General features: G+C 38.1%; 1 protein-coding gene and 2 long non-coding RNA genes across 3 annotated transcripts; 1 reads left to right on the top strand and 2 right to left on the bottom strand.

Annotated features, from left to right (window-relative positions):
* Nucleotides 1-17,740: 17,740 nt before the first annotated feature.
* On the top strand, nucleotides 17,741-18,649 carry LOC113333642. Its single transcript, XM_026580065.1, has one exon. It carries the CDS (start codon nucleotides 17,741-17,743, stop codon nucleotides 18,647-18,649), a length of 909 nt encoding a protein of 302 aa, XP_026435850.1.
* A 21,983-nt stretch (nucleotides 18,650-40,632) lies between these two features.
* Nucleotides 40,633-41,657, bottom strand: LOC113333521. The gene is made up of 3 exons (XR_003352105.1): nucleotides 41,589-41,657; nucleotides 41,152-41,297; nucleotides 40,633-40,993 (listed from the first exon to the last, which is right to left on the bottom strand). It is a non-coding gene; the product is annotated as an uncharacterized LOC113333521 (long non-coding RNA).
* An 819-nt stretch (nucleotides 41,658-42,476) lies between these two features.
* On the bottom strand, nucleotides 42,477-43,801 carry LOC113333496. Its single transcript, XR_003352067.1, has 3 exons — nucleotides 43,669-43,801; nucleotides 43,232-43,377; nucleotides 42,477-43,073 (listed from the first exon to the last, which is right to left on the bottom strand). It is a non-coding gene; the product is annotated as an uncharacterized LOC113333496 (long non-coding RNA).
* Between the last annotated feature and the right edge of the window lie 28,288 nt (nucleotides 43,802-72,089).

Here is a 72,089-nt window from a genome sequence, read left to right as displayed (position 1 = left end):
CTTTTTGACATGGATAAAATGACTTTCGTAAAATATTCTTATCATGTACAAGTTTCATTTTGTTCTTATACTCCTTAGCACTATCGTATGCATCTCTACGAATCTCGTCCAACTCATTAAGCTGGAGTTTTCTGTGAGCTCCTTCCTTGTCAAGTGAAAAGTTTAGGTTCTTAGTAGCCCGATAGGCTCTATGCTCTAGCTACTTTGTGGGTTATACCATATTGTTTCACTAAAAGTGCAAACGGTCTATTACAAAAGTGTGAACCTCCATCACTAATTATAGCTCGCGGTGTACCAAATCGTGTAAGTATATTCTCTTTCAAAAACTGGACTACGACCCTGTGGTCATTCGTTTTACACGAAACCGCCTCAACCCATTTAGACACACAGTCTACAACGATAAGTATGTAAAGATAACCAAACGAAATAGGAAATGGACCCATAAAATTGATGCCCCACACATCAAAGACCTCAATCACTAAAATAGGGTTCAAAGGCATCATATTTCTACGGAAAATGGTTCCTAACTTCTGGCAACGCTCACAAGAAACACAATTACTATGGGAATCTTTAAACAACGAAGGCCAGTAAAATCCACACTGCAAAATCTTAGCACTAAAATGACCCCCACATGCATGTTCATGACAAAAGGAGATAATACTAGACTGGTCACTCTCAGATACACATCTCCTAATAATCTGGTCCGGACAATACTTAAAAAGATAAGGATCGTCCCAAAAGAAATGCTTAACCTCGGGTAAAAACCTAGAACGATCTTGCTTACCCCAATGTTGAGGCATTCGACAAGTAACAAGATAATTCACTATATTTGCATACCAAGGTGATTGGGAAACAGAGAACAATTGTTCATCAAGAAAACTATCCCTTATAGGAAGGGAATTATTAGGGGAACTAACAACTAGCCTAGACAAGTGGTCTGCTACCACATTCTCTGCACCATTTTTGTCTCTAATGTCTGGAAAAAATTCTTGTAACAAAAGGATCCATCTAATCAATCTAGGTTTGGTATCCTTCTTAGACAAAAGGTATTTCAAAGTAGCATGATCAGTATAGATTACGATCTTAGAACCTAATAAATAGGATCTAAACTTATCCAAGGCAAACACGATGGCTAGAAATTCCTTCTCGGTAGTTGTATAGTTCATTTGGGCATCATTCAGAGTTTTGCTAGCATAGTAAATCACATGGAGTAATTTGTTTTCTCGCTGACCTAGCACAACGCATATAGCATAATCTGAAGCATCACACATGATCTCAAAGGGTAGGTTCCAGTTGGGTGCCTGGAATATCGGGGCAGTAGTGAGTAAGGTTTTAAGCTTATCAAAATCCTTTAAGCAAGCATCATCAAAGACAAACTTAACATATTTTGCAAGCAAATTGCAAAGAGGTCTAGAAATCAAGCTAAAATCCTTAATGAATCGACGGTAAAAACCTGCATGCCCTAAGAATGACCTAATATCTTTTACGTTTTTTGGGACCTGTAGAGTCTTAATAAGGTCAATTTTGGATTTGTCTACCTCTATACCCTTTGAAGAAACGATGTTCCCTAAGACAATTCCTGATTCAACCATGAAATGGCATTTTTCCCAATTAAGCACTAAATTCTTTTCCTTACACCTAGTCAACACAAATGTCAAATGATGCAAGCACTCATCAAAAGATGAACCAAACACTGAAAAATCATCCATAAAGACCTCTAAAAACCATTCTACCATATCAGAAAATATGCTCATCATACAACGCTGAAAAGTCGCAGAGGCATTACATAAACCGAAAGGCATGCGTCTATATGCAAAGGTACCAAAGGGACAGGTATAAGTGGTTTTCTCTTGGTCTTCTGGGGCAATAACGATCTGATTATAACCGGAGTAGCCATCTAAGAAGCAATAGTGACTATGTCCAGCTAATCGCTCTAGCATTTGGTCGATAAAAGGAATGGGAAAGTGATCCATCCTTGTGACCTTGTTCAATTTCCTATAGTCAATACACACACGCCATCCCGTGGTCACTCGGGTTGGGATTAATTCATTATTATCATTCTGGACTACAGTGATACCTGATTTCTTGGGGACAACCTGAACAGGGCTGACCCACTTACTGTATGAAATTGGGTAAATAATACCCGCATCTAACAACTTAAGCACCTCTTTTCGAACTACCTTTTTCATGTTAGGGTTCAGTCGACGTTGCATCTCCCTAGAAGGTTTGGAGTCTTCCTCTAAATGAATCTGATGCATACACACAGTAGGACTTATACCCTTAATGTCTGCTATAGTCCACGCTAAAGCTTCCTTATTGTCTTGAAGTACATTTACTAGCCTACTTTCCTGATCACTATCCAAATCGGAAGCTACAATCACAGATAAAGTCTCAGATGGTCCTAAAAACACATACTTTAGAGTATCAGGTAGTGGTTTAAGGTCCAACTTCGGGGGCTTTTCTAAAGAAGGAATTAGGGTAGTCTCAGAAACTGGTAATGGTTCGAACCTAGCTTTCCATCTATCAGTGTCTAACACGGGGATTCTCAGACTTGCGAAGGATATTAATTAGACTTGAATTCTAATATTAAAATAGAAAACTCACTAAAAATTATAGCAAACTCAATCAAAGTTAATATCAATATTAAAAAAACACTGAGGCTAAGATTCCACTATTTTCCAAGTTCAAAGTGATTTAATCCAATATTTATATTCATGCAATTTTTTCGTTCAATTTGATTCTAAACTATTGCAACAAGTAGATTCTCAAAATAACAAGTGTAAATCCGAAGCATAGAACATCAAAAACCTAGGTCCAAGCATGCTCTATCAAAAGAAATAACAATTGCTTAACAAGAACCGTTCAAAAAATTTTCACTCAAGGCAAAACAATCATAAAAATAATTGAGATAAATAAATAAATAAGAATATACCACTTTTTGTTGGAAAAATAGCTTCCTCTATCGCCTTAGCAATGGGGTTTAGCTCCTCATGTTAACCATGTTCTCAAAATATGTTTTTATAGCTCAAAAGTGTACAAGGAGGTGAAAAATGATAACACAGCCGATTCGCAATAGTGTGAAGGTGTTGCAGAATCTCTGTTACAAAGAGGAAACAGTAGCTAAAGACCTAATGCAATTACTGTTGATAAAAGATAGATGGGTTCTGCTGTTGAATAGTGATAGTGTTCTGCGACAGATACTTGTGCATCAATGTTCTTCATGTTCTTCCTCTTCAGCAGCAGCAGCAAAATATTGTATTTTTCCTGCAACTCGATCTCTGGAGCTCTGTGGTGTTCTAAACTTCTCCTAAGGTTTTGTACCCATTTGTAGAACTCAAAAAATCCTATATATACACAACAAGTCGATAAATCTCCCAAGAAATCTTCAATTATTTTCTTCTTCTTCACGGCCAAGTTACGAATATTTTCTTTCCTTCTAAACTCTCTTTGCGGCTTATGTTACCTTTTTCATCTTAACCTTCCTGTTAGAATGGAATTGTCCAAGTTATACTGTCCACAACCCCTACGTAACTTCCAAGAATAGGCTTAAACAAAGACCCGAGAAAGGATCACCTCTGTTTTCCTTGCACATGATCACACGCCCAATTTGATTGATCCAAACACACGTAAAATTACTATTATCATCTAACAGGTCCAACCCAAGCCGAAGCAGCGATTGAATCTCCATAGAAACTTCTCAAAAATCTAAACAAACCCGACAAAAGCTATTTTCCCCTGTTTCGTTTAAACTCCCCGTAAATCCCTAATTCTTCGAATATAAAACACTTATCATTCCTGTTTTATCTCCACCAGCTAATACCAAGTAAATCCCAAGAAAATCTCCAATTAAAACTCGATGAAAATCCTGCTAGAGAATTACGTAGGAAAGGAAGAAAATTTCCCGCCAAAACCGTGTGTTCAAACTATGAAATGGTGTCCCCCTAACCAGAGTAGGGGCACGACTAGCAGCTGTCTGGAAATGGGATGCTCGTTAGTAATTAGGTTACCCCTTATCCAAAGTGAGGGTCCGAATAGAAAATGTCCTCCCATGAACGCAAAAAACACTTTTCGAGCCAATTTCGCCGCAAAATCTTATTTTTCCAAAAAAAACCTACAAAGACATAAAAAGCCAAAATAAATACAAAATCGAGCACTAACAATATACACAATTGAGAAAAAAATAGACACATAAATGTGTCTATCAGTCTGTCACCATATAATACTTACCCCGCAACAATGCCGCTGTTACGAGCTAAGCAGCAGACTTAATGTTGATGGTGGTTTTTAGCTTAGGGTTAGAATTGTAAAACCTTACATATGATGTAAAGTCACTTTATAAGGAAACGGAGCCATGAGTGTCAACCTCTTCACTGGCACATTTATTGAGCAACTCAATACTTTCTTATGAAATTTACCCAAAATGGTGCATGTAGCAACAATCCCAAGCATTCTGTAAATTTTGGCACCTTGCCTGCACTCAATTAATATAAGTTTCTTTGAATGCTTTTTGTGCCATGTTAGCCAGCTGAAGCCTTAATGTTGATATGGCATGACAATTTGTGTTCACTCGCAAAGTAGCACGAATTTCCAAATATCAAGGATAAGGTCTTTGCATAAGGTATTCAATCAGAAAGTATGCTGCTCTCTGGCGACGAACTTAAAAGAATTCTGTATCAACACATAGAATTCAATCAATTATCCTGACTAATTTGAAAAAGTTATGGTTTTGCTCCTTGCGCAGTGTATCAGACCTTTCTTGTCGAAATTAATCCTAAGCAAACTAGGTGATTAATCCGCCATGGATTAGCAGTTGAAAAATCTTTCCCAGAATCAGAAAACAAGGAGCCGCAGGATAGGAGCAGTAACAAAGAGAGGCGTGGCCATGCCTTAGGCCAACCGGCGCCATTTTCCATTGGCCACGCCCCATCCTAAACCGGCCCTATTTCCCTTGACCAATCAGGTCGCCTTAAACTCTCCACACGCACATAAGTTTTGGATGGGCCCATACTTGTCGACCCTATTTCCCATCGACCAATCAGGTCGCACTAAACCTTCCGCGTGCACAAAAAAGGGTGGCCACACCCATGCTTAGACGGATCCATGCTTTCATTGACCAATCAGGTTGCTCTAAACCTGCCACAACTTTAAAAGGGGTGGAAATTGTGTCAAAAGGTTACCCTACCAAGTTGGCTTCTCAAAACTAGGCTAACATGCTAACGACATGTCAAACGTGCCAAAAACAAACATGGCAGGTGCACATGCCAAGCGGCATGCCAAACATGCCAAATGCGCATGCTAAACATGCCAAAAGCATGCCAATCGCACACGCCAAACAGGCATGCCAAGTGCACATGCCAAACGTGCCACCTACCGCATACTACATGCCATATACGCTAATTAGAGTTTCGACATGCCAAACCCTAATTTAGGAAAAGTTGTCGCGCAAACCGAGCCAAACAATGTTCCACAAAACATGAGGATCAATGTGGCCATTAAAACTGATGTTGCCGCACCACGTTTGAATCTAACACCAACGTGCCAAAAATCCAGCGGCCATGACTATGCCAGGCGCCACTTACACCATCGTGCCGCTGGCATGGACAAACTGTGCCAGGCACGCCGCAACACCACTAGCATGCACTAAAGGCACCGCTGTGCCATTTTCAGGCGCCAACGAAAGGTAGCCTCGATCAACCTCTACCCTTCCCCATGAGATGCAATCTCAGCCATCCAAGTTTGCCACCAAACTAACAGAATTGTGGCAACTTTTAGGAGACCAGCCGCCTAAATCCCGTGGCCATGGCTACGCCAGGCGCCACTTACACCATCATGCCTCCGGCATGCACAAACTATGCCAGCCATGCCGCAATGCCACTGGCATGCACTAAAGGCGCCTTGTGCCATTATCAGGCGCCAACATAAGGTAGCCATAATCAATGGCTACCCTCCCTCATGAGATGCAATCTCAGCCATCCAAGTTCGCCACCGGACTGATAGACTTGTGGCAAGTTTCAGGCGGCCAACCAAGACGAGTCTAATAGCAACATGTTTTCCACAAAGAACACTCGAGACATCAAACATGTCACAAACTAGGGGTACTCATCAGGGTATTGGTCTAGCGTTTTACAACGTGCGGCGTGCAATATTCCCGTAACAAGAAAGTGTCATGAAGGTGTGCGGTTATTAATGGCAAGAAGTAATGGTGTAAACGTTTCCTTCATCATGGAAGCATAAATTCTAAAGTTACACGTTACTTCTCTCTTCCACCACTCAATCGTTTCCACTTCCTACGAGATCAGGGTACGTTTTATTATGACTTGTATAAATAGGTTTCACCTATTCCCACCAAAGAACACGTTTTGGTCGGAGAACAACATAGTATCCAGAAATCACCTGATAGCTTTCCATTCTGCTATCCAGTTCTACTTTCTGATACAAGTCGTAAACAACCACACCTTCAGAATCAGCGATTCTGGTCTCAACACTTTCTTCGCTTCCCTCCCTAAGACCAACCCTTCTCCTTCACTTTGTGACCTAAGCAAGCCTGGAAAGGCCATTTCTTGGTTTAGGCCAGGATTGTACAGATTGATCTCTCGAATCAAAAGTACTCTCGTGAAGTGCATTGTTTAGGGTCTAGATTCGTTTCTCATCCACACACCCAAAATTACCAAAACCGGCAGAAACAGTTTTCACCCACAAACACCAGTTTAAAAGACAAGAAGTGTGGGAACTTGTTCCTAAGCCAACATGAGTAAACATCGTTGGAACAAATTGGATCTACACAAACAAATCAGACGAATTCAGAACAATTGTCAGAAACAAAGCCAGGCTCGTTGCTCAAGGATATTCTCAAATTGAAGGTATTGACTTTGATGAAACTTTTGCTCCTGTTTCTCGTTTAGAATCAATAAGACTTTTACTTGCTTATGCTTGATATCTTAAGGTAAAACTTTTTCAAATGGATATTAAATCAACATTTCTGAATGTAGATTTAAAAGAAGAAGTATTTGTTGCTCAACCCAAAGTATTTGAAGATATATTATTCCCATATCATGTATTTGAACTCAAAAAGGCCTTGTATGGTCTAAAACAAGCTCCAAGAGCTTGGAATGATAAGTTGACATCCTTCTTACTTCAAAAAGGATTCTCTAGAGGTGGTGCTGATAAGACACTTTCACCAAATGGGGTGGAAAAAATGTTTTTGTAGCACAAATATATGTAGATGACATCATCTATAGATCCACCTCAAAATCTCTAACAGATCAATTTCTGAATCTTATGAGTGGAGAATTCGAAATGAGCAATGTTGGAGAATTATCATATTTTCTTGGCTTGCAAATACAGCAACAAAAAGACAATATTCTTCTTTATCAAGAAAAATATGCAAGGAATTTAGTTGAAAAATTTGAACTAAAAGGTGCAACTTCGATGCCAAATACTGGAAAACTTCAATCGAATCCAGGAGAAAAATCAGTTGATCATAAATTATACAGATCTATGATACGAAGCTTGCTGTACTTAACTGCCACAAGACCAGAAATTGCTTTTAGTGTGGGATATTGTGCAAGATTTCAAGCAGATCCTAGAGAATCACATCTCAAAGCTGTAAAACGAATCATAAGATACGTTAATGGTACCCTAAACTATGGTTTATCATACTCTATGGATACAAACAATATCCTTGTTGCCTATTCAGATGCATACTGGACATGATGTGTAGAAGATAGGAAAAGCACCTCTGGTGGATGCTTCTATGTTGATCAAAATCTTGTAGCTTGGCACAGCAAGAAAAAAAATTCACAGTCTTTGTCAACTTGTGAAGCATGAAAATGCGGGGGGTCTAACAACCACATCGAATAATTCGTTTGGAAATCTGAGAGGTATTACTCCAATACACTTTCTAGAGAATAAACTAGACAGTCACACTCAATCTAAAATAAAGTATATAAAAGATTTTAATATCTCTAACTCTTAATTCAATCCGCAATCAGAAAATAGAAATCTGCGAGCCTGATTGAATATAAGAGGAAGTACTTGAACGGTACCAAAGACCAATGTTCAAGTGTCAATCAATGTAAATCAACAACCCAGGGTTGGATATTCTAATTGATTGATCTTAACGCACAACCTGTGATATTTCAATTATATAACCAAATATAATGCGGAAAAGAAATAACACAGGCAACACAATTTTGTTAACAAGAAACCGCAAATGCAGAAAAACCCCGGGACCTAGTCCAGACGGAACACCACACAGTATTAAGCCGCTACAGACACTATCCTACTACCAATTAACTTCGGACTGGACTGTAGTTGAACCCTAATCAATCTCACACTGATTCAAGTTAAAGTTGCGCTCCTTATGTCTCTGATCCCAACAGGATACTACGCACTTAATTCCCTTAGTTGATCTCACCCACAACCAAGAGTTGCTACAACCCAAACTTGAAGACTTAATAGACAAATCTGTATCACACAGAAAAGTCTACGATAATAGATAAATCTGTCTCCCATAGAAATACCTACAAGTTTTGTTCCGTCTTTTGATAAATCAAGGTGAACATGAACCAATTGATAAACCAGACTTATATTCCCGAAGAACAGCTTAATATTATCAATCACCTCACAATAAACTTAATCGACTAGCGAAACAGGTTAATGTGGAATCAAAAACGATGAGACGAAGGTGTTTGTGATTACTTTTCTATCTTTCCTATCAGAGATATAAAATATCGAGCCAACTATTTCAATTATACTCAACACGATAGAAACAACAAGATCATATCACGCAACTACAAATATAATAGTTGGGTCTGGCTCACAATCCCAATAAAGTCTTCCAGTCGTTAACCTACAGGATCTCGAGAAGAAACCTAAGGTTAAAGGAGAATCGACTCTAGTTATGCAACTAGTAACACAAAAGAGGTGTGGGGATTAGGTTTCCCAGTTGCTAGAGTTCTCCTTTATATAGTTTTCAAATCAGGGTTTGCAACAAGTTACCTTGGTAACAAAGCATTCAATAATCACCGTTAGATGAAAAACCTGATTCAACTGAGCTAATATCTTTCATTCATTAGATCGAACTTAGCTTGTTACACACAAATGAAATGTACCCTCATTTAGGTTTATGTAACCGTACCTAAACGTGTACAGCATGTTGGTTCACAAACAATTAACCAAGGTTATCCATATTATTACTCTCATATCAACCTTATTAATCTCAACCATAACTAGTTCAAATGACTCAAATGAAACTAGTTAAAGAGTTGTTCAATTGTTATACAAAACATAATTGAAACCAAATCGGTTTGATTCACTTGAATCAATCATGAACATTATAGCCACGATATGCAAAGATTGCATTCCTTATGATTTAAATGTTTAAGTCCATGAACAGATCAATTTGAAAAAGTAACCAGCTTAAGTATGCGTACGGGTATGCGTACTTAAGCAACCGGATTTGAGTTTGTTAAGTTTCCAAACTCAGCAGAAATTTTCGGTCCGAAAACTTCCGCCAGTATGCATACGGGTACGCATACTTAAGGTGACTAGTTTAGGAGTTTGTGATTCCCAAACTCAGCAGATATTTTCGGTTCGAAAACTTCCGCCAGTATGTGTACGGGTACGCATACTTGTCTTGTCTCCTTCATCAATTTGGTACACACACATATGCATACACTTGGTTCCCGGTTTATGGATTTATACACTAATATGCTAACACGCTATATATGCTTATATCCAAACATGGTTACATTCTCAACTCTTTATTTCAATCATTGAAACATTCTTCTATAATGACAATAGCCGTTTCACACACTATTAGCATCAAAGCAATTTTCAAGATATTGGAACAATCATTATCGAAACATTCCAAGCCTACATCAAATGATTGTATCACATAAACCATGTAAGATGTTACTCAGCAATTTTCTCATGATATAAGATGAACTTGATCGAAGCGAAATCTTACCAACACATATTTCGATAAATTTATAAGGGAGATATACTCAGATCGAAATCTCAAATATGTATAGAGAAAACTATATCTTAACACGACTTATGTCTCAATATAAGAGATAGTAGAAATAGACTTTCCAAGTGATAGATTAGTTCAAGTATCCACATACCTTTTGTCGAAGAAGTTCGAAAATCTCCCCTTAATAGTTCTTCGTCTTCAAATGATGAACTCTGTGAAATATAAGATCAACTACACTATCTATGTCATAGTCTGAGACATCTATAAATAGGATAGAAATCAAGAGTTATAGTTTTGATCACTAACATTTACAAACATGCTTGAGATAGCAACGCATGCGATTTCGACCGAGCAGTGCTCTAACAATCTCCCCTTTTGTTAATTTTAGTGACAAAACTATCAATACATATGGAATACAAAATAGATAGAAATTGTAGCTTCTGATCCAAATGCTTGATCTCCTTGACATCTTCAACGTGACTCGAAATCTTTGTCACTTCCAAGTACTCCATGATCCTAAAGGTTGTAATTTCAGTATCACAGTTGTTGAAGATACGTAGCGATAACAATGAGAAAACAAAATGCTCTCAACCATTTTTATACGGTGTCCTAGTATTATTACACAACATCAAAGTTCAATTGTATCACAACTTTAACAACAATACTATGGTGATATGTATTACTCCCCCTTAGTCAATACTTCATCTCAACATGAAACCGCCCCCCTTACATAATGATCGGTAAACCATATGTATTTTTAGTATCACACTATACATTAATTCTCCCCCTTTTTGTCAATATAAATTGGCAAAGGTACTGTTGATGGTGGTTTTTAGTTCAGGGATAAAATTGTAAAACCTTACATTTATTATGTTGCCACTCTGCAAAGAGACAGAGCCATGTAAAAGTGATGAGTACACAACCTCTTCATTTGCGCATTAATTGAGCAATTCAATATGTTTACATGAAATTTATCCAAAACGGTGCATGTAGCAACAATCCCAGATATTCTGTAAAATTCGATACCCTGCTTGTATTATTCATTAATATAAGGTTCACTGAATACTTTATGTGCTATGTTCCCCGGCTGAACCTTTAATATTGATATGACATGAAAATTAGTGTTCACTCGCAGCTGAGTGGCATGAATTTCCCGAAATATCAAGGTTAAGGTATGCATAAAAGTACTCAGTCAGAAAGCATGCTTCTCTCTGGCAATAAATCTAAAAACTCTGTGTCAGCACGCAGAGTTCAATCAATTTTGTGATAATTCACAAGATTCAAACACCAATCTAATTAATTTGCAAATATTAGGTTTTTTGCGCCTTGCGCAGTATATCAGACCCTGCTGGTCGAAACTAAACCTAGGAAAACCAGGCAATTGATCCGCCATGGATTTGTAGGTGAAAAGTCCTACCAAATATCAGAAAACAAGGAATAAAAGAGGAGCCACGGAAAATAGGAGAAGGTACAAAAGGAGGTGTGGACGTGCCATAGGAAAGCCAGCGCCACCTGCAGATGGCCACGCCCCCATGCTGCTTGTCGTCCCTCCTCTTTTCTATCAACCAATAAGGTCGCTCTAAATCCGCCACATGCACATGAGGTGAGGCCGGGCCCAATACCTTGCCGGCCCTCTTTCCATCGACCAATCAGGTCGCTTTAAATCCTCCACGCGCACTAGAGATGTGGCCACCCCATATGTCTGGACGACCCCATTTCCTATTGACCAATCTGGTCGCTCTAAACCCGCCACATTATTAAAAGAGGAAAATTGCATCGGATGGCTGCAATGCCAATTAGCTTTCCAAACCATGCCATCATGGCATGCCAAACATGCCATTCCGCGCCAAATATGCTAATTGGCATTCCAAACGCGCCATTCCGTGCCAACATGCTAATTGGCATGCCAACGTTCTAATTGGCATGCCAATGTGCCACAACAAGTGCATCTACGTGATAACTCACTTTTTTGATCGTGGCCAACGCCATAACAAACCCCAATTAGGATTTTATGATCAAAACACAACTTTTGCTTCAATGCCATTAGTCGAAACCCTAATTTCTGGACGTGGCCCAAATTACGTCACTCTGGCCCCACAACATGACACGAGCCATGCGGGACCCATAAAATCCTAAAAAAGGCGCCATGCCATGGCCACCCATGGCTATCCTTGCGCCTGTGATCGTCCCACATTATGGCCTTGCCATAATTCCTTTGACGCGGCCATGGTATCATATGCACAAAAAACGTCACCGTGTCGCGACCACATGCCACACGCGCTAATTAGGGTTACGGCATGCCAAACCCTAATTTAGGAAGGGCCGCTACACCACATGCCACACGCGCTAATTAGGGTTGCCGCATGCCAAACCCTAATTTTGGTAGGGCCGCTAGGACACATGCCACAAGCACTAATTAGTGTTGCGACATGCCAAACCCTAATTTAGGCAGGCGCCACTGCACCATTATGCCACTGATAGGCGCCATTATGCCATTATGCCACTGACAGGCGCCATTACGCCATTATGCCACTGACAGGCGCCAACAAGATGTGTCCATAATCAACGGCCACCTTTTATTATAAACTACAATCATGGCCGTCCAACTTCACAACAGAGTTGACCGACCCGTAATAAGTCTCACGTTCACACACAATTTTCCTACGGAAAGTTCCATGGCTTGACTTGTCACAACATGATCATCCGCCACCTAGCCGGCGCACGATTGATCAGAATAATTAAGTCTTGCACACAAGACCCACTCAGCAATCCGCTGCACTTTTTCCACGAAAATACTCGAGACATCAAACATGTCACAAACTGGGGGATGCTCATCAGGGTATTGGTCTGGAGGTTTACAGCGTACGGCGTGCAACCCGCCCATTATAAGAAAGTGTCAGGAAAGCGGGTAGTTAGTGGCGGCAATAAGTAGTGGGTGTAAACCAACCCGTTTTCCTATAATAAGGACGTGGTTTCTGGCACTTACACATTACCCCACTTCTCCATCACTCAACCACTCCCACCTCCTATGAGATCAGGGTGCCTTCAATTATGACTTGTATAAATATGTTTCTACCTATTTCGACCAAAAAATAGAGTTTTGGTTAACAACAACACAATATCCAGAAAAACACCAAAGAACTGATAGCTTACATTCCGCAAGAGAGTTCCATATTCTGATACAAGTCATAAAACGGCCACACCTTCAGTATCAACCATTCTGGTCTCAACATCTTCTTCGCTTCCCTCCCTAATACCAACCCTTCTCATTCACTTTGTGACCGAAGAAAGACTGGAATGACCATTTCTTGGTTTAGGCCAGGATTGTATAGATTGATCTCTCGAATCTAAAGTACTCCCGTGCAATAAATTTTTTTAAGTCTAAATTCGTTTCTCAACAACACACCCAAATTTAGCAAAACCAGCAGAAACAGTTTTTACCCCAAAATAACTGGCGACCACAGTGGGAGATTAATCTCTCGGTTGCAACCCCAATTTTCAAAAGGATGGTCGGTCTTAGAAATCCAAGTTCCGGCCAGAATCTTGCAAATGACAATATCTCTCCTCCCAAGGCTACACCCAATGGCGCGTCCAATGAAGAAATCCCAAGATTGATCGAGTTGGCGCGAGTTCAGGAGGTCCACACAAGGAACATGGACCTGATAAAAGAGACAATAAACGACATACTCAATTTTTTTATCAGATTGATATCAGATTGGAGCGGCTCCCCTGTCCCAGAAATTCCAACACTGGGGACTGACGCCCCAGATATCATACTCAAATCAACAGTTTCACTACCAACCAGAGGCTAGTGGACCAGGAAGCAGCTTCTTTGGTAGAAAGTTTATGCGAGCTTCTACACCTTTCAAAGGATCAGCGAGCGGAGACATTCGCTGCGATCAATCAAATAACCCTAGATACACGCTTGGATCCTTCACATCCAGAGGCTTCAAAAGTGTCAGAGATGTCCGTCAACAATGTTACATTTACTGAAAATGACATGATGACAGAAGAGGGTCATAACAGAGCTCTACATGTCACCGCATGCATCAAGGATTCACAATTCAAAAGGGCTCTCATTGATACGGGAGTATCCTCGTACGTCATTACTCTTAGAACCCTTAGGATAGCCAAGGTGCGTCCAAGTAAAGTCGTACGACAACCTACCATAATGACAGATTTCGAAGGAAACCAAACCAGCACGTATGAATACATCAATATGAATCTGTTAGTGGGACCAGTCTAGTCGAAGGTGAAATTCAAAGTAATAGAGAAGGATCCGGATTACCACATGATACTGGAAAGACCATGTCTTCATGATAACAGGATCATCCCTTCAACATATCACCAGTGCCTAAAAACTGTGCTGAATGAAGAAGTTGTTCCCATTCATGCATCGTTGTCTCCTTATGCACCAATTTGTGGCGTGGAGCTGTTCGAGCCAAGGGAAAATTCACGAGACTCATCAGGCAAGTTTCAGTGCACTCCAATCCCTACATGGACATTGATTGAGGAGGAGGACATGCTCGCATCACTAGACAAAGGGGACAGATCTCATGGCACACCTCCGCTGACAGGACGTGCCAATCTTCCCTCATTCAATGGAAATTCGGCTCATCCTCATACCAAGAGGGAGCAGGATTTGGTTGCAAGTCATGATGAAAAGGGAAAATTGTATATCGACACCGCTGTTAGCAATTAGCAGGGGAGACTATCATCCAGTCTCTCCGCCCAATGGAATGCAATCATAACGACAAGCCAGGCGAAGAAGTACCAGACATTCCATGACAGTTACAAGATGGCACCAACTCTACCACAGATGAACTAAAAAATGTCAACATCGGAAGCGAAGAATATCCCTGGCCTGTCTCTATTAGCTTGGCTCTATGTGCATATGAACGTGCAAAACTTATGAACCTTCTTAAGGAATATCAAGACGTCTTCACGTGGACATTCGAGGAAATGCCTGGCTTGGATGAAAAACTGGTCACTCATCATCTATATATAATACCTGGATCCAAACCAGTCAAGCAATCTCCAAGGCATTTCAAACACGATGTAGAGGAACAAATCAAGACTGAGATTCAGAAGTTACTAGTCGCCGGTTTCATTAAAACCATTCACCATCCTACCTGGTTGGCCAATGTGGTTCCTGTAAAGAAGAAAAGCGGTCAAATTAGGTGCTGTGTTGATTTTAGGGATTTGAACAAATGCTGCCCCAAAGACGATTTTCTTCTTCCTAACATTGATATGCTGGTAGACGCCACCAATGAACATGGCATGTTCTCCTTCATGGATGGATACAACGGCTACAACCATATAAAGATGTATCAGCATGACGCAAGTAAGACAACTTTTCGAACTCCTCTCGGAAACTTTTATTATAATGTGATGCCTTTCGGCTTGAAAAATGTTGGTGCTACCTGCCAACACGCCATGACTGCAATTTTCCGCTATATGATGCACAAGAAAGTCAAAGATTACGTAGACGACATAGTAGTCAAATCAAGGACTCGAGCAGCTCACACGGAGGTTCTACGGCAAGTGTTTGAAAGTTGTCGTGAGTACAAACTAAAAATGAACCCTTTGAAATGTGCTTTTTGTATCTCCTCCGGAAAATTTCTGGGATTCAAGGTGACTGCCGACCTAAGCCATTCTCATGATGCCGTCTTCGCGAACTGTAAAAGAACTCCAGAGCTTCATGGGCAAGGTAAACTACATTCAACGTTTTATACCTGGTTTATCCCAGCTTATTGCTTCATTCACCCCCTTGCTGAAGAAGGGAGCAAGTTTCGTTTGGACCGTGCTATAACAAGAAGCATTTCGGAAAATCCAACAAATATGGTCATCTCCAGCCGTCATGAAATCTCCCATCCAAGGAAGACCATTGTGCCTATACACTGCTTCCAGCGATGCTGTTGTTGGGGCTCTCCTCGCTCAAGAAGATGATGAAGGAATTTAACATCATATATACTATTTCAGTCGAACTTTGAGAGATGCTGAACTCAAACATCTAACGCGGAAAAAGCGTGCCTATCCCCAATTCACTTTATTCAAAAATTTAGGCATTATCTGCTGTCGAAAAAATTGGTACTGATATCTAAAGCCGGTCCTGTCAAATTTTCTCTCTCTCAAAACTTTCCTTGATAAGCAGGATGGCCAAATGGCTCCTCCAAATGTCAAAGATTGATATAACATGCGCTCCCCCAAGAGCTATTAAAGGGCAAGCAGTAACAGACTTATTAGCAGCCTTCCCGAGAGAAGGTATCACCACACTGCATGAAGACCTTCCCGAGGAATTTCCAGAGATCTCTATTGTCAAAGAAGAAGCGTGGCTACTGTATTTCGACGGCTCCGCCACTCCTACACTACACCATATTCTGTAAAAAGTAACTAAAACTCGTAAACAACATGTAGCCGTTACGAATTCCTGACCGGAATTTTCAGTTACGAAAATTTAGTAACGGCCATGACTCAGTTACGAAATTTTACTAGTTTAGTGACGGCCCATCCCGGGTTACGATTAGTAACTGCTACGAAAAAATCGTGTGAAAGAACTGTGTGCAGAGTAACACTCGGTAACACCCTCCTGAGCATCGTGTGAAAAGAGTGTGTACATTTTTCCCCCTTTTCCTACACCGCATAAACCTTATCTTCTTTTCTCTCTTCAGTCTTCTCTCCCAAACTCCATCTCCATTTACTTCTCCGTCTCCATGTCAGTTTCTTAACTCCATCTCAACTACTCTCTGTTGTGCATTATTTGCTGTCATTAACCTCCATCTAGATCCGCTAGTAATTATTTGGTAAGATTGATAATTAGGTTATCTTCTTTTAGGGTTTTGATAATTAGGTTTTGATATCTCTGCACGATTGATAATTAGGTCATCTTTCTTTTAGGGTTTTGATACCTCTGCAAGATAATTAGGTCATCTTTCTTTTAGGGTTTTGATAATAGGTTTTGATTTTAATGATTTTCATTTATTTTACTGCAGGTAGAAGCACTAATCTGGGATTTATTTTACTGCAGGTGTTTGTGAAACAATAACCCAGGTATTATCCATTTTCATGCCTTTGTTTTATTCATTGGGTTTAATTTTTAGGTCAGTTGGTTGTAACTGAGATTTGGGTTTTTAATTATTTCGATTTTGACTTGTTTTCAGTGAGTGTCGAAGTTCAAATGTTTTCTATGCTAGATGTATAATTTCAAGATAAGTGTTTTCAGTGATTGTCAGAGTTCAGTGATCTATAAAATGATTTGTTGCCCTTATCCATTAAGTGTTGTGTGTTGAATATATAAATGGTGCAGAGCAATTCATGTAGTCTTGAACACTCTTTGTGGATGATAACTTTATACGAAGCAAGATTTTCGTTGAATCATATGCTTCCCTTATCCATTAAGTATTGTGTGTTGAATATATAAATGGTGCAGAGCAATTCATGTAGTCTTGAACACTCTTTGTTGATGAAATATTTACACGAATCTAGATTTTTGTTGAATCATATGCTAAGGGAAACTTGCAAATACATATGTGCAAGTCCCCTGTGTAACCACGTCTTGATCATGGGAGCTTTTTTTGACCTGAGCTTGAACTTGAATAACATATCTTTTTTGATTGTCTTTTGGTAATGAGTCGTCCTCTCTTTAAGTTAGTAGTTATTGACATTTTGATGATATTGCTTTAATAGTATGGTTAAAATGGTTAGTACTTTGCATGAATGTTAACATAGATAGTATTTAGTTATTACAGTTGTAGGGTATTAAACATGTCATCAATGTTTGATAAAGGATGGATGAAATGTGCGCGTACTTCTGTTCAATACATAGAAGGTGTAAGATCATTCATAGAGTTTGTGCGCAAAAATGGTGGTGGCAGAACGAAGTTCTCCTGTCCTTGTAACAGTTGTAAGAATGGTAAAGGACCTCTATCTCTAGGTGAAATTGATTATCATTTGGTCAAGAATGGTGTTCAGTTGACCTATACAACGTGGCGTTTCCATGGGGAAAAGTCACATAAAGATAAACCTAGAAGTGATAGTGTAGGAGTTGCAGTTGAAAACGTAGGAATTGGAGTTGACAATCTAGGAAATTCAGCTGAGAATGTGGAAGGTTTTGCTGAGAAGTTTAATCCTGCTTGTAGTGTAGATGAGAATGTTGGCGTACATAGTAGGGTTCACAAAGATGATGGAACTAGTAGTAGCAAGAAAAAAAGATATTTTTATAAGCGTGCTAGAGAACCTTTATATCCTTCATGTCCCAAGGAAAAGACACCACTGTGTGCTGCTATTAAACTAAACAACATAAAGACCCAATATGGATTTTCTGACAATGGTGTCACTGCAATCTTAGAATTGTTTAAGGAGTTACTTCCTGATGGAAGTACACTACCCTGTAAGTTCCATGATGTAAAAAAGTTGATACCGGAACTGGGGATGGACTACATAACCTATGATGCATGCATAAATGATTGTATTTTATACTGGAAGGATCATGCATCATTGGTTAAGTGTCATGTGTGTCAAGAACCTAGGTATGAGAAGGTATTTAATGACGATAGGAAGCTTACGCAAGTTGCTCGCAAGACGTTAAGACATTTTCCATTGATAAAAAGGCTGCAAAGGTTCTATAACATACCATGGATAGCAGAGGCAATGTATTGGCATTCCAGAGCATAGTCAGATGAAAATGTTATGCGTCATCCAGTCGATTCTTCCGCCTGGAAATGTGCAGATAATTTTTCACCTGACTTTGCTAAGGAACCAAGGAATGTAACATTAGGGATATCAACTGATGGCTTCAACCCAAATGGATGTTTCGGTTCTAGTCACAGCTGTTGGCCTGTAATTATCTGTCCGTACAACCTGCCTCCTTCATTGTGCATGAAACAAGAGTTCGCAATGCTATGTTTGCTCATATCGGGTCCAAAATCACCAGGGAAATACATAGATGTATACTTGCAACCACTAACAGAGGAATTGATACAATTATGGAATGAAGGTGTAATCACATACGACTCTTTCACTAAAACCGAGTTTCTGATGAGAGCAAGATTATTGTGGGCTATTCATGATTTCCCGGCATTAGGGACTTTAGCTGGATGTGTCACTCATGGTTACTATGCTTTTCCAACTTGTGGAGAAGGAACAGTTTCTGAACATCTTCCATTCACTAAGAAGATTTATTATATGGGACACCGAAGATCGCTTCCATCAAAGCATAAGTATCGAGATGATAAAACCAATTTCCCGGGAGGGGTAGAGCACGGTTCAGCACCATGGCTACTGGCAGGGTTTCAGATTCAAGAGATTGTAGCTAATATCAGAACCAAGGTTGGTAAGGGTAAACAACCATCGGTAGCAAGTAAACTGAAACGTAAAAGAGTACCTGAAGGGGAAGCTGATGCTGATGCTCAGGTTCATGACCACTCCTTATTTTCTCAAAGATCTATTCTTTATGATCTGCCAAATTGGAGTTCAAATATGGTGCGACATAATACAGATGTTATGCATACAGAGAAAAACATAACTGAGCATCTTGTTAACATGATCATGGCTGGAAACAAGTCAAAGGATGGTCCTAATGCGCGCAGACATATGGAAGTAATGAGGTTTAAAAAGAAGCTATGGTTGAAAGTGAATGATGTGTCTGGTAAAGCAACAATGTAAGATGATCCTTTTGCAATGACGAAAAAAAGATAAACTTGCATTTTGTACTACATTGAAGAACTTAAAGGTGCCAACTGGTTTTTGTTCCAATCTTTGCAATAGCGTCGTGTTGATCCTCCTGATCTAAAGAACTTCAAGTCTCATGATTATCATGTCCTTATGCAACATTTTTTTTCGTTACTAGTTCATGCATCCCCTTCATTACCTAAAGATCTGCGAATTTCCCTTCTTCGGATAAGTTTGTTTTTCAAAATTTTGTGCGCAAAGGTTATTAACAGAGATCAACTTTTAAAATCAAAAGATGCTCTTGTGGAAGCAATCTGTGTATTGGAAAAGTACTTTCCTCCTTCCTTCTTTGTTATAAGTATCCACTTGATGGTGCATTTAGCTGACGAAGATTTGATCTGCGGTCCTGTCAGATTTAGATGGATGTATCCATTTGAGAGGTAATTACCAGAACTTAGTTACCTTGTTTTTAAATGTGTAACTTGAGTGTTTTGTTATCATTTCTGAACTTTCTACTTTTCTGAACGATATTTGTAGGTTAATGAAAGGTTACAAAGTTTTGGTGCGGAACAGAAGGTACATCAATGGATGCATTGCAAGAGGATATGTGTTGCGAGAAGCCAACTTGTACAATATGGAGGACATATAAAATGATGGTGGTGGGACTCATAAACACACTCGACAGGCCTTTCTAGATGATGATGATGAATTTTCCGATGAGATTCCTTTGAGTACTGCCAAACCTATGACTTTAACTCAAGTACAGTTTCAGCAAGCTCGTAGGTGGGTTGTGTCTAAGTATGTGGAAATAGATGAATGGAAGAGGTACAACTTTTTAACTTCATAGTTGTTAGATGTTTTTTAATTATTGGATTGTCGATCTAATTGTCGTTGGACTGTTCTTTGATTGTAGGAAGTATGATTTATATGTGAACAACGACAATTTTAATAGTCAAGAAAATCTTTCTTCCAAGAATGGGCCAAAAACCTTTCTCTTGTGGTTACGCGAAGAGGTACTATATATATGTTAGCTTCAGAGTTGCTTTATTTCCCAACTTATTGTGGTTTTTGTTGTGAAATTGACACCAATGTTCTCTTACAGTTGATAGAATCCAAAGAGACAAAATCAATACTTTGGCGACTAGTGCAAGGACCCCTCTTCAAGGGGAAGTCGTATAAAAAGTACCAAGCCAATGGATTTGCTTTCGTCTGTCATGATTATGAGGAGGGTTTCGTAACACAGAAAAATAGTGTGTCTATGAAAGCCATTACGAGACATAGAGCAAAGTCAACTGACAAAAATTTGGTGGAAGCAGAAATTACCTATTATGGTGTCATTAAACAGATTATCAAGTTGAATTATATGGAATTAGAGGAAGTTGTTTTTTACTGTGATTGGGACAAAGTTGAAGATAAGAATAACGGGTGCAAAGTTGATCCAGTTTCAAACTCAACAAAGGTCAACTTTTCTAAGATGCAAATCACTAAGAGAGTGACGGGTGAGCCGTTTATTCGTGCATCTGAAGCGACTCAAGTGTTTTATTCAAAGGATCTTGATGAAGTGGAATAGTTTTTGTTTTTGAATTCACAGCAAAAGTTAACTTGCGCAGTAGATCAACTAGAGATCCCTACTAGTTATCAGTCATCTCTTACTGACAATGAGAGCTTGGAAAAACTTTTATCTGTCGATGCTCTAGTTTAGAATCATGTCTGTCGTCATTGCAAGTTGTGTGCTGTATTTCTGATTGCGATACTTTTTTTTTATCAATTGTGAAGTTTTAGAAGGTTCTTTTTTTGTATGAAGTTTGATTCTGTATTCTATCATATCAATTGCACTATGTCACTAAGTTACATATCTTATACACATGGATGTTTGGTAAATCTTACTTTACAGGTTACTATGGCAGAAGTGGTGGTAGATGAAAATGGACTTCCTGTTTCGAAAAGTGCAACTAAGGTCGGCCACCTGAAGGGCGTTCTGATTCGCGCTCATATTCCCGTCTCCTACAAAACTTGGAAGGATGTGCCAGATAACTACAAAGATGATGTCTGGACTGAATTGCTGGTAAATACTTATCTTGCGCTATCTTGATTTATGTCAAATTGTTGGTTAGAACTGAACCTCTATTTTTTCAGACATCGTACCGATTACCGGATACTTGTAAGATGAATTTTTTAAAGAGGATGGCTCCTACATGGAGGAGATACAAGTGGGCGCTGAGGAAAGACTACCATGATTCATATAACACCTATGAAGAAAGGATCGCTCATATACCTCCAACTTTAAGAGAAGAGGACTGGATAAAATTCTGTGACAATGAAAAAGAGGAAGCCCAACAGAAAAGCAGAGAAGAGAATAAGAAGAAAAGGAAAAGATATGATTACGCTCATACTTCTGGTCGCAAACTTCATAGTATGGTAAAAGATTAAATGGTATGTATATCACCTCATAGTACATGGAATCATAACTTGTAGTTTCAAATTATTACTTGATTTTAGTTCTACATCTTGTAGTGGAGTAGTCGCTGAACTTATTAACTTGTTAAGATTAGTTTTTAAGATATTGTATATGTAATGGAGTAGTCGCTGAACTTGTTAACATGTAGTTTTTAAGATCACCACCTCTAATCACTTATCGTATTTGTTAATTTAGGAGAGCGAGAATCCTGGAGTTGAGATCACCACCTCTTATTTGTGGATTAAAACTCATACACAAGAGGGTGGGAAAATTCTACCTAGTGCGCAACTCTACTATGTGAGTCATGTTATGCTTTGTTTTTGTTTGTATATTGTTCTAATTTGTTCAATCCATCTAGGATTACAATATGTTCTCTACATTGCAGGATGAGCTTAAGAAGGCGCAAAAAGAGATCAAGGAAAAACTAGATGCTGGTGAACCTGTGGATGAACTGGATGCATTGATTAAAGCATATGGGACGAGTTCGTGTTGTCGGTCCTATTTCTCGTACACAGTATGATTATTCTGCTCCTGCGCGTGCCAAAGTTGCTGAATTGAAGTGCAAAGATGGAGATCTTAAACATGAGGTGAAGCAGTTAAGTGGAAAGATGGAGGTTTTGCTTCAAAGCTTTGGATCCTTATGTAACATTTTGCAGGACATCCAATCTGGACAAGCATCATATATTTCCTCAAACCACTTCGATAATGAACATGGTCCTGCGTGGTCACCTGCTCAGACTGCTTCAGCTGGCCAGAATAGTTCACCTTCTCAGTCACTTCCACATGAAGCTGGATTAGCAGTACGCTCTGATGGGGTTAAATGTTCGTTGGTGAACTTGAATAATGAGACCATTGTTGTTGGTCGATTTTTCGGCGGTGAATTTGGACGTACGGCTCACGGATCACCTGTAGCCGATGATCATGCAAAGGTGTTGGTGGACCTCATATTATTGCCAGATGAACCGACCATAAAATTTAACAAGTTTGTAAAGACCTTTCAAGAAGTTGGATTTGGTGGCTATGTGGTTCATCCAATATTCTGTGTCCGATATGATTAGAAGGGTCTATCTGTCTTTTTTGAAATGATGAAGATATCTCAGCCATCAGCCTATGCTTTTTGCTATTATGTCAGCCATCCTTTTTTCTATTTTTGCTAATGTTCACACTTTTGTATGTATGCTGAACATACTGATATGTAACCATATGATGTTTTGCATAGGTAAACTCTGATGCAGTTGTGCTTAAGGGAGATTCTTATGAAAATGTGCATAAGGAAGTACTAATTTTAACTGAGAATGACTTTGATATATCTTTTTGTGAATTTTACTTTGTGTATGAGTATAGTTTTTGTTGCTATGTATGTTTTTTTAGTTGTGCAGGTGATTGCAGTTATGGTTTGCTGAAGCAATAGGAGCCACCAGGGCAATATTAATCCCTGGTAATTACTTTATTTGTTTCTGCTTGTTCATGGATATAGTATTACTTGATTTGTTTATGCTCGACTGCAGTTAAGATTTTAACCTTCAGTTTTACACATTCTTGCGAGGTACAACACTTAATGATCGAATTGTTGTTGGATTATGTTGTTGGTTACCTTCATCTGGTAAGTCTCTTTTGTGATCTTCTTGACATCGTGCACAACCATGTCTCTGTAAAATAAAAAATGTTTTTAATCTTAAATAAACATTAGACATTAGGCATTAGGTTATCATCACAATGCAAGACATATTCCAATTTTTCGTCAAAGTGATATCTCATCATGCAGCGCATTTGTTTTATGTCATGTCTTTGATGTCAAGAAGAAGAAGAAAATGTGACGTGCGGAACCATTTTAACCTTCAGTTTTACTACTCACTTTTACCTGTAGAATGAAGAATGTTTTACTACTCATTTTGCTTCTTTTGAATGGAGAATAAATGTTTGAGCTGTAGAATGAATTGCAGCTGATGCTGTTTTTTGTGCGAGCTAAACTCAGTAGTTTTTCTACTCACTGTGACCCTCATTGTATTATTTGCAATAGCGTAAAAATGAATCTTCAACTCGTCTTTTTTGTCAATCATAATCATGGCTAATTTTGTGTCATTGGTATTTTTATACATGCAGGTGACGTTAAAGGAACCAGACTCAGCTAAGAATGCTTGTGAAGAAGCTACACCTATGATTAATAGCCGCAGAGAGCTAACTGCATCCTAGCTTCACAAAGTGCATGTCGTCCTAGGGTGATTACTTCCAACTGATAAAATGGCAACTGTTATGTTACACCAAATCTTGTAGAATGCATAATGTCTAGTTTTGCATAGTCTTGTGTATTACTTGTTTCTTATCTTGTGAATCCAACATACTAAGTTCAAATGTTGTCTTGTGTCAATATGGTATGCGAGGGTTTGCGAAACTCTATTTCTAAATGTATTATTTACTTGCTTGCAGACGAAGTGGTTATAAAGAATGTTGAGGACAAGCAGATATTGAATAAAGAAACAAGTGGATTCAGGTAAAAGAGTCATCTGCCTATACTTAGCAGTTATGAATCATCTGACAGTTGAACTCACCATGAACACAAGTATCATATACTTAGCAGTTTTTTTTTTTGCTTCTTTCCAATGTAGAATGAATGAATGGTTGAATGTTGAAACAATGAATGTTTGAATGACTTCTTGTGAATGAATGTTTGAATTGGATTATATTGAATAACAACATAATCCAGGGGATATGGTACTTGCAAGGTAAAATAAAATGGGTGGGAATTAATTTTGACCAGGTCAACGAAAACTGACAGTTTTTTCAGTTACCAAAAAATTAGTAACGACAAAAAAGTGTTACTAATTTTTACCAGGATAATATGAGTCAGTCAACGTTGACCTGGTAAAAATATTAGTAACCCTAGTAAAATTTTAGTAGCGACAAATATCTGGTTACTAAAATTTTACCAGAAAACTGAAGTCAGTCAACGTAGACTTAGTCAATATATTCGTAACTCTATTAAAAATTTAGAAACGGTCGTATGATGGTTACTAATTTTAAATCCGTAACGGCTCATCCTCTGTTACTAAATCAGTCACAACCCAAAATTCGTAACGGCAACATGTAGGTTACGAAAATTTGTACACCCTCTTTTGTAATAGCTCGGGCGCGTTACAACCCCATTTTGTGACTGAAATAGTGAGTTACTAAACCCTGAATATGGTGTAGTGCTAGCAATAATACTGGATGAGCGGGCGTAGTTCTAGTGTCTCCAACTGGTGAAGTATTTTCGCATTTTTTCAAGCTGGAATTTCAGTGCACCATTAATTCAGCGGAATATGAAGCTTTTATCATAGGATCTTCGTTGGCCAAACGAGCAAAAGCCACGCATATGGAATTAAAAGGCGACTCTAAACTGCTGGTCAACCATATGAATGGAGTTGTTTGATGGTGAAAACTGCTTCTGCCGGTTTTGGTAATTTTGTGTGTGTGGATGAGAAACGAGTCTAGACCCTAAACCTGCATGGGAGTACTTTTGATTCGAGAGATCAATATGTACCATCCTGGCCTAAACCAAGAAATGGCTGTTCCAGGCTTGCTTCGGTCACAAAGTGAAGGAGAAGGGTTGGTCTTAGGGAGGGAAGCGAAGAAATTATTGAGACCAGAATAGTTGATTCTGAAGGTGTGGTTGTTTATGACTTGTATCAGAAAGTAGAAATGGCTAGCAGAATGGAAAGCTATCAGGTGATTTCTGGATACTGTGTTGTTCTCCGACCAAAAGCTGTTGTCTGGTGGAAATAGGTGAAACCTATTTATACAAGTCGTAATAAAACATACCCTGGTCTCGTAGGAAATAGAAACGATTGAGTAGTGGAAGAATGGAGTAACATGTAACGTCAGGAATTATGTTTCCATAATGAAGGATCAGTTACACCATTACTTCTTGCCATTACTAACCGCCCATCTTTATGACACTTTTTTGTAACGGGCGTATTGCACGCAACCGCCAGACCAATACCCTAATGAGTATCCCCCAGTTTGTGACATATTTGATGTCTCGAGTGTTTTCGTGGAAAACATGTAGCACTTTGCTACATGCGGAAAGTTAAAATCAAGAGGCTTGCCACAGGAAAATAGTATGTGATGCTAGTAGGCTCGTCTTGGTTGGTCGCCTAAAACTTTCCACAAGTATGCCAGTTCGGTGGCGAACTTGGATAGCTGAGATTACATATCATGAGGAAGGGTAGCCGTTGAGTATGGATACCTCTATTGGCGCCTAATGATGGCACAATGACGCTTTGGTGTATGCAAGTGGAAATGCGGCATGGCTTGGCATGGCTCGTGCATTCCAGTGGCACGGTGGTGCAAGTGGAACCTGGCGTAGCCATAGCCACTAGATTTAGGAGTCTGGTCGCCTAAAAGTTGCCACAAGTCTGTTAGTTTGGTGGATAACTTGGATGGCTGAGATTGCATGTCATGGAGAAGGATAGCCGTTGATTGTGGTTACCTTCCGTTGGTGCCTGACGATGGAATAGTGGCGCCTTTAGTGCATGCTAGTGGCGTTGCGGCATGGCTGGCATAGTTTGTGCATGCCAGCGGCACGATGGTGCAAGCGGCGCCTGGCGTAGCCACGACCGCTGTATTTTTGGCATGTTGGTGTTAGATTCAAACGTGGTGTGGCAACATCAGTTTTAATGGCCACATTGATTCCCATGTTCTGTGGAACATTGTTTGGCTCGGTTGGCGCGACAACTTTGCCTAAATTAGGGTTTGGCATATCGAAACCATAATTAGCGTATATGGCATGTAGTATGCAGTAGGTGGCACGTTTGGCATGTGCACTTGGCATGCCTGTTTGGCGTGTGCGATTGGCATGCTTTTGGCATGTTTTGCACGCGGTTTGGCATGTGCGCCTGGCATGCGCGTTTGGCATGTGCGCCTACCATGTTTGTTTTTGGCATGTTTGACATGCCGTTGGCGTGTTGGAATGATTTTGGGAAGACAACTTAGTAGGATAACCTTTTGACACAATTTCCAACCTTTTTAAAGCTGTGACAGGTTTATAGCAACCTGATTGGTCAATGAAAGCATGGGCGTGGCCACCCTTTTGGTGCGCGTGGCGGGTTTAATGCGACTTGATTGGTCGATGGGAAATAGGGCCGGCAAGTATGGGCCCAGCCACAACTTATGTGCGTGTGGCGAGTTTAAGGTAACCTGATTGGTCGAGGGAAATAGGGTCGGTTTAGGATGGGGCCTGGCCAATGGAAAATGGCGCCGGTTGGCCTAAGGCATGTCCACGCCTCTCTTTGTTGCTGCTCCTATCCTACGGCTCTTTGTTTTCTGATTCTGGGAAAGATTTTGCATCTACTAATACGTGGAGGGTTAATTACCTAGTTTGCCTAGGCATAATTTCGACAAGCAAGGTCTGATATACTGCGCAAGGCGCAAAACCCTAACTTTTGCAAATTAGTCAGGATAATTGATTGAATTCTATGTGTTGACATAGAGTTCTTTTAAGTTCGTTGCCAGAGAGCATCATGATTTCTGATTGAATACCTTATGCAAAGACCTTATCCTTGATATTTGGAAGTTCGTGCTACTCTGCTGCGAGTGAACAAAAATTGTCATTCCATATAAACATTAAGGGTTCAGCCGAGGAACATAGCATAGAAAGCATTCAAAGAAACTTATATTAACTGAGTGTAGGTAAGGTGCCAAAATTTACAAAATGCCTGGGATTGTTGCTACATGCACCATTCTGGGTAAATTTCATAAGAAAGTATTGAGTTGCTCAATAAATGTGCCAGTGAAGAGGTTGACACTCATGGCTCCGTTTCCTTACAGAGTGACGTCACATTAGATGTAAGGTTTTACAATTATAACCCTAAGCTAAAAACCACCATCAACATTAAGTCCCCTACTGAGTTCGTAACAGTGGCATTGTTGCGGGGTAAGCATGAGATGGTGACAGACAAAGATAAAATCGAAACAGCAAGTGATGAAGATATTGTCAAGAAAGTTTGGCTAACCTTTGGCAGGAGATATGAAGAATCTGTGATCTTTGCATTGGCGTCTTTGCATAACTCAGTCTTGGCCATAGGGTGTTGGCGTCAACACTGAAACTTTCCTGACAATCTCTACTCCTTACTACCCGCAAGTACGAGAGTTACTCGAAGAATATGGAATTAATCAAGTTTTCTCTACTTCTTACTACCCTTAAGGGAACGGGCAAGCCGATAACACCAACAAGACTTTAATTCGAATTCTCAGTCGAACAGTACATGATAATCCTCGGACGTGGCACGAACAATTGGTCGTGGCACAAACAACTGCCCATGGCACTGTGGGCATATCGGGCAACACCTAGATGCTCTACTGGAATTTCTCCCTATTCACTTGTCTATGGCGCAGATGCAGATCTTTGCATTGACGACTTTATGATTTGGCATCAATTGTTTAGGATTTCGAAATTTCGGTGCGATTGCAGTACTTTAGTGTCTATGTTGTTTCAATTGCTTCCGGTTGAGGTAAATAATTATGCAAGTTGATTTATCTGGTTTGTATGAATTGTTTATGGCTTAACAAAAGAAAAGGTTTTCGGGATGAATTGTTTAGTCCAATTCGATTCTAGATAAGAGAAATTAAGTTAATTCTGATCTTAGTTAGACTTATCAAAGTGGAGGTTTCGGTTATTTAAGTCTAATCGAATGCCTTAACAAGAAATTCTAGTTAACTAACGTAGTACTTGTCTTGTTTAAAAGTGAAAGGTCTAAGTTATTGATGAGAATAACTAGAGCCTGATGAGAAAAATAGAGTTAATTATGACCTTTATTTTGGTCTTATCGAACAAGCGATTGTATTTTTACAATCGGTTTAGCAAAGGAACTAAGGTGCTTAGTCGATTTTTGGTTTTCTAAACTATTAGGGAAAATTGCTTCGGGCAAATTTTTCCTTGGTAACATATCAGAACAAAATTACTTTGTAGTATCGGTTTTGATATTAGTTATCAAAAATGGTGTGTGGAACCCTCGTGCTTAACTCTATAGGTTGCAAGTCTATTTTAAGATTTGCAAGATCCTTTCGGTTTGTCCTTTATTTTTTCATTTCTTTGTCATTTTGTGACAAAAGGGGGAGAAATATATGGAGTAAACAACTGATATTGGTATTGATTTATATTGATTGGTATCACTAAGGGAAATGATATTGGCGCTTAGACGTTTATCTAATGAAAGGGTGAAAGCATAGAGTAAGGGGGAGTAACATATCATATGATGATGGAAATAACAAAGACGTGCGGATTGAAAATCTACCTATCTTACTTTTAGGGGGAGTATTAGCTTTGTTATTATAATGCCAATAACGGCATTTATGAATTGAATGTATACATGTTATTGTGATGTTGAATTTGGGAATCAAGCGTACGTGTAATGAATTCTTGTAATTTTTTTATTTGTATGATGTAAGAGTTTTGTCACTAAAATTGACAAAGGGAGAGATTGTTAGAGCATCGCTTGGTTGAACCCGCCAAGCGTTGGTATGTCAAGTTTTAGTGAACCAAAACTCATTTAAAGAGTCGCTTGATTATTTACTAGAGTCAACTTCGTATAGGTTAGCTTGAAAGTATTAGGATATGAGACATTACAAGTATTACGTAAAGACTTGAAGAATGTGAAGAAGTAAGGAAGCTTAAACGACGACATCATCCTTCCACTTGAGGTTAGTAATATTTGACTTGAACTGTTTCATTCCATAACGTATCTTTCAAGTCGTGCATATTGAAAACATAACTGCGAAGCTGTGAATGATTGTACTCTAGTTAGACATAGTATTAAGGAATTACAATACGAAGTATAACGTCTATCTTTTGAACTTCGTATATAAGACATCGACATAATCATATGAATGCTATTGTGATTATGTATGGGTATGGGTGAAGATTTTGTCCTAGGAAACAATGTTTTACATTCGTTTAAAGGAAGTAAATTCATAAACTTGTTTTGTAAACCGAAAGGGAAATCGCTAGGCTTATTGGTATTATTATTCATTGAAAATCTTTTGAATTACCAATATGTGTGTTTAGTATAACCGCTCATAACTTGTTTATGTATCTTGGTAAAACTATTCACAAGGCCTGATTTTTGTATTGGTATGACTTTTATTAGTGAAACCGATCTTAAGTAATTACCTGAGATGGTAAGATCGATATCTTGAATTTGATGTGACTAAATACTAGCCATTTGGTAACCGATACTAGTAAGAAGTGTGACCGATCACAAGAGAGAGTGTAATCGATCCTTGTAAGAGGTTTAACAAGTTTTAGTAAGTTGGTGTAACCGATCCTATAACTTGGTCAACCGATCACAAGTTTTACCATAAGAAGTGGTAACCGATCCTAGTACTTAGTTATCCATTTTATGGTAACTAGTGTAACCAATCTTAGTACCCACTTGGAGGTAGAACCTAAAATTTATGTTGAAGTGGAACCGTGAAACCCATTAATGTTGATTTGATAGGATAATCAATCACATAGTTCTTGGAAGTCAGATGAACCAATTCTAAACTTGTTTGGAAGTGTGGAAAATCGGTTCCAAGATTGTAAATATGAAAAGGGATTTACAAAGTAAAGATGTCGACATACTTTGAACATGTGCAGTAATTCTTATCATTTATTGTTCAAAGATATTCTTTAATAGCTAAAGGAGAATCCCGGATCGAAATAAATTGAGAATCTTTTAATTAAGGTTTTTAATCTTTATATGCTTTTAATTTCCAGCAATTAAAATGCATATCTTTAAAATATAAAAATTAGTAATGTGCATTTACTAGTTGGAGATTTTCTACTGAGATTTCGGTCATTAATTGGACAGAGCATTTCCAGGAATTATGAAAACCGATTTTGTGTTTATTGCATATCTTTGAGAATATTCGGTTTTGGAAATTCCTTGGTGTCCAAACTTCCTTGGTCTATAAATAATGAAGTTTGCATTTCTAGCAAACTAATCCACAGAGCCAACTAAATTGTTACTGGTGGAGCCACCTATTCGGAGAGGAAAGTAACCTAATTAGGCGAAATCTCTTACCGCCGCTCAGTTTAATGACTTCTTTGGGATTGAGAAGCTCTATTAGTACCATTGGTGGGAAACTAGATAATTGAAGTTTATTATTTCGATTCATTTGATTGACTAACGGTGGTTGAACTTTGATTGCACCTAGTTTGTTTATGCTTGAGAATCTTCTCTTCTGATATAAGATTCACTCAAACTAGATCGAAGTTTCGACGGGGATCTTTATATTGTTTGTATATCTAAAGATGTCTTGTGATAATCCATTGTTAACAGACTCCGTTCTGTGTGTGATTGATCACAAGATATTCAAGTTGATTGTGTGCAGGTGTTTATTGAAGTTCTAAGAAGATTTGAAGACAAAGAAGATACTTGGGTTCATAATCTTTGGTGTGCACGATACTTGTTTCGGCTGGAAAAGGATCCAACTATAATCAGTTTATCTTTGTGATAGATTTGATTGATTAGTTGAGTAGATCGGCACCAATACGTTTATTTGTGATTAAAAGTATTGATTGCATAATCTTAACAATTACTTTGGTAATTGTTATTGGATAGATCTATGGACCTGACAAAGGAGTTTATTGGGATAAACGGAAGAGCCTTTTGTCAAACTCATATCACTTGGTTGAAAAGAGTTGTTACCGAACAGATTTGTTGTTCCTTTACTGTTTGGAATACGAACAAAAGAATTGTTCCAAGTGCGTGACTTATTTCAAGTTGGAGGCGCAGGGATACATACGTAACTAGGTGAATTATAGGTTTAGTTGCTTCGTCTCAACTATACGAAGTTGGTTTAGATTTTGTATAGTGGATTAATCCTGAGAGTATTCAATTCTTGACAAGGTCCCAGGGTTTTTCTGCATTTGCGGTTTCCTCGTTAACAATTGCTAAGTCTTTTACTTTTCTATTTCCGCAATTATAATTTTTTTATTATAATTAGAAGTAAAATACACAAACGCTAATTCCTATTTACCTGATAGCAATCCTATTGTGTTTGGTTAAGTCCGAACCTTTTATCAAGTAAACATACTTCGTTGTTGTATTGTCTCGATCTTGTATCCATAGTCAATCACACAAGTTATCTTGTTGTCATATTGTCTCGATCTTGTATCCATAGACGATCACACGGAGTATGAACCAATTATTTGTATTGTCTCGACTCAGTCCATAGACAATCACTTTCGGAGAAAGGACTTATAGGTGGAAATTTTTTAGATTGAGGTATATTTGGGTACCCTAGTCTTTTCATCTTCATAATCAGCAACTTTTGGATTGCAGTTCCTTTAGCATTCTTTTTTTTTTATGTCTTTGCAGGGATAAAACAAATTTATGTCAATGGTTACTTTTAAGTACATGATTACATTCATTGTACCATTCCAATGACGTTGCGTTGGCGCTGAGCTATATCTAGCTAACAAGTTCCCTGAGGATACGAAATTTTATCGAGTACAACAATGTGTGTATTGTACTTAGTATTAATGTGGATAAGTTGCCAAGAACGATGGGGGGAGATGATTACAAAGTATGGAAGCCTAATTATAAGGGAACTTTCACGGTCAGTTCTGCCAAGAATTTGTCACGTAAATGTTTTGATAAGCTGGATGGAGCTAGTCTAATTTGGAGATTAATTATTCATCCTTCCCTGGCAGCTAGAAATTGGAATTTATTGCGAGGGGCTTGCGCAACTTTGGACAAGGTTCTAATTAGAATAAAAATTCCAGTAGTTAATAAGTGTTGTTTATGTAACGCATATGAAGAATCACTTGAGCATATTTCGTGGTCTTGTTCTTTTGCTGTCAAGGCTTGGTCTTGGATTTCAGAAATTTTTGATCTATTTCCTCACCCCCATCTTCCTACGGCTTACAAACACGCTAAAGGTATGAGTCTAATCTTTAAAGATGTTTGGTTACTTGCTATCCTAGTGACGGGGTCGGAATTATGGATGACTAGAAATAGTTTCGTCTATGACAACAAACCAGTAAGTTGGACTCTTTTCTGGAAGAAAGTTTTTAATCAAGTTCATGAGTACTCTTGTCGCATGAAGAGATATATGATTAATACCACAGATGATTTACGTGTGATAAATTATTTTAGAGTCAAGCACAGAAAAGTGAATATTAAGGATCCAGTTGAGTGTTTTTGGTCTTTACCGGAGAGTAATGAACTTCTTATTTGTTGTGATGGTACGGCAAAAGGAAATCCGGGAGTTGCTGGGGCTGGTGTTGTTGCTCGTGATAGTGGAGCTAGAGTTTTGGGGGCTATGTGCATTGGCTTAGGTGTCACTACCACCTATTTGACTGAACTTAATGGAATTATTATTGGTCTTAAATGGGCTCTAAAGTGGGGTTTTAATAGGATCAGAATCAGGTCTGATTCGTGGAGTGCAGTTCAGGTTTTCTCTTCTGATTTAATTTTTATTCCTTGGTTTGCTCGAAGTCGTCGGGTTGCTGTTCGTGCAAGATATGAAAACAATATTTTTGAGCACACTTTCTGTGAAGCTAACTTTTCTGCGGATGCCATAGCGAAGTGTGGGTGCCTTCTTCAAAATGGAGAGGGATTAAACTATGATGATATATCTCATTTTATTAATTCTGTGCAATATTCACATGTATCTTATTATCGATTTATTTAGGTTTTAAGTTTTTCGAGACGTTTTGACCTCTTTTCTTATCTCCTACGTTGTAACTCTTTTGTTATTTATTAATATAATTTTAGACTTACCAAAAAAAAAGTATTTAGATATGGGAATTTCATTCCCAACACATCTTTATCATCTTCCTTTAGACGAAATGGTCACTCACTTACATTTGAACCTCGACTAATCATGTGAGTGTTATCAGGATGCATGTCTTTGTTAAATTGCTTGACAATGGACATACACAAAAAAAATAATAAATTGATTAGTCAAAATTTATAATAATAGATAACAAAATTTATAAAGAATAGAGGTCACAGCAACCCCAAAAACTTGTAAACTGCTTGAATCTAATAAGCAACATTAGGATATTCAACTGAATTCAAAAAATGAGGTCTTCCATCATAATGTAAACCTTCTTCATTGCTAAGAAAACAACCACTTTTCACCATAGCATCTGCAGATAAGTTCGCCTCCCTATAGGTACAAGTAGAATACACATGCATTGCACGTCGATTGCTGAGAATATGCCTTCCTGGTGAAACCATTTGCTAATCTCGATACGCGACCACACGACAGTTAGGGATTGAACTGACCATTTCCTTGCGCTTCTTTTGTACCTGCCGCTTTAACCTAAGGATGTAAATAACAAAAGAAGTTGCCTAGCACTATGCAAAGCGCAATAATTTGATAATAATTTATTTTCACACTGATCTCTTTATAGTAAACCTCTAATAAAGTGTGTTTGTCATCAATTTATAATTAATCAAAATTTCACCTATAACTCAAAAACTTGTGCCAGTTGGTTATTAGTTCTTGTTACCAATTAGGAAGGAAAGCTTATTCTTGTTGTTGTTGATGCCACTTTTAAAATCCCGTCACCCTCTCAAGCACCACAAACACGTTGGAAGTGCATACCCAGATAACAAAGATGCAAAGAGTTCAAATGGCATAATTTGCAGCCTTGCACTTCCATCATAGGCTTGAAATCTATCACCCCTGTTAGAATTGAGCGAGTAAGTAATTTAAGTCACATCTAAACACGGATACGACCCTCTAATTCCACACAATAACACAAACAAAGGTACTGAAAATCAGACTGCATAAAAAGTGGTGCAATGCATAATTAATAAAAAGAAACGTAAGCAAACATTTACTTAGCCCCGATTTGCAGTTTAAGAGAGTGATGATGCAACACTCCCTGCATCAAATTGGAGATATGCTGCTTCCACAAAAGCTGCAGGGAAGCTCTGAAGTTGTTTATAGACATGCACCACCAAGTGTAAGTGCAACGTAGCATATCCTACATATCAAATTCTGAAATGCATAAGTAAACGCTTTGTGAAGTTCCACAGAATGATCAAATGGTGAAATCAATGATTCTAAATCGTAAAAGATTAAATTTTTAGGACTTCAATCATCCATAAAATGAAACACAAAGGTCAATTATTTACCTAACAAACAATAAAAACACCTAATGACAGGAATATATACAAATATCATATTTATACACCATCGACATGAGTATCGCAATCCAGATTTGTAGTGAAAAATGTTAAGGATCCAATTGAGTGTTTTTGGTCTTTACCGGAGAGTAATGAACTTTTTATTTGTTGTGATGGTACGACAAGAGGAAATCCGGGAGTTGCTGGGGGTGGTGTTGTTGCTCGTGATAGTGGAGCTAGAGTTTTGGGGGCTATGTGCATTGGTTTAGGTGTCACTACCACCTATTTGGCTGAACTTAATGGAATTATTATTGGTCTTGAATGGGCTCTAAAGTGGGGTTTTAATAGGATCAGAATCAGGTCTGATTCGTGGAGTGCAGTTTAGGTTTTCTCTTCTGATTTAATTTCTATTCCTTGGTTTGCTCGAAGTCGTCGGGTTGCTGTTCGTGCAAGATATGAAAACAATATTTTTGAGCACACTTTCTGTGAAGCTAACTTTTCCGCGGATGCCATAGCGAAGTGTGGGTGCCTTCTTCAAAATGGAGAGGGATGAAACTATGATGATATGTCTCATTTTATTAATTCTGTGCAATATTCACATGTATCTTATTATCGATTTATTTAGGTTTTTAAGTTTTTCGGGACGTTTTGACCTCTTTTCTTATCTCCTACGTTGTAACTCTTTTGTTATTTATTAATACAATTTTGGACTTACCAAAAAAAAAAGTACTTAGATATGGGAATTTCATTCCCAACACATCTTTATCATCTTCCTTTAGACGAAATGGTCACTTACTTACATTTGAACCTCGACTAATCATGTTAGTGTTATCAGGATGCATGTCTTTGTTAAATTGCTTGACAATGGACATACGCAAAAAATAAAATAAATTGATTAGTCAAAATTTATAATAATAGATAACAAAATTTATAAAGAATAGAGGTCACAGCAACCCCAAAAACTTGTAAACTGCTTGAATCTAATAAGCAACATTAGGATATTCAACTGAATTCAAAAAATGAGGTCTTCCATCATAATGTAAACCTTCTTCATTGCTAAGAAAACAACCACTTTTCACCATGCCATCTGCAGATAAGTTCGCTTTCCTATAGGTACAAGTAGAATACACATGCATTGCACGTCGATTGCTGAGAATATGCCTTCCTGGTGAAACCATTTGCTAATCTTGATACGCAACCACACGTCAATTAGGGATTGAACTGACCGTTTCCTTGCGCTTCTTTTGTACCTGCCGCTTTAACCTAAGGATGTAAATAACAAAAGAAGTTGCCTAGCACTATGCAAAGCGCAATAATTTGATAATAATTTATTTTCACACTGATCTCCTTATAGTAAACCTCTAATAAAGTGTGTTTGTCATCAATTTATAATTAATCAAAATTTCACCTATAACTCAAAAACTTGTGCCAGTTGGTTATTAGTTCTTGTTACCAAATAGGAAGGAAAGCTTATTCTTGTTGTTGTTGATGCCACTTTTAAAATCCCGTCATCCTCTCAAGCACCACAAACACGTTGAAGTGCATACCCAGATAACAAAGATGAAAAGAGTTCAAATGGCATAATTTGCAGCCTTGCACTTCCATCATAGGCTTGAAATCTATCACCCCTGTTAGAATTGAACGAGTAAGTAATTTAAGTCACATCTAAACACGGATACGACCCTCTAATTCCAGGCAATAACACAAACAAAGGTACTGAAGATCAGACTGCATAAAAAGTGGTGCAATGCATAATTAATAAAAAGAAACGTAAGTAAACATTTACTTAGCCCCGCTTTGCAGTTTAAAAGAGTGATGATGCAACACTCCCTGCATCAAATTGGAGATATGCTGCTTCCACAAAAGCTGCAGGGAAGCTCTGAAGTTGTTTATAGACATGCACCACCAAGTGTAAGTGCAACTTAGCATATCCTACATATCAAATTCTGAAATGCATAAGTAAACGCTTTGTGAAGTTCTACAGAATGATCAAATGGTGAAATCAATGATTCTAAATCGTAAAAGATTAAATTTTTAGGACTTCAATCATCCATAAAATGAAACACAAAGGTCAAGTATTTACCTAACAAACAATAAAAACACCTAATGACAGGAATATATACAGATATCATATTTATACACCATCACCATCGACATGAGTATCGCAATCCAGATTTGAAGTGAAAAATGTTAAGGATCCAGTTGAGTGTTTTTGGTCTTTACCGGAGAGTAATGAACTTCTTATTTGTTGTGATGGTACGGCAAGAGGAAATCCGGGAGTTGCTGGGGCTGGTGTTGTTGCTCGTGATAGTGGAGCTAGAGTTTTGGGGGCTATGTGCATTGGTTTAGGTGTCACTACCACCTATTTGGCTGAACTTAATGGAATTATTATTGGTCTTGAATGGGCTCTAAAGTGGGGTTTTAATAGGATCAGAATCAGGTCTGATTCGTGGAGTGCAGTTCAGGTTTTCTCTTCTGATTTAATTTTTATTCCTTGGTTTGCTCGAAGTCGTCGGGTTGCTGTTCGTGCAAGATATGAAAACAATATTTTTGAGCACACTTTCTGTGAAGCTAACTTTTCTGCGGATGCCATAGCAAAGTGTGGGGTGCCTTCTTCAAAATGGAGAGGGATTAAACTATGATGATATGTCTCATTTTATTAATTCTGTGCAATATTCACATGTATCTTATTATCGATTTATTTAGGTTTTAAGTTTTTCGGGACGTTTTTACCTTTTTTCTTTTCTCCTACGTTGTAACTCTTTTGTTATTTATTAATACAATTTCGGACTTACCAAAAAAAAAGTACTTAGATATGGGAATTTTATTCCCAACACATCTTTATCATCTTCCTTTAGACGAAATGGTCACTTACTTACATTTGAACCTCGACTAATCATGTGAGTGTTATCAGGATGCATGTCTTTGTTAAATTGCTTGACAATGGACATATGCAAAAAAAATAATAAATTGATTAGTCAAAATTTATAATAATAGATAACAAAATTTATAATGAATAGAGGTCACAACAACCCCAAAAACTTGTAAACTGCTTGAATCTAATAAGCAACATTAGGATATTCAAATGAATTCAAAAAATGAGGTCTTCCATCATAATGTAAACCTTCTTCATTGCTAAGAAAACAACCACTTTTCACCATGCCATCTGCAGATAAGTTCGCCTCCCTATAGGTACAAGTAGAATACACGTGCATTGCACGTCGATTGCTGAGAATATGCCTTCCTGGTGAAACCATTTGCTAATCTCGATACGCGACCACACGACAATTAGGGATTGAACTGACCATTTCCTTGCGCTTCTTTTGTACCTGCCGCTTTAACCTAAGGATGTAAATAACAAAAGAAGTTGCCTAGCACTATGCAAAGCGCAATAATTTGATAATAATTTATTTTCACACTGATCTCCTTATAGTAAACCTCTAATAAAGTGTGTTTGTCATCAATTTATAATTAATCAAAATTTCACCTATAACTCAAAAACTAGTGCCAGTTGGTTATTAGTTCTTGATACCAAATAGGAAGGAAAGCTTATTCTTGTTGTTGTTGATGCCACTTTTAAAATCCCGTCACCCTCTCAAGCACCACAAACACGTTGGAAGTGCATACCCAGATAACAAAGATGCAAAGAGTTCAAATGGCATAATTTGCAGCCTTGCACTTCCATCATAGGCTTGAAATCTATCACCCCTGTTAGAATTGAGCGAGTAAGTAATTTAAGTCACATCTAAACACGGATACGACCCTCTAATTCCACACAATAACACAAACAAAGGTACTGAAAATCAGACTGCATAAAAAGTGGTGCAATGCATAATTAATAAAAAGAAACGTAAGCAAACATTTACTTAGCCCCGATTTGCAGTTTAAGAGAGTGATGATGCAACACTCCCTGCATCAAATTGGAGATATGCTGCTTCCACAAAAGCTGCAGGGAAGCTCTGAAGTTGTTTATAGACATGCACCACCAAGTGTAAGTGCAACGTAGCATATCCTACATATCAAATTCTGAAATGCATAAGTAAACGCTTTGTGAAGTTCCACAGAATGATCAAATGGTGAAATCAATGATTCTAAATCGTAAAAGATTAAATTTTTAGGACTTCAATCATCCATAAAATGAAACACAAAGGTCAATTATTTACCTAACAAACAATAAAAACACCTAATGACAGGAATATATACAAATATCATATTTATACACCATCGACATGAGTATCGCAATCCAGATTTGTAGTGAAAAATGTTAAGGATCCAATTGAGTGTTTTTGGTCTTTACCGGAGAGTAATGAACTTTTTATTTGTTGTGATGGTACGACAAGAGGAAATCCGGGAGTTGCTGGGGGTGGTGTTGTTGCTCGTGATAGTGGAGCTAGAGTTTTGGGGGCTATGTGCATTGGTTTAGGTGTCACTACCACCTATTTGGCTGAACTTAATGGAATTATTATTGGTCTTGAATGGGCTCTAAAGTGGGGTTTTAATAGGATCAGAATCAGGTCTGATTCGTGGAGTGCAGTTTAGGTTTTCTCTTCTGATTTAATTTCTATTCCTTGGTTTGCTCGAAGTCGTCGGGTTGCTGTTCGTGCAAGATATGAAAACAATATTTTTGAGCACACTTTCTGTGAAGCTAACTTTTCCGCGGATGCCATAGCGAAGTGTGGGTGCCTTCTTCAAAATGGAGAGGGATGAAACTATGATGATATGTCTCATTTTATTAATTCTGTGCAATATTCACATGTATCTTATTATCGATTTATTTAGGTTTTTAAGTTTTTCGGGACGTTTTGACCTCTTTTCTTATCTCCTACGTTGTAACTCTTTTGTTATTTATTAATACAATTTTGGACTTACCAAAAAAAAAAGTACTTAGATATGGGAATTTCATTCCCAACACATCTTTATCATCTTCCTTTAGACGAAATGGTCACTTACTTACATTTGAACCTCGACTAATCATGTTAGTGTTATCAGGATGCATGTCTTTGTTAAATTGCTTGACAATGGACATACGCAAAAAAAAATAATAAATTGATTAGTCAAAATTTATAATAATAGATAACAAAATTTATAAAGAATAGAGGTCACAGCAACCCCAAAAACTTGTAAACTGCTTGAATCTAATAAGCAACATTAGGATATTCAACTGAATTCAAAAAATGAGGTCTTCCATCATAATGTAAACCTTCTTCATTGCTAAGAAAACAACCACTTTTCACCATGCCATCTGCAGATAAGTTCGCTTTCCTATAGGTACAAGTAGAATACACATGCATTGCACGTCGATTGCTGAGAATATGCCTTCCTGGTGAAACCATTTGCTAATCTTGATACGCAACCACACGTCAATTAGGGATTGAACTGACCGTTTCCTTGCGCTTCTTTTGTACCTGCCGCTTTAACCTAAGGATGTAAATAACAAAAGAAGTTGCCTAGCACTATGCAAAGCGCAATAATTTGATAATAATTTATTTTCACACTGATCTCCTTATAGTAAACCTCTAATAAAGTGTGTTTGTCATCAATTTATAATTAATCAAAATTTCACCTATAACTCAAAAACTAGTGCCAGTTGGTTATTAGTTCTTGATACCAAATAGGAAGGAAAGCTTATTCTTGTTGTTGTTGATGCCACTTTTAAAATCCCGTCACCCTCTCAAGCACCACAAACACGTTGGAAGTGCATACCCAGATAACAAAGATGCAAAGAGTTCAAATGGCATAATTTGCAGCCTTGCACTTCCATCATAGGCTTGAAATCTATCACCCCTGTTACAATTGAGCGAGTAAGTAATTTAAGTCACATCTAAACACGGATACAACCCTCTAATTCCAGGCAATAACACAAACAAAGGTACTGAAAATCAGACTGCATAAAAAGTGGTGCAATGCATAATTAATAAAAAGAAACGTAAGCAAACATTTACTTAAACCCGATTTGCAGTTTAAGAGAGGGATGATGCAACACTCCCTGCATCAAATTGGAGATATGCTGCTTCCACAAAAGCTGCAGGGAAGCTCTGAAGTTGTTTATAGACATGCACCACCAAGTGTAAGTGCAATTTAGCATATCCTACATATCAAATTCTGAAATGCATAAGTAAACGCTTTGTGATGTTCTACAGAATGATCAAATGGTGAAATCAATGATTCTAAATCGTAAAAGATTAAATTTTTAGGACTTCAATCATCCATAAAATGAAACACAAAGGTCAAGTATTTACCTAACAAACAATAAAAACACCTAATGACAGGAATATATACAGATATCATATTTATACACCATCACCATCGACATGAGTATCGCAATCCAGATTTGAAGTGAAAAATGTTAAGGATCCAGTTGAGTGTTTTTGGTCTTTACCGGAGAGTAATGAACTTCTTATTTGTTGTGATGGTACGGCAAGAGGAAATCCGGGAGTTGCTGGGGCTGGTGTTGTTGCTCGTGATAGTGGAGCTAGAGTTTTGGGGGCTATGTGCATTGGTTTAGGTGTCACTACCACCTATTTGGCTGAACTTAATGGAATTATTATTGGTCTTGAATGGGCTCTAAAGTGGGGTTTTAATAGGATCAGAATCAGGTCTGATTCGTGGAGTGCAGTTCAGGTTTTCTCTTCTGATTTAATTTTTATTCCTTGGTTTGCTCGAAGTCGTCGGGTTGCTGTTCGTGCAAGATATGAAAACAATATTTTTGAGCACACTTTCTGTGAAGCTAACTTTTCTGCGGATGCCATAGCAAAGTGTGGGGTGCCTTCTTCAAAATGGAGAGGGATTAAACTATGATGATATGTCTCATTTTATTAATTCTGTGCAATATTCACATGTATCTTATTATCGATTTATTTAGGTTTTAAGTTTTTCGGGACGTTTTTACCTTTTTTCTTTTCTCCTACGTTGTAACTCTTTTGTTATTTATTAATACAATTTCGGACTTACCAAAAAAAAAGTACTTAGATATGGGAATTTTATTCCCAACACATCTTTATCATCTTCCTTTAGACGAAATGGTCACTTACTTACATTTGAACCTCGACTAATCATGTGAGTGTTATCAGGATGCATGTCTTTGTTAAATTGCTTGACAATGGACATATGCAAAAAAAATAATAAATTGATTAGTCAAAATTTATAATAATAGATAACAAAATTTATAATGAATAGAGGTCACAACAACCCCAAAAACTTGTAAACTGCTTGAATCTAATAAGCAACATTAGGATATTCAAATGAATTCAAAAAATGAGGTCTTCCATCATAATGTAAACCTTCTTCATTGCTAAGAAAACAACCACTTTTCACCATGCCATCTGCAGATAAGTTCGCCTCCCTATAGGTACAAGTAGAATACACGTGCATTGCACGTCGATTGCTGAGAATATGCCTTCCTGGTGAAACCATTTGCTAATCTCGATACGCGACCACACGACAATTAGGGATTGAACTGACCATTTCCTTGCGCTTCTTTTGTACCTGCCGCTTTAACCTAAGGATGTAAATAACAAAAGAAGTTGCCTAGCACTATGCAAAGCGCAATAATTTGATAATAATTTATTTTCACACTGATCTCCTTATAGTAAACCTCTAATAAAGTGTGTTTGTCATCAATTTATAATTAATCAAAATTTCACCTATAACTCAAAAACTAGTGCCAGTTGGTTATTAGTTCTTGATACCAAATAGGAAGGAAAGCTTATTCTTGTTGTTGTTGATGCCACTTTTAAAATCCCGTCACCCTCTCAAGCACCACAAACACGTTGGAAGTGCATACCCAGATAACAAAGATGCAAAGAGTTCAAATGGCATAATTTGCAGCCTTGCACTTCCATCATAGGCTTGAAATCTATCACCCCTGTTACAATTGAGCGAGTAAGTAATTTAAGTCACATCTAAACACGGATACAACCCTCTAATTCCAGGCAATAACACAAACAAAGGTACTGAAAATCAGACTGCATAAAAAGTGGTGCAATGCATAATTAATAAAAAGAAACGTAAGCAAACATTTACTTAAACCCGATTTGCAGTTTAAGAGAGGGATGATGCAACACTCCCTGCATCAAATTGGAGATATGCTGCTTCCACAAAAGCTGCAGGGAAGCTCTGAAGTTGTTTATAGACATGCACCACCAAGTGTAAGTGCAACTTAGCATATCCTACATATCAAATTCTGAAATGCATAAGTAAACGCTTTGTGATGTTCTACAGAATGATCAAATGGTGAAATCAATGATTCTAAATCGTAAAAGATTAAATTTTTAGGACTTCAATCATCCATAAAATGAAACACAAAGGTCAAGTATTTACCTAACAAACAATAAAAACACCTAATGACAGGAATATATACAGATATCATATTTATACACCATCACCATCGACATGAGTATTGCAATCCAGATTTGCAGTGAAAAATGTTAAGGATCCAGTTGAGTGTTTTTGGTCTTTACCGGAGAGTAATGAACTTCTTATTTGTTGTGATGATACGGCAAGAGGAAATCCGGGAGTTGCTGGGGCTGGTGGTGTTGCTCGTGATAGTGGAGCTAGATTTTTGGGGGCTATGTGCATTGGTTTAGGTGTCACTACCACCTATTTGGCTGAACTTAATGGAATTATTATTGGTCTTGAATGGGCTCTAAAGTGGGGTTTTAATAGGATCATAATCAGGTCTGATTCGTGGAGTGCAGTTCAGGTTTTCTCTTCTGATTTAATTTCTATTCCTTGGTTTGTTCGAAGTCGTCGGGTTGCTGTTCGTGCAAGATATGCCATTTAATTTCTATTCCTTGGTTTGCTCGAAAACAATATTTTTGAGCACACTTTCTGTGAAGCTAACTTTTCTGAGGATGCCATGGCGAAGTGTGGGGTGCCTTCTTCAAAATGGAGAGGGATTAAACTATGATGATATGTCTCATTTTATTAATTCTGTGCAATATTCACATGTATCTTATTATCGATTTATTTAGGTTTTAAGTTTTTCGGGACGTTTTGACTTCTTTTCTTTTCTCCTACGTTGTAACTCTTTTGTTATTTATTAATACAATTTTGGACTTACAAAAAAAAAGTACTTAGATATGGGAATTTCATTCCCAACACATCTTTATCATCTTCCTTTAGACGAAATGGTCACTTACTTACATTTGAACCTCGACTAATCATGTTAGTGTTATCAGGATGCATGTCTTTGTTAAATTGCTTGACAATGGACATACGCAAAAAAAAATAATAAATTGATTAGTCAAAATTTATAATAATAGATAACAAAATTTATAAAGAATAGAGGTCACAGCAACCCCAAAAACTTGTAAACTGCTTGAATCTAATAAGCAACATTAGGATATTCAACTGAATTCAAAAAATGAGGTCTTCCATCATAATGTAAACCTTCTTCATTGCTAAGAAAACAACCACTTTTCACCATGCCATCTGCAGATAAGTTCGCTTTCCTATAGGTACAAGTAGAATACACATGCATTGCACGTCGATTGCTGAGAATATGCCTTCCTGGTGAAACCATTTGCTAATCTTGATACGCAACCACACGTCAATTAGGGATTGAACTGACCGTTTCCTTGCGCTTCTTTTGTACCTGCCGCTTTAACCTAAGGATGTAAATAACAAAAGAAGTTGCCTAGCACTATGCAAAGCGCAATAATTTGATAATAATTTATTTTCACACTGATCTCCTTATAGTAAACCTCTAATAAAGTGTGTTTGTCATCAATTTATAATTAATCAAAATTTCACCTATAACTCAAAAACTTGTGCCAGTTGGTTATTAGTTCTTGTTACCAAATAGGAAGGAAAGCTTATTCTTGTTGTTGTTGATGCCACTTTTAAAATCCCGTCATCCTCTCAAGCACCACAAACACGTTGAAGTGCATACCCAGATAACAAAGATGAAAAGAGTTCAAATGGCATAATTTGCAGCCTTGCACTTCCATCATAGGCTTGAAATCTATCACCCCTGTTAGAATTGAACGAGTAAGTAATTTAAGTCACATCTAAACACGGATACGACCCTCTAATTCCAGGCAATAACACAAACAAAGGTACTGAAGATCAGACTGCATAAAAAGTGGTGCAATGCATAATTAATAAAAAGAAACGTAAGTAAACATTTACTTAGCCCCGCTTTGCAGTTTAAAAGAGTGATGATGCAACACTCCCTGCATCAAATTGGAGATATGCTGCTTCCACAAAAGCTGCAGGGAAGCTCTGAAGTTGTTTATAGACATGCACCACCAAGTGTAAGTGCAACTTAGCATATCCTACATATCAAATTCTGAAATGCATAAGTAAACGCTTTGTGAAGTTCTACAGAATGATCAAATGGTGAAATCAATGATTCTAAATCGTAAAAGATTAAATTTTTAGGACTTCAATCATCCATAAAATGAAACACAAAGGTCAAGTATTTACCTAACAAACAATAAAAACACCTAATGACAGGAATATATACAGATATCATATTTATACACCATCACCATCGACATGAGTATCGCAATCCAGATTTGCAGTGAAAAATGTTGTGGTTTTTAGTTTTTACCAGATGTTTTCTTAAATGTACTTGGTGTGCCATGATCATAAGTTATGGGCACGTCCCAATTCTTCCATTTCTTTCATTTGCACGTTTTCAGACATGCACTGAACGCTCCTTACTAACAGAATCCAAATTACGTTTATGTCTGTGCATGAATGTACCATGTAAATACACAATTCACAAAGTAGCATTCTAACTCATGAATTCTAATTAAACGTACAATCATATCCAAATACATAGTCGCATACACATAATTAAGTCATACAGATATATTCTAGGACAATGACAATATGAAATTTTAAACGCAATTAGGCGTGATGTTGAAGATATATTACCTTAACTCTCGGGAAGATCCCATTATGCAAATATCGATAGCTTGGTCTTCCCATTATGCAAATATCGATAGCTTGGACGTCACCATCATCATAATTTTAAGTTTAGGCTATAACGTAACAAATACGCCTAACTCCCTATCTTGTAGCCCACTCCATACCCACAATAATACTATACAATTCAGTCAAGTAGTTGTTTGTAATTCCAAGGCCAATAGACATTGCTCGAAGGACATATGCAAACTGTTGAAATAATATACCACAAGCTCGGTCTTCTAGTTCAAAATATAGATAAGATCGAGATTTCCTAGGATTTTCATCCCAAATTCAGATTTTAAATAACTTGTGAGATCTCTTATTCCATTAAGAGTACTTATCATGTCCATACCGTCGACATAGATAGCTATAATTCTGAATCAGGAACTTATTTAATACGCATGGCACAAAACCTTACTTGTTTATCCCTTCCCAATCAAATAGTCACTTAGACGGGTATACCATATCCGCCTGATTGTTTAAATCAATAAGTGAGTGTTTCAGTGTAACTACAAATACACTCCGTGGTTTAGAGTCATTCGACTTGGGAAGCACAAGGCCATCATGAACTTTTGCAAATATCTTTGAGTCTAAATCTCCAGAAATATAACCACATCTATTATGTTTCAATTTCTTTTGAAACTACCAAGCAAACTAATTATCTGAACGTTATGATGTTGAAAAGAGTAAGCGATCCAGGGGTTTGTGAGAAACCTCACGCCACAAGGTGATTCTTTATACTTTAAGACCTCATTCTTCTCACTACACTTTGTGACAAATAACCACATATGTCCCACAGGCTTTACACTTGGTTGGTTAGCACTACCACACCAAATACCCGTATATTTGTCGAAGAACTGAGTTATACCTGGATTGCGTAGGCCAAATATACTCTTTATTTGAAATTAATCAAAATAAAGCATGGTTCGATCTCATTGTGCTCTACTTATGGAACAACTATTTATGGATTATATCATCACTGTGCACGCATGATCCTTCCATTGACTCATGTGTATTCTCATAATCCGTCAAGATTTAATTGTTCTCTAGAATCATTTGAAACTTCGGAGCGCCCTCCAGTTTGATTCATGGACATATTCAGAGACAATCTTATGATATGATTTATGATGATATAAATAAGTTGTTCCTTACTCACCTACTTCCTTTTGAAAAGGCGAGGGTACCCAAATATACCTCAAGCTAAAACTTTTCCTACCTATAAGTCCTTTCTACGAAAGTGATTGTCTATGGACTGGGTTGAGACAATACAACTAATCGGTTTATACTTCGTGTGATTGTCTATGGATACGAGATCGAGACAATACAACAACGAAGTATGTTTACTTGATATAAAGGTTCGGACTTAACCAAACACAATAGGATTGATTATCAAGTAAATAGGAATTAACGTTTGTGTAATTTACTTTAATTATAATAAAACAATTATAATGCGGAAAATAAAAGTAAATGACACAACAAGATTTTGTTAACGAGGAAACCACAAATGCAGAAAAACCCCGAGACCTAGTCCAGAACTGAATACTCTCAGAATTAAGCCGCTACACAAAATTACACTAACTTCGTATAGTTGAGACCAAGTAACTAACCTATAGTTCACCTAGTTCCGTCTGTATTCCCACGCCTCCGATTTATGAATAAGTCACCCACTTGGAACAATCACTTTGGTTCGTATTCTAAACAGTAAAGGAACAAGAAATCTGTTTGGTATCAACTTTATTCAACCAAGTGATATGAGTCGGACAAAGGCTCTTCCGTTTATCTTAACATAAACTCCTTCGTCAGGTCTAGATCTATCTTATGTTCAATCACCCAAAGGTAATCGATTAAGATTAAGCCAACAACACCTTTAATCCGAAGAACCGTGTTGATGCCGATCTACTCAATTAATCAATCCAATCTACCACAAGGATAAACTGATTATTAATTGGATCCTCTTTTACCCAAACAAGTATTGTGCACACCAAAGATTATAAACCCGAGTCAGATCTTCAATATCTTCATTGTCTTCAAATCTTCTTAAATCTTCAATAAAAACCTGCACACAATCACTTGAATCTCTTGTGATCAATCACGCACAAAACGACGTCTGTTAACAATGGATTATCACAAGATCATCTTTAGAACTAACAACAGTCTAAAGATCCCTGTCGAAACTCTGAACTAGTTTGAGTGAATCTTATATCAGAGGAGAAGATTCTCAAGAATAAAAAAACTAGGTGCGATCAGATATCAACCACCATTAGTCAATCAAATCAATCGAAAACAAAGATAAACCTCAATTATCTAGTTTTTCACTAACGGGTCGTGCTAGAGCTTCTCAATCCCAAAGAAGACTTTAAAACGAGCGGCCGTAAGAGATTTCACCTAATTAGATTACTCTCCTCTCCGATAGGAGACTACACCAGTAACAAATACAAAAGAGGAAGTCTGTTGTTACGAAGGATTAGTTTGCTAGAAAGGCAAATTTCGTGTATTTATAGACAAGGAAGTTTGGACACCAAGGAATTTCCAAAACCGAAAATATTCTCAAGATATTCATTAAAGCACAAATTCGGTTTCCATAATTCCTAGAAATGCTCTATCCAAAAATAAAAATCGAAATCTCTCGGAAAATCTAATTATTAAATGCACATTATTAATTCTGTAATTTCCCTACAAAGTGAAATTAATAACCTTAATTAAAAGATTCTTAACTTACTTATGTTTCGATCCTGGGATTATCTTCCCTTATCCTTTAAGGAATATCTTTGAACAATTATAGAAATAAAAATTCACAACACGTGTTCAAAGTTTGTCGACATCTTTACTTTCTAAGTTCTCTTTCACACTTACAACCTTGAAACCGATTTGCCACACTTCCAAACAAGTTTAGAATTGGTTCATCTGACTTTCAAGAACTATGTGATTGATCAAACCAACATTCAATCACAATCATGGGTTTGCGGTTCTACCAAAACAAGTTTCGGTTCTACCTCCATGTGAGTACTACGCATAGTCACACTAGCTTCCCAAAGATTCGGTTGACTAGGTACTATGATCGGTTCCCCACATATATATGGTATCTAACTTATATGTGTTGCACATGTTCATAGGATCGGTTCCATTTTATTCTATAAACCTTGTTGCACCCCATACAAGGATCGGTTCCCCTTGATGTACTGCACCCCTTACAAGGATCGGTTCCCTTTCCCTTACAAGGATCGGTTCCCTTTCCCTTACAAGGATCGGTTCCCTTTCCCTTACTAGGATCGGTTCCCTTTCCCCAAGGCAGACATAATCCGATCATACCACAGGTGATTACTTAAGATTGGTTTTACTAATAAAAGTTATACAAATACAAAAGTCAGGACTTTGTGAATAGTTCTACCAAGAACACAACAAGTTGTGAGCGGTTATACTCTATCACACATATTGGTTGTTCATAAGATATGCAATGAATAACAAAACCAATAACTCCTGGCATTTTCCTTTTTTCGGTTCACAAACAAGTTTATGAACGTACTTCCTTAGGACACATGTAAACATTGTTCCCTAGGATGAAATCCTCACCTCATACCCATACATAATCACAATAGCATTCAAATGATTATGGCGATGTCTTATCTACAAAGTTTAATGGTTAAGCAATAAACCTCGTATTGTATTCCTTAATACTATGTCTATATAGAGTTCATATATGCTTCGCAGTTATGTTTTCAATATGCACGACTTGAAAGATACGTTAGGGAATGAAATAGTTCAAGTCAAATATCACTAACCTCAAGTGGAAGGATGATTGTTGTCGTTGTAGCTACTTGCTTCTTCACATCTTCAAGACTTCGAAATACTTGTAATGTCTCATATCCTAATGCTTTCAAGCTAACCTATACGCAATTTAAATCTAGTACATAATCAAGCGACTCTTAACTTGAGTTTTGATTCACTAAAATATGACAACCAAACTTGACATACCAACGCTTGGTGGGTTCAACCGAGCAATGCTCTAACAATCTCCCCCTTTGTCAATTTTAGTGACAAAACTCTTACATCATATGGATAAAAAAATTACAAGAATTCATTACACTCCGCCCGATTCAACATCACGGTAAAACTGCTTACATTCAATCCTTGAAAATGCCGTTGTTGACATTATAATAACAAAGCTAATACTCCCCCTAAGGAAGATAGGTAGATATTCAATCCGTACGTCTTTGTTATACCAATCAATATGACATGTTACTCCCCCTTAATCTATTCTTTCACTCTTTCGTTAGATAAAACATTCAAGTACCAATATTCTTTTCCTTAGTGATACCAATTAATATAAAATCAATGCGAGTATCACTTGTTTACTCCATATATTTCTCCACCTTTTTGTCACAAAAATGACCAAGAAACGAAAAAATAAAGGACAACACGAAAAGAATCTTATAAATCTCATGATAGACTTGCAAACCTGCAGATTTAGGCACGAGGGTTCCACACATCATGTTCTGATAACCAATATCAAAACTACAAGTAGTCTTATTTTGATATGTTACCAAGGAAACAATTGCCCGGAACAATTTTTCCCATTTAGTTTAGCAAACCAAAAACAACTAATCACATTAGTTCCTTTGCTAAACCGATTGTTCAAAAACAACCGGTTAATTCGATAAGACCAAAATAAAGATAACTCCATTTTTCTTATCAAGTTCTAATTATCCATGACCTTAGAACTTTCAATTTAAAAAAAAAACAAATACTAGGTTAGTTAACTATCATTTCCTTGTTTAGGCATTTGGTTAGACTTGAATAACCGAAACCTCACTTTGATAAGACAAACTAAGATCAGAATTAACTTAGTTTCTTATCCGGAATCGAATTGGACTAAAAAACTCATCCCGTACACAAATTATTTCGTTAAGCCATAAATAATTCATACAAACCAACATAAATCAACTTGCGTAATTATTTACCTCAAACGGAAGCAATTGAAACAACATAGACATTAAAAGCACCGCAATTGTACCGTAATTTTGTAAGCCTAAACCATTGAAACTATACAAAACCAAGATAACAATAGTTTTTCTTAACCGGAACCAATTGAATCACACACACATCAATTGTCGAAATTTTGTAAGCCTAAACAATTGATACCACACAATAAATCAAGATAACAATAGTTTTTATTAACAGGAACCAATTAAAACACACATCCACACACACATCATGGAATAAATATCAATTGAACCTAAATTTTGTTAAGCAAAAGCAACAAATATATATAATATAAACTCAGGCTTTTCTTAAACAGGAAAACAATTAACTAACAAGATTGTTACCTCAAATTTCGCATCCACTTCTCCAATATGATAACATCTTCGTCCAGGGAGAATTGGTATCGAAATATCACCATGTTGTCATCCTTATTCATAAACAAAAGAATAACAACACACCTCAACCTTTACCAGAGAAAGGTTGGAAACCGTTTTTAACAATTGCAAGCAAATGTTGAAAACCGTCGAAACACATATGCTTTTATGCTAAACCAAAACCGATTCAACATATTGTGACTTTTTCACATACTGATTCTATTAGAACCCCTCATAATCCTTTGATAAAGCCTACCTACTAGGGCTAGAACTTAATCCCGCTAAATTAAAAAGTCACCCAAACCATGAGGGTTCTTGTGACAGATCACAACACTCAACTGTTTTCGACATAACTTTTGCATACGATGTCCGAATTCAGTGATTTTTGGATTTTTTTGACCACAAAATAAAGAGATACACATATATGATTAGTAGTGTGGATGGGGAAAAACGATCCGCCGGTTTTTTGGGAAAGTGAAGAGTCGAGCGTGCTGTCGAGACTCCTCAGCCGGGCAAAATGTTAATCCTCACACGAATGCACCGCTGCAAAGGGGTTGCTTAGATTTAGGAAATCAATCTGTATGACTCTATCCTAAACCAATACAATGGCCATTCCAGAGTCAATTCAGTCGCAAAGAGGGAGATGGGTTGATTGTAGGAAGAAAGCTGAGAGTTGTGTGGGATCAGTGATGATCAAGGATTGTGGGTGTGTTGAAGGTTTCTGCAATATTGCTGAACCGCTGAAGTTGAGTTCTGTGAATAAGTTTATATCGAGTTGTTGACGGATAATGATGATAATCGATGATTGATGATATCCTGATATCCTCAATTTAGACTTATTTTTATTGCAAGAGTGATGTACCACTGATCCCTGTAAGTGTGACGGTTTCTTGAGTGAAAGAGTGGGAAAGTGGGAGATCGTGGTAAAGTCAGTTCCATTTCGTGCGGAGACTTGACCAATCGTGCAACCACTACTTTGCTGACTCCTTCAACCGTTTACACAACTTACGCACATTTCTCGTTGTGGATGAATCCACGTGACGAAGACCGCCATACCAAAACCCTAAGTGATATCCCCCCATTTGTGACGTGATTGATATTTCATAAATCGTGGAGTCTGCAAGGCAGACGTGTATTAGTTAGTCAGTTGTTGACTGATTTAGACTGTGAGTCTAGTTTTGTTGAATCGAGCATAAGTGGTGAATGCTCAGTGATTCATGGATTGAACACGTAGTTCTCTGAGATGTCAATGAATTACTGACTAGAGCGACTGAGCAAGTATTGCTCAACTCGACGAATTGCTGAATATTGAGAGTTTGTCGAGCAATTGAGCAAGTAGCTCAATTCGACGAATTTGATAATTTTGGCGTGCAACTGAGCAAGTGTTGCTCAATTCAACAAAACACTGAATATTGATAATTTGACGTGCAATTGAGAAAGTGTTTCTCAATTCGACAAACTAGTGATGAATTACCGAACATTGATGGTTGGATCAATATTCGAACAACTAAGCAAGTATTGCTCAATTCGACGAATTATTTACTGGTGCCGTGACCCAATAAAATATTAATCAAAAATATACCGAATATTATTAATTTGGATGTTGATTGCTGAATCAACATTATTTTGTGTTTGAACTTGCTCAGAATGGTGATTCGTGGAGCGTTTGTTCGAAACCCTAATTGTATTAATGCTTCATCAATTGGTGAATTGCTGAAAATTGGACATGAGTGAGGAGGGACCAACCACATGGAGTGATGAGCGTCCATGGGTGTCCAGTTCTCGAGTGAGCACGCACCAGGGTTCTCAGTTTGAGAGTTGGTGAAAAAACGATGATTAAATGCAGGATTCATTATTTATTGAAATATTGCTGGATTCACCATTAGGTGATAAAACCTAGGTATGAGAGATGAGGACCGACCGAGAGAGCATGGGACCGGACCTTGGTGGTCATGGGACCAGTTGTTGGTCATTTGGAGAATCCCCCAGTTGGTAGGAGAGAGTTCGGGCCCAGTATGAGCAATTGAGCAAATTAGGTCAGAATTATGAAAACGTGTGGGACCGGCCTTGTGCAAGCCCTAGGAATTACCCTGGACGTTCATGAAGGCATTCACTTGTTTCCGTGGTGTCCGTGTTTCCATACTGAGGGTTTCAGTATTTTCTGATGCGCGTTCGAGCAATATCGTGAATTTTCAGAAGAATTTCATCTTGACTGACAATTCTCGATTTTTGTTGGAATGAGCATGTATGCTCAATTCATCAATATTTTGAAAATATTAAAATAAAAGTGTTTTAATATTTAAAATTGCGTGAGAGGCTATCCAATCGTGTGACTATGTTGGCTTTTGGTTTTTCATGATTTGAGCAATATTTGAGAAAATATGGAGAAATCATGAATTTTGCTCAAACCCAGGGGTTTCATGAATTGAGGAAAATAATAATTATGCAATATTAGGGATTGCAAGGTGTGGGACCGACCATAGCTAGGGCATGGCCGGCCGGCTAGGTTGTCCGGTCCCACGCACCTTTCCCTATTTTATTATTTTTCATGAATCCTTGAAGTTATGGAGAATCCATGAGTTTTTTTTGAAACGGAGGAGTTTCGTGAGATTAGGGAATAATAATTATGAAAGCTAAGGATTGTGAGGTGTAGGACCGACCACGGCTCGGGGATGGCCGGCCGGATGGGTTGCCCGGTCCCGCACACTTCTTCTTGTTTTATAATATTATTTCGTGAATCCACGAACTTATGGAGAATTCACGGGTTTTGCAAAAACAAGGAAAGTTGCTAAAACCAAGGAGTTTTCGTGAGTACACGAAATAACAAAAAATAAGGAAAATAATGGGATAGGCACGGACCGACCATGGCTAGGGCACGGCCGGCCGGCTGGTGGGCCCGGCCTTGGGCTTTTCTTATTATTTTATTAATATTTATTGTTTTCTCCTGTTTTGCGAAGGACTCTTCATTATTTCATATTTTTGGACACTCGTTCGTGCATCCGGGTGCTCAGTCGTGCATCATTATCGAGTACACTCGCACCATTTTTGTGGGGCTTACTCAGTGATGGTCCAGATGCCCGGTTGTTAAGTATTTATTACCAATCTATGAATTTAGTGGAGAATAATTCATGAAACTGAGTAATAAAAATGAATAGTTGTTCATTATCAATTCGCAGGATCAGCTGTGGATTCGACTACGAATTCAGAATAATAAAACAAGCATTACCATCCTATGGGATCGTGGATTCGACCATAGAATCAGAGTAATTAAGATTATCTATTACCATTTCATGAGATCAGTGGATTCGATCATGAAATCGGAGTATGAGATAGCACAGTTGTCTTATTGTCATTCTATGAGATCAAGCCGTGGATTCGATCATAGAATCGGAGCAATTGTTATTGCCAGTCCATGGGATCAGGCCGTGGATTCGTCCATGGAATAGGAGCAATAATAAATTATTCTAGGAATTCAGTAGTGAATGTCACGGCAGGATTAATCTATTGTAGAAAAGATATTAGCCAGTTAAAGCGTCACATCTATTCTGAATGGTGCATATTCAGGGAGTCACGGTGTTGTTTACGACCTAAAGGCATTAGTTCTCTCAATCTACGGAGAACCGCCTGAATCTATGCATAGTCTCTCCATATAATCAGGGAACGGTGAGTGTCACCGACGTCCTGAAGGCGTCCGCCACCCAACTATTCTTCTATGTGGAGGTGGGTCTCTGTTATGCACTCAGGGAACAGTGAGTGTCACCGATGTCCTGAAGGCGTTAAGCTCCCAATCTATGGAGAACCGCCCAATTACGTTATTCTGCACAGAGGTCACGATGAGATGCCAGGGATGAAAACGCTCAGCTAGTGGAGGCTTTTCGAAAACATACTCATCATGGCTTCGTAAAATATGAATCGTTGCATGCTTGAAAGCCGTGTCGAAAACATGCCTCATGGTTTTATGTTTTTTCCCTTTGTTGAAAATCCACCATCAACATTAAGTCCCATGCTTAGTGGGGAACATTCATGTTTCGCAGTAATGCATTAAATGGTGATTTTCAATCGATGAGATCAGCGATTGAACTCAGTCTACAAAGGTAGTTTCAGAATCCTCGATTTACCCCAATGATGTCATTTACGAGCAAATGCACAGGTGAGGACCCTGATAGTAAGATAGAGTGTCATCTCGTGATCATGGAGAGATGAGGCACTGCTGGTTTGAGCATTTTGAGAAGCCTAGTTATGGTCGGTTTAGGATTTACGGGACCAAGTCCAAAAAAGGAAACCCATGTTTTATTAGGTTTTGGAAACAAATTCGATATAAATAGGAATAACCCTAATAATAATTCTTATTATTTGACCGACCAGATCTCACTCTTTTCATCACCTTAACGAGTTCAGCAACAACAGGGAGGAAGAAGAAAAATTCACGCCAGCACCGCCGCCATCCGATCACCGTCCGACAGAATTCTGGCCGGCGCCGACAGGTGAGTCCGTCCGTCCGTCCGTCCGAATTTATTTATTTTATTTTTTTTATATTTTTTGCTGTTAGTTTTATGATTCATGAGTTGTTCGAAAAACGAGAAATCCCCTAGTTGCATGCATGCGTAGAATTTATGAAGGATTTTTAGAAAACGTATGTATATGCCCGTTTGTTCGTTAGTTGAAGGAACGAGCAAAAATCCCTAATATGAAGAGATACATCAAATTTTGAATAGACATGGTCTAGTTGCAGTAGAAAAAGTTTTGTTTATTAGGTTTCATGAAAATCCAAGTTTGTTTTTGAAAGCATGAACTTTGCAAATACTTTTAGGAACGTAGGTTTGTTCGTAAAAAGTAATAAATAACGATCCTTAGGGTTAAAGGAATTTCGAAAAGACCTAGAGTTCATGACGAAAATTTGTTTGAGAACTTTTGAAATTTTATTCGGACTTTACAAAATAGGAAAGACCCTCGTTTCATAGGTGAATGCTCGATTGAGCAAAGTTAACTCTCGTAAAAAAAAATTTTCTTTTTTTTTGATAAAATAAAATCAAACAGTGATTTTGAGTAACTGTTGAAGATGAAAAATTGTGTTTCATTAATTTATGATATATGTTTTATGTTTTAAAATCATGAGATGTTCACATGAAATGTTTATGTGAATTGTTCATGGTTTCGTGAAAAGTCAGTATTGACTCCCAAATGATAAGTTTTTTGCTCGGCTTTGTAGGTTTGAAAGAACAAGCAAGTTTTGGGGTTTTACGCTATTATCACTAAGTTCGTGAAATCATAAATAGGTAAGAGTTGAGGATTACCATTTTTTTAGACGTCGATATGAGCATCATAATTGTCTTGTTGCTTCATTCTGTTGATGAAATTTGTGTATGGATGTCACAACAACTTTGCGAAAATGGCTCAGTCCTGTAGCGCTTCTGAAGATGATGCTTCTTCGAGAGAGGATGTTTCCACAGACGCCTCTTCCAGAGGTGATGGTTCCTCCAGAAATGATGATTCTGAGATTTCAAAGGAGAAAGAGGGAAGTCCCAAGACTAAGAACATTCCAACTGTTGAGGATAAGTTCTTTAGTATCTATATAGACCTGAAAAGCGTCCCTTAGGCTCCTCGTTCGGTTGTTAATAAATCCCAGGAGAACTACTCAGAATAAATTGGTATCTCCTCAAGTAGTAATCCGGTTTTGTTTGCAAGGAAAACACTTTTCGATTTCTCATGTGGAGTTCAAGCTTTCACGAAATCCCCAGATGCATTTCTCTGGATGGGCAAGACACATGCTAGGTCATAGCCGTGTTAGGACCATATTGGATAGTGCCCAGGTAACACGAGCCATTCAAGCTGCTGGAGATTTAATCATCAACCATGATATACCAGGTATGGTAGCCTTGCTCGCCCGTTGGTGTGTTCCTACTCACATGTTTATATACAGATGGGGAGAATTCACCATTACTTTAGAAGATGTAGTTACTTTGTTGCACCTTCCAATTACTGGTAATTTCCCTGAAGAGCTTTCGTCAGAGGAGAAGGAGATATCTAACAGATTAGAGGCCAAGATGCACGAATTCAATGAGTCACCCGCATCCTGCTATGCTCAATGGTTATCACATTGGTGGCCGAGAGATAGAATTCCTGAAGAACCGGTTGATGGCGCTTTAACAATTGCTGCTTTCTTATGCCTGTGGCTCTCCAGGGATATCTTTGAAGATTGTGGATACTTGATGAAGCCATTTGTGATTCGCTTTGCCATAAAGATGGCTAAAGGTGAGAAAATTCCCATTGGCAGTCTATTCTTGGGTTCATTGTTCGCCAATTTAGACTCTTTAGTTATAGACTCCAGTAATTCTGATGGCTTCATGAAAGTCGAGACATATGCCAATACCATGTTCCTCCAAACCTTGATGTGGGAGCATCTCGAGAGTTACGCCCCAATTCCCCGTAGCATTTTGCAAGGACCCAAGGTCGACACTCGTCACTCCTTCCTTGAGAAAAATAACGTCAGGATCATGCGCTGGTCTAGAAAGAAACCATAATATAAAATATGCATTACTGACGTTTTGGACATTGAGTCTGAGTTCAACTTTCGCCCTTGGGTGTCGGTTCCTTCTCTCTTCTCACAATTGATCACTTTCAATACTGCTGAAGAGAATATCATGCTGAGTACTGGTGCTGTTCTGAGCGAAGGAGAGAGAACTTTTGTCTCAAGTTGTACTCCTGGTTTCTTGATATCAATAATGAATGGACAATTTCAGGTAGAAGAATACAACATTGATAGAGCAACTAGACAGATGGGTCTTGATCAGTGTATTCCGCGTCATCGGGCATATAAGCCAGAGATTGAGTACCTGAAGGCTCACTTAGACTACACACATGTGGAAGGAAACGATTATTTGTTTCCATGTTCTGACCGAGATACTTTCGTAACCCCTGGTTACATAGACTTTTGGCGTCAACAACTTGAGCGTGTGTATCAGTTTGCAATGGATGTCCAGTCCCCAGTTCGAGAATTCCCTTCCTTTGACATGATTTCTGATCGACCCAGGATGAGATACCTTTCCAGTGGCGACAAGAGGAATAGGTCTTCAAATGCGACACAGGTAAGTTCCTTTTTTGTGATTTTATCCAAAGTATATCAATCACACTTTTAATTGTATTGTTGACCTTGTGATAGGATGGTCGTGCTGTGAGACCTAGAATTGATGTAAACTCTCCAAACCTTCAAGAAAGTCCTCAAGGAGGAGAAGGAAGGAGCAGGGCATCTCATAGGATGATACCGAACAATATACAATCCCCTGCCGCTTCTTTGGTGAGTTGTTAGCGCCTTTCTTTGCCATTGTGACTTTCTCGTATGTATAATTAGGATCTTGAAAGAATATTGTTAATTCGTTCTAGAATTTTGCTCCATCGGTTATTGATGGTCTTCATTTTGCTCCTGGTCGAAAAATTTATGGATCCAGCACCGAGGAAGTCGACGTAAGTATTCCCTTTTCGCGCTAATCGTTGTAACATGCCTTTGGATGAATTAGTGATGATTGTTGTTGATGTATTCAGGAGGAAATCATTGTAGACAAGCAGCATATTGATGAAGCACACTCTTCTTTGAGTCATGGAGATATGGAGAGTTCCCGAAATCCCGAACCGAATGAAGATAACGGATTTGCCAACGGAGTTGCCAACGGAGTTGCCAACGGAGATTCCAACACCGCCGAGCCTTCAAATGGTTTAGAGACTCCCCTAGTAAGTATACCTCCTGTGACCTCTTCATAGATATATGATATTTCTGATTTATGAATGAATGAGTGAAATTCCATGCGAGTATACGAGTAATTTTGCCGAAATACACCACCAGGAAATTTCAGACTTCAGCTTTTAGTAAAAACACCGTAGAATCCTCTTTTGGAGTCGGATTTTCGATGTATGCATATGTATCTTCAAGCCCAGGAAATTTCCAAGCTTTGTGAAAGAATATTGTTGATTTTGGAGCATGTTTAGGGCCTGAAAAAGGCGAAACCGTAAACTTCCAGGAGATTTTTAGAACTTTTCCAGATCGCATGTCGTCCAATGTTTTGGCCACATCTCCTTTCTCGTTCATCCGATCTTTATGAAATTTTTACATATTATATAGGACTTCCATACGAAGAGAATGGTATAGGAACCAACCTCAAATTCCTTACCAATTGCTCCCAGTTCGTCGTTTAATACAGGGAAGTGTAGAATCTCTTCAGATGAGCTTGTTTGAAAACGCGTTTCATGGATTCTACGCCATTTGCTCATGTTTTGGGTGCAGAATAAGAAACTTAGATGATGTTAGTTCACTTACATTCTGAATTTTATGGTTTCCTTTGATTTTCCTGCTCTAATCTCATGTAATCTTCGTATTAGGTGCCAAATACCGAAGTTGAGAATAACAGAACCAATGTTGAAGCTTCGAGCAATGTGGTGAATCAAAGCAGTAACATCACCAACTCTCCACATCCAGGTTATGATAATATCATCGTTGAAGCCGTAGAGTAAATTGAGACTCCAGTTGCTATTGAAACCGAGCAAAGAACAGAAGAGACTGTCCCAGAAAAAGATGTTGTAATAACAATAGAGGATGCTCCAGTAGTTGAGAATCGTGTAGTAATACACGAATATCCCAATCCAGGGATTTTTTGTGAGCCTCCATTTGGTGCTCAACTCCAGTATCATGTGTATGTTGGTGGATTCAGCGTTCCTACTGGGTATGCCAACATGTATGAGAAGTTGTGGAAAATGTATGGTCATATTGTTGTTGCCAGGGATCCTGATCGTAGCTACTTATTGACGATGCAATTGGGAAACATATTGCATGTTATAGATGACATACAAACTAGGTCCATAAGTATTGTTACTCGAGATGTACTCTTTGATTGGGAGTACAAATTGGAGAATTCTGAGAGACTTGGATTTAACTTGAAGTGGCTTCGTCAGAAGATCAACATTATCAAGGAGGCAGTAGTGAAGAACATCCCTTTTACTAGTAATGCCGTGATGGAGAAAATGACCAAGATTGCTGAGATGACCAAAAAGATGGAGTTGGAGAGAGTGGCTTTGCAAGTCTTGGAGATGCTGAGAAGCAGAAATCATACTTCGATGGCTTCCATTATTTTTCTTCCGATAATCTCCAAACACTGAACTTATGAGAGATGCGAGGTTTTATTTTGGTTTTGAATTTTTGATTGGTTTTGAATTCGTGAGTGACTGAAGATTTTCTTTTGAATTTTGGATCTAATAGAGACTTTTTCTTAAATAAAGAACTTTGATAAATTACTGAATTCAAATACTGGATGCAAGTATTGCAAACGTTTTGGAGGAATTTAAAATACATGTGAAAGAAAATATTTAAAGCAAACCAAATATTTCTGTGTCTGGCAGGGAAAGCCTGAATTTCCGAATACCTCGGACATCAAAAGCTTTGAGCCAATTATCATGAATTACTGGTATGGTCCTGCCATCCATGTTGATTAGCTTGTAGTATCCTCCAATTATGGATCTTTCAACCATATAAGGTCCTTCCCAATTGGATCTCTTTGCAGAATGGAGATCACGTTTAGCTGTCTTAAGAACTAAATCTCCTTCCTGGAATTTGTTAGGCTTGGTTGTACGTGCCTTGAATATCTTCTGCTGATTTGGGATTCCCCGAGCAGTGGAGTTCCATGGTTGTGGTACATGTGGACACTCGCGCAGAGGGAAGCATCTAGGATACTGTTTATCAAACTCGGCCATTATTCTGGAGATGACCGTGTTGGTGGAGTGCTGAATTTTGAGAGGTTCTGCATCTAAGCACTTAGTGAAGTATCGCTGAGGCGAAACTAGCCACTCATAACGTTTGGTGATAGCTAGGTTTTGAACAGAACTGAGTTCCCGGACTAGGGTAGCATATTTGAAAGTTTCTAATATGGAATTATGGGGGGGAATAAGACTTGCCTGCGTGCGGAATCTCCTGATAGATTCACGTGCGCTTTCTTCAGGCTTTTGTGTGAGTCCTATCAAGGCTTGGACTTTATCCAAATGCTCGAAAGGTTGATCATCTTCCGAGTCAGAACTTTCTTCGATGGAGAATTGTGCAACTGAAGATGAAGATACCGCAGCAACTCTTCCATCATGAATCCATGCTTGCCCCAGAACCATGTCATATCCCGGATCCTCTTTAATTATGAAGAATTTAGTTTCTGTCCAGGTTGAATTATTTCTTATGTTGAGAATGATGTAACCATAAGCCTCCCTGGAGGTTCCCTCATGGTCTCGGATTGAGATAGGGGCATGAGTTGCCTCTTGTCGAGTAATACCAGCGACTCTGAGGGTTTTCAAAGGGATGATGTTAACAGCAATGCCAACATCGACCAATGCTCGTTTGAATTCATTTTCCTTGAGATGCACCATAGTGAGAAGTCCCCAGTCGTACATCTCTTTGTCCGTCACTGGCGGTTCAGGGAATGTGTCATGAATTGTCAGTCTTTTGCCTAACACAATATGGTTCAGTCCAGCAAACATATCATCTCTTTGAGCCTTTGACAAGTACAACAACTCATAGATGTGCTCAATTAAGGATTGAATTGCTTCCTTGACTGGCTGCTCGGAGAGTGCAAATGTTCTGATTGGGAGAGGATTTATGTGCACTCCTTCAGTGCCCAGTTCTCCTGAGTCGGCCTTCTCTTTAAAAATGCGCTTCAAACTTCTACAATCACTTGTTGCATGACTGATATACCTATGGAAATGACAGTAGCGTGCATTTTCCATTTGTTCCACAGTTGCTTCTTTTTTGACAAGAGGTAGTTTGATTGCACCATCTTAGATCCAGACTTCTAATAGTTCGATCACTTCTTCAATGGGAAAAGGGAAGTCAGGAACTTCTTGATCATTCTGCCGGGGTTGTGTATTTCTAGTCTGGTTGTCCTTCCTTGGAGCTTTCGGAGGGTGAGACGTCGGAGAAGCATTCTTATGTTGTTGTGCCTCGGCTTTTCTCTTGCTCCCTTCAGCAACATTCATGGAAGTTTCAACGTTGTACTGCTTGTTGATCATACGCCGGAAAGTGTTGCTTCGATTGTCTTTCGATTCCTCTACTTTGACAGTTTTCGTTCTTTATAGCAATACGGGAGTAGTAGTCGCTGATCGCTTGGCCGCTTCATGAAGTTCTGAAAAGGTCTGAAAACGAAGATTTTCCAGCAAATATATGTAAACTGGGATCATCCCATTGATGCACAAGTCCACCAGTTGTTGTTCAGTAACGTTTGGATCATGACAATCCAAAGCTTGAACCCTGAACCTCTTCACATAGTCATTCGGATTTTCGGCAGTTTTCTGAGCAATCCTTCCCAAGTCAGAAAGGGTAATTTGCTCAGAAACAAAGAAGTACTTTCTGTAGAAAGCATTAATCATTTATCCCCAATTAGCTATGCTTCCTAGTGCAATGTTGTTGTACCAAGTATACGCTCGACCCGTCAGGGATTTTGAAAACTCCTTCAAACGGACGACATGGTTGTGTTCATGTTCTCCTAATGCTTCCAGGAATCGAGAAACGTGTTCTTGAGCATTCCCCGTTCCATTGTAGAGTGTGAACGTTGGAGAAGTGTAACCCTTTGGCAGAGGAATCCTTTGTGTAGTTGCAGGGTACGGAGGCTGATGACGGTGCACAGTCGTTGTATGACCCCTTCCTCGATTCTCCATAAAACGTTCCAAGTCTTCAAAGGTGATGAAACCAGCAGGTTCCGCAGCTTTGTGAGCCCGTCATCATCGTGGACTTGAATAACTTCAGCTCCGTGCTTGGAGATGTTTCCTTGTCTTTCCCTTTCTCCTGAGTTTTGTCTGACATCTTGTCAGTATGAGTTTTGAGGTAGTTACATAGCTCCTTATGAGTAGCATCCATATCAGTTTGATTTTTGGCGAGAACTTCTTGGACTTTCATGAGATCAGCGATAGTGGGTGGATTTTCTCTGATTTCTTCGGGATGTCGGCCAAAAAGAGGATGATTTTCCACGTTGGTTCGAGGAGGAGTAGTGTCACCACCATTGTTGGAAGCATGAATGGTTTCTGGAATATCACCGGTGTTGCTAGTGCTAGCGATGTTCGCGTTAGGATTTGTAACTGAACCTGACCTAAGATCAACCATTTTTCGGAAATGTGAGATTGCAACCGAGATATTAATCTCCCACTGTGGTCTCCAATCTATGGATGGGGAAAAATGAGCCGCCGGTTTTTTTGGGAAAGTGAAGAGTCGAGCGTGCTGTCGAGACTCCTCAGCCGGAAAAAATTTTAATCCTCACACAGATGCACCGCTGCAAAAGGGGTGCTTAGATTCGGGAAATCAATCTGTATGACTCCGGCCTAAACCAAAACAATGGTCGTTCCAGAGTAAATTCGGTCGCAAAGAGGGAGATGGGTTGATTTGTAGGAGGGAAGTTGAGAGTTGTGTGGGATCAGTGATGATCAAGGATTGTGGGTGTGTTGAAGGTTTCTGCAATATTGCTGAACTGATGAAGTTGAGTTCTGTGAATAAGTTTATATCGAGTTTTTGACGGATAATGATGATAATCAATGATTGATGATATCCTGATATCCTCGATTTAGAATTATTTTTATTGGAAGAATGATGTACCACTGATCCCTATAAGTGTGACGGTTTCTTGAGTGAAAGAGTGGGAAAGTGGGAGATCGTGGTAAAGTCAGTTACATGTCATGCGGAGACTTGACTGATCGTGCACCCACTACTTTGCTAACTCCTTCAACCGTTTACACGACTTAGGAACATTTCTCGTTGTGGATGAATCCACGTGCCGTAGACCGCCAGACCAAAACCCTAAGTGATATCCCCCCATTTGTGACGTGATTGATATTTCACGAATCGTGGAGTCTACAAGGAAGATGTGTATTAGTTAGTCAGTTGTTGACTGATTTAGACTGTGAGTCTAGTTTTGTTGAATCGAGCATAAGTGGTGAATGCTCAGTGATTCATAAATTGAACATGTAGTTCTCTGAGATGTCAATGAATTACTGACTAGTGCGACTGAGCAAGTATTGCTCAACTCGACGAATTGCTGAATATTGAGAGTTTGTCGAGCAATTGAGCAAGTATTGCTCAATTCGACGAATTTGATAATTTTAGCGTGCAACTGAGCAAGTGTTGCTCAATTCAACAAAATACTGAATATTGATAATTTGACGTGAAATTGAGCAAGTGTTGCTCAATTCGACAAACTACTGATGAATTACTGAACATTGATGGTTGAATCAATATTCGAGCAACTGAGCAAGTATTGCTCAATTCGACGAATTATTTACTGGTGTCGTGACCCAATAAAATATTAATCAAAAATACTGGTGAATTACCGAATATTATTAATTTGGATGTTGATTGCTGAATCAACATTATTTTTTGTTTGAACTTGCTCAGAATGGTGATTCGTGGAGCGTTTGTTTGAAACCCTAATTTTATCAATCCTTCATCAATTGGTGAATTGATGAAAATTTGTCATGAGTGAGGAGGAACCAACCACATAGAATGATGAGCATCCATGGGTGCCCATTGCTCGAGTGAGCACGCACTAGGGTTCTCAGTTTGAGAGTTGGTGAAAAAACGATGATTAAATGCAGGATTCATTATTTATTGGAATATTGCTAGATTCAGCATTAGGTGATAAAACCTAGGTATGAGAGATGAGGACACACCAAGAGAGCATTGGACCGGCTCTTGGTGGTCACGGGACCAGTTGTTGGTCATTTGGAGAATCCCCAGTTGGTTGGAGAGAGTTCGGGCCCAGTGTGAGCAATTGAGCAAATTAGGTCAGAATTATGAAAACGTGTGGGAACAGCCTTGTGCAAGCCCTAGGAATGACCCTGGTCGGTCATGAAGGCGTGCATGTGTTGCCTTGGTTTCTGTGTTTCCATACTGAGGTTTTCAGTATTTTCTGACGCGCGTTCGAGCAATATCGTGAATTTTCAGATGAGTTTCATCTTGACTGAGAATTCTCGATTTTTGTTGGAATGAGCATGTATGCTCAATTCATCAATATTTTTAAAATATTAAAATAAAAGTGTTTTAATATTTAAAATTACCGTGAGAGGCTAGCCAGTCGTGTGACTATGTTAGCATTTGGTTTTTCGTGATTTGAGCAATATTTGAGAAAAAATTGAGAAATCATGAATTTTGCTCAAACCCAGGGGTTTCATGAATTGAAGAAAATAATAATTATGCAAGATTAGGGATTGCAAGGTGTGGGACCGACCAGGGCTAAGGCATGGACGGCTAGGGTGTCCGGTCCCACGCACCTTTCCCTATTTTATTATTTTTCATGAATCCTTGAAGTTATGGAGAATCCATGAGTTTTTGTTGAAACGGAGGAGTTTCGTGAGATTAGGGAATAAAAATTATGAAAGCTAAGGATTGTGAGGTGTGGGACCGACCACGGCTCGGGCATGGCCGGCCGGCTGGGTTGCCCGGTCCCGCACATCTCTCCTTATTTTATAATATTATTTCGTGAATCCACGAAGTTATGGAGAATTCACGGGTTTTGCAAAAACTAGGAAAGTTGCTAAAACCAAGGAGTTTTCGTGAGTTCACGAAATAAAAAAAAATAAGAAAATAATGGGAGAGGCACTGACCGACCATGGCTAGGGCACGGCCGGCCGGTCGGCTGGTGGGCTCGGCCTTAGGCGCCTCTTATTAATTTATTAATATTTATTGTTTTCTCATGTTTTGCGAAGGATTCCTCATTATTTCATATTTTTGGACACTCGTTCGTGCATCCGGGTGCTCAGTCGTGCATCATTGTCGAGTACACTCGCACCATTTTTGTGGGGCTTACTCAGTGATGGTCCAGATGCCCGGTGGTTGAGTATTTATTACCAATCTATGAATTCAGTGGAGAATAATTCATGAAACTGAGTAATAAAAATGAATAGTTGTTCATTATTAATTCGCAGGATCAGATGTGGATTCGACTACGAATTCAGAATAATAAAACAAGCATTACCATCCTATGGGATCGTGGATTCGGCCATAGAATCGGAGTAATTAAGATTATCTATTAACATTTCATGAGATCAGTGGATTCGATCATGAAATCGGAGTAATGAGATAGAATAGTTGTTTTATTGCCATTCTATGAGATCAAGCCGTGGATTCGATCATAGAATCGGAGCAATTGTTATTTCCATTCCATGGGATCAGGCCGTGGATTCGTCCATGGAATAGGAACAATAATAGATTATTCTGGGAATTCAATAGTGAATGTCACGACAGGATTAATCTATTGCAGAAAAGATATTAGCCAGTTAAAGTTCACATCTATTCTGAATGGTGCATAGTCAGGGAGTCACGGTGTTGTTTACGACCTGAAGGCGTTAGTGCTCTCAATCTACGGAGAACCGCCTGAATCTATGCACAGTCTTTCCACGTAATCAGGGAACGGTGAGTGTCACCAACGTCCTGAAGGCGTCCGCCGCCCAACTATTCTTCTATGTGGAGGTGGGTCTCTCTCATGTAGTCAAAGAACGGTAAGTGTCACCGACGTCCTGAAGGCGTTAAGCTTCCAATCTACGGAGAACCTCCCGATTACGTTATTCTGCACAGAGGTCATGATGAGATGCCAGGGATCAAAATGCTCAGCTAGTGGAGGATTTTCTAAAACATACTCATCATGGCTTCGTAAAATATGAATCGTTGCATGCCTGAAAGCCGTGTCAAAAACATGCCTCATGATTTTACGGTTTTGCCCTTTGTTGAAATTCCACCATCAACAAGTACATATCAACATCATCAACTCAAAATTACCATTTCTATCAAAAGCTCAAATATATATAGATAAGGTATGAGTATAGAAGATAAATCTCCCTAAAGATGTTAATTAGTCATATAATAATCGAGAGATCATATGCTCAGTTTTTCATGTGCTTCCTCACCTTTAAAAAGATTGAGCACTAAGGTGAGCAAGCACATTCTAACACAACTAGGTTGTGTTGATTTGATCCTTGTCTTGTTCGTCATGAGTGATTACGACCGAATCATCATTCTTGACCTCTTGCTTGGTATGTTTTCTCTTGTTCCATCTTTTGTTTTTGCTTCTTTGACTTGTGATGAAGAGTGTCATTATCACAATCTTTACTAGTACAAGAGATTTCAGACATAATACCTTTCTTTAGTCTTTCAAGAATATTCTTGTAATTATTGTCACCAACAATTAACAGCTGAGAGTCATTCTTGTGACTAAATTTTGGTCCTTTCTTGGATATGGAGGACTTTGGGACCCATTTAGAGTTGGGTTTCGCAGGAGCAACTTTCTCCTTCATACCATTAGGATCACTGTCCTTTTGAACATTTTGCGAATCACCCTTTTGCTAATTTGGAACATCAGATCTTGTTTTTGCATTTAAAAAGTCATCTCTCTTTATATAATTGGGCCTTTTATGAAATGACCTTGTCAAGCGATATGCAAAATTTGAACTATCATTATAATAATTCTTTTGCCTAAACTTAGGACAATATCGATCTGAGTTCTTATGAGGAGAAAACTTAGCCAATTCGTTTGATACACTAGAAAGTGCATATTGCATCTTACGAACTTTGCATCCCCGTTGCAAGTGTCCTTTATGACCACAATAAAAACAATGCTTAGTATAAATATATGAAGTATGAGTTTTAATGTTACCTCTTTGTGGATCCTCTTGCATTGGAGAACGACGAGTTTTCTTCTTTTTCTCTTGATCCTTGTTCAACGTTGTTGCTTTCTTGACATTAGCAGAAGTACTCTCTTTGATTGATGCTGGTTGAACATTATTCTTATGCTTGACAGACTTTTATTCTTTACAAGAAATAAGAGCGTCGTTGTCATCAGTGGAAGCCTCTGATTGAGAAGAATTTGTAGCTTTAACAAATTTTACCTCTTTGCTAAGATTTGAAGCATTTATTCCCTTATAGCCCAATCCTCGTTTATCACGATGGTTTATACTTGCTTCTAACATTGAGGTTAAATTATTTGATCTGGCATTGAACTTTTAAGGTCCAAATTTTCTTCTTCCAAGATCTTGATTTTATCAAGTGTACTTGCTAGATCAGCCTCAAGGCATTTTTCTTGGGAGAGATATTCACCTTCTTTCTCTTCAAAACTCTTTTGTTGAGAGTTAATCCTTGCATCGGATTCAACAAGTTTTTCTTCAATACCCTGTATTTGTTGAGAAGTATCTTCCCTAAACTTCTTGTGATCTTGATGCATCCTTTCAAATTCAATTTTCATTGCTTTAGAAACATTATGATTTTCCTCAAATACTTTTTTGTAAATAAGCAATTGTTGTAGGATTATTCTTCCAGCAAATTATGCTTTTCATTGAGACTTTCAAACTTTAAAGTTAAATCTCGTTCTATTTCAAGTGATGAAAGAAGTTCATTAGAACTAAAAAGAAATTGTTTGCTCAATTTCTTTAGTTCAGATGTTTTTACACTTGATCTTCCATCAGAAATCTCAAGTATAGAACTCAAAAAATTCTCGTTATCAAAAAGATAATTTTCAGAGTCTGAATCATTGATTTCGAATACAGGGCTTAATTTAGTCTCGTCTAGAGGACATTCAGACTTATTCTCAGACGAGCAAGTAGAACTTGATGAAGAAGCTCCTTTTAAGCATTTCTTAAAATCAAAACCTTCTTGCGATACGTTAAATGAGTCTTTATTTAGTTTTTGATCTCTCTTAACTTTACTTTGACCCATATCTTATAGGTTAGATTGCATCAAACACAGATTGTTAGATCTTTTCGTGTTTTCCTGCTCTGATACCAATTGAAAAGGCGAGGGAACCCAAGTATACCTTAAGCTAAAACTTTTCCTACCTATAAGTCCTTTCCCCGAAAGTGATTGTCTATGGACTGGTTCGAGACAATACAACTAACCGGTTCACACTTCGTGTGATCGTCTATGGATACGAGATCGAGACAATACAACAACGAAGTATGTTTACTTGATATAAAGGTTCGGACTTAACCAAACACAATAGGATTGCTTATTAAGTAAATAGGAATTAACGTTTGTGTAATTTACTTTAATTATAATAAAACAATTATAATGTGGAAAATAAAAGTAAATGACACAGCAAGATTTTGTTAACGAGGAAACCGCGATGCAGAAAAACCCCGAGACCTAGTCCAGAATTGAATACTCTCAGGATTAAGCCGCTACACAAAATTACACTAACTTCGTATAGTTGAGACCAAGTAACTAACCCTATAGTTCACCTAGTTCCGTCTGTATTCCCACGCCTCCGACTTATGAATAAGTCACGTACTTGGAACAATCCCTTTGGTTCGTTGCCAAACAGTAAAGGAACAAGAAATCTGTTTGATATCAACTCTATCCAACCAAGTGATATGAGTCGGACAAAGGATCTTGCGTTTATCTTAACATAAACTCCTTCGTCAGGTCTAGATCTATCTTATGTTCAATCACCCAAAGGTAATCGATTAAGATTAATCCAACAACACCTTTTATCCGAAGAACCGTGTTGATGCCGATCTACCCAATTAATCAATTGTGCACACCAAAGATTATAAAAACCAAGTCAAATCTTCAATATCTTTTTTTTCTTCAAATCTTCTTAAATCTTCAATAAAGACCTGCACACAATCACTTGAATCTCTTGTGATCAATCACGCACGGAATGAAGTATGTTAACAATGGATTATCACAAGATCGTCTTTAGAACTAACAACAGTCTAAAGATCCTTGTCGAAACACTGAACTAGTTTGAGTGAATCTTATATCAGAAGAAAAGATTCCCAAGAATAAACAAACTAGGTGCAATCAGATTTCAACCACCGTTAGTCAATCAAATCAATCGAAAACAAAGATAAACCGCAATTATCTAATTTCCCACCAACGTGTCGCGCTAGAGCTTCTCAATACCAAACAAGAATTTAAAACGAGCGGACGTAAGAGATTTCACCTAATTAGATTACTCTCCTCTCTGATAGGCGGCTACACTAGTAACAAAGACAAAAGAGGAAGTCTGTTGTTGTGAAGGATTAGTTTGCTACAAAGAAAAACTTCTTGTATTTATAGACAAGGAAGTTTGGACACCAAGGAATTTCCAAAACCGAAAATATTCTCAAAATACTCATTAAAGCACAAATTCGGTTTCCATAATTCCTGGAAATGCTCTGTCCAAAAATAACAATCGAAATCTCTCGGAAAATATAATTAGTAAATGCAAATTATTAATTCTGTAATTTCCCTACAAAGTGAAATTAATAACCTTAATTAAAAGATTCTTAACTTACTTCTGTTTCGATCCTTGGATTCTCTTCCCTTAGCCGTTAAGGAATATCTTTGAACAATTATAGAAATAAACATTCACAACACGTGTTCAAAGTTTGTCGACATCTTTACTTTGTAAGTTCTCTTTCACACTTACAACCTTGAAACCGATTTGCCACACTTCCAAACAAGTTTAGAATTGGTTCATCTGACTTTCAAGAACTATGTGAGTACTACGCATAGTCACACTATTTTCCCAAAGATTCGGTTGACTAGGTACTAGGATCGGTTCCTCACATATATATGGTATCTAACTTATATGTGTTGCACATGTTCATAGGATCGGTTCCTCTTTCTGCTATAAACCTTACTGCACCTCATACAAGGATCGGTTCCCCTTGATTTACTGCATCCCTTACAAGGATCGGTTCCCTTTCCCTTACTAGGATCGGTTCCTTTTCCCAAAGGCAGACATAATCCGATCATACCACAGATGATTACTTAAGATTGGTTTTACTAATAAAATTTATACCAATACAAAAGTCAGGACTTTGTGAGTAGTTCTACCAAGAACACAACAAGTTGTGAGCGGTTATACTCTATCACACATATTGGTTGTTCATAAGATATGCAATGAATAACAAAACCAATAACTCCTGGAAATTTCCTTTTTGGGTTCACAAACAAGTTTATGAACTTACTTCCTTAGAACACATGTAAACATTGTTCCCTAGGATGAAATCCTCACCTCATACCCATACATAATCACAATAACATTCAAATGATTATGGCGATGTCTTATCTACAAAATTTAATGGTTAAGAAATAAACCTCGTATTGTATTCCTTAATACCATGTCTATCTAGAGTTCATATATGCTTCGCAGTTATGTTTTCAAAATGCACGACTTGAAAGATACGTTAGGGAATGAAACAGTTCAAGTCAAATATCACTAACCTCAAGTGGAAGGATGATTGTTGTCGTTGTAGCTCCTTGCTTCTTCACATCTTCAAGACTTCGAAATACTTGTAATGTCTCATATCCTAATGCTTTCAAGCTAACCTATACGAAGTTCAACTCTAGTACATAATCAAGCGACTCTTAACATGAGTTTTAATTCACTAAAATATGACAACCAAACTTGACATACCAACGCTTGGTGGGTTCAACCGAGCAATGCAAAAAAACCTTTCTAGATGAGGATTGATCGAACCAAGTGGTCTTTCCAACTTCATTTATGGAACACGGACTCAACCACACTTCCACTAAGTGTAGTTGCAACACCTTAGTCTATGATGTATATCCCTTATTGAGGATTCGTAACCTTGCAGGTAGGTTTGCAGCTGGTATGTGTGATCTCATC

Source organism: Papaver somniferum, unplaced genomic scaffold (genome assembly GCF_003573695.1).
Source record: "Papaver somniferum cultivar HN1 unplaced genomic scaffold, ASM357369v1 unplaced-scaffold_133, whole genome shotgun sequence".
NCBI lineage: Eukaryota > Viridiplantae > Streptophyta > Magnoliopsida > Ranunculales > Papaveraceae > Papaver > Papaver somniferum.
Note: the sequence above shows the minus strand (reverse complement) of the source record. Positions and strands in the feature narration are given on the sequence as shown.

Bases quoted from the DNA above. Each gene is read 5' to 3' on its own strand.
- LOC113333642 (XM_026580065.1), top strand. From the start codon at position 17,741: ATGTCATCAATGTTTGATAAAGGATGGATGAAATGTGCGCGTACTTCT.